A 72,089-nucleotide genomic window follows, 5' to 3' on the forward strand; every position below is an offset into this window, starting at 1 on the left:
GAGCAAGAAAATGATTCGCTATCCGTTTGGAATTTATTCGACACAACTTTGGCTACCAGAAGACGACAAAAGGGCACTTCGATGTCAAAGGCCATAGTTGAAGTAAATCGGTATCTTGAAGATGATATTCTTGGAAGAAATAAGGACCCATTGAAATGGTGGAAAGAACACCAATACAATTATCCGGGTAATTGTGAATTACAGGAACGCCACTTCTTACCTTTTTCAAAATCGCTGAAATAAACTTAAAACGTAAGTATTACAAAAAATCGTGTTAGAAGATTGAATTTGTGTATTTTTGGTCCAGGGAGAATCCGCTTTTTGGTGCAAAGATAATTCGTTTGGCGTGTTTCTTAATTGAAATTATGAAATGGCGTTCCTGTGCTTCACATTTAATATTATCCGCACCTGGGGAAGGTTGTGCAAGAACAGTTCTGCACTCTGGGTACATCAGTACCATGCGAAAGAATTTTCTCTAAAGCAGGCATTCTGCTTTCAGAAAGAAGGAATAGACTACGCAAAAGAAAAACTGAAATGTTGCTCTTCTTCAATAGTAATTGTAAGAGGTAGAAGTGCATGCCAAAAAAAAATCGTTCAAACAATATATTGCTTAAATATGATAAGCATATCCAGAATTGTAAAAACAAATAATTATAACTATGGTAGCCTATTCATTATAAATTTTATGACAGCCAATAATTATAAATTATAATTCATAATACATAAAATCTCTATTAATTTATTCTTGATTTGAATAATAGGCCTACACATCAAAAAGAACCTACAATGTTATATTTAGGCGACCAAAAATAGTATAGGTCTACATGTTACCGAAGTATCTAACACAGTTTTCCTATTGCTAGTTGCAACATCGTATTTATTAAGATAATTCATTTTCTCTTTGCAGCGTTCAGGCTATTATTTTCATTGCATGAACTTCCTACCTTTGGTAACTGTTGACTTTACGTTAATTTTGTAAATAAAATGTTACTGGTACTGTGATACTTTCACCAAGATAATTTTGTAAGTCCACACCTGTGGTGTAACGGTCAGCACGTCTGGCTGCGAAACCAGGTGGTTCGAATCCCGGTCGGGGCAAGTTACCTTGTAGAGGTTCTTTCCGGGGTTTTCCCTCAACCCAATACGAGTAAATGTTGGGTAACTTTCGGTGCTGGACCCCGGACTCATTTCACTGGCATTATCACCTTCATATCATTCAGACGCTAAATAACCTAGATGTTGATACAGCGTCGTAAAATAACCCAATAAAATAAATAAAATAAAATAATTTTGTAAATGTTATTGTAGGGGTATCATTAAGTTCATTTTGTAAATAAAATATATTTAGTATAGTAGTTTCACCATAGGAATTCTCGAGATTAACGTTTTTTAAATGTTTGTATGTACATAACATGCAAAACAAATTAAAATAATGTGTTACTTATGTACCGTACAACTTTATTTGAATGTGCCAATGTACTGAAATAAAACTTGCTCACCCCAAGCAAAAATTCTTGAAATGTCCACATATAATGAGATTTATGAAGAGATGTGCAATTATAGTACATTATTCACCCACCTCTGGTAATTATTGACTTTAAGATAGGTCCTAATTTTATAAGAAACATCTTATTGTTGTAGTTTCACTATGTTAATTTCGTAAATAATTGTTATTGTAGTACGGAGATTCATCATAGTAATTCTCCAGATTAACGTACCACAGGTGCCTAGATTTTTTTTAACCTTGTTAATATGCATTAATACTATGCAAAACATATTAAAATATCCAAAACAAATTATGTCCACTCTAATTTCACTTACATTTATGACAAATATAGCCCATGCAATTGCATTAACTTCCTATCTTTGGTAATTGTTGGCTTACAAAGTTAATTTTGTGAAAAGAAATATTATTGTAGTAATTTCACTAAATTATTTTGTAAATATATGTTATTGTAGAGATTTCACCAAGTTCATTTTGTAAATAAATATTACTGTAGTAATTTCAACATAATTCTCCAGATTAACTGTATCTCAGGTAGATAGATTTTTTAACGTTTATATAAAAATAATATGGAAAACAAATTAAAATATGCTTATTGTATGATATTATAGTATGCAAAACATTGTTCGAATATGTCAATATGATGAAATAAAATTCTTGAAATGTCTACTCAATAAATTTCACATACGACAATTACAGACATATGTAATTGCATTTTTTTTTATAATTTATTGATCGATCAGCGCATTTAGCGCTATACAGATCATTTCTAAATAAAATATAAATACAATACATGACACTGAATTGAGGGCAGCCTAGATTGAGCTCCTCAATGAACAAAAATAATTGTTAATAAATAATTATATACATAGGTTGGTGTGATGATAAATTTTGATTATAATATAAGGTCCATTTGAAGTCAGCTCTTGATTCTGGTGGGAAATATGGACTTCCTTCCGAGAGAGTAGTGAATGGCGCCTGGAACATTTTCTAGGTTGTTATAGAACTTCTTAGATTGCGAATGAATAAACTGTTTGATTGTCTCAATACCACTTTCTCTGTTGGCTGTTACGGACAAACCAAGGAGAATTGAGTGAAATTCGTAGGATTTTATTTTGAAATGCCTGGATGTGTTTAATTTCACTTATTGCAGCTCCTCCCCAGACAGGACAGGCATAAAGCAGTAGAGGTCGTAATAGAGATGTGTAAAGTAGAATGCAATTTTGTAGCTGTAGAGATGATTTCTTGTTGATGAGCGGATATAATTTAGCGAGTCTTGAGTAGGCCAATTTAAGTTTGTTGTTGATGTGATGTTTCCATGACAGACGGCGATCTAAGTGCACTCCAAGATATTTTACAGCTTCATCCTTTGGTTTCCACGGTATCACGTTGGTTGAAAGATTTATGCATGGAGGATTAGCAGACCGCATAGTGCTTTTATGTCTTTATCGTGCTCTTATCCGGTCAAAGCTAGATTATGGCTGTTTTATTTATGGCTCAGCAAATAAATCGAAGTTACGTCTCTTAGACACTATCCATCATCATGAGATACGCCTTGCTACAGGGGCCCGAGCACAATTCTTACGACTCCTTTTACCATCTGTCTCTTTACGGCTGATACAGTGAAAATCCACGGAGATTTCGTCCAGCAGGTGTGCGGTTTCGAGAACTGCTCTCCAAGCTCGACATCCACCTGCCAACAGTTCGCACACTGGAGTATATCATCACTCCACCGTGGATTATGCGACATCCCATGTTTTATGTAAGTCTGAGTCCAAGTTTTAAGAACTTTACACCAGCTTTTGTTTATAAACTTCGTTTTAGTGAACTTTTATCACAGTTTCCAAATTATTCATTAGTTTTTACTGACATCCCGAGTAAATGATTATGTTGTTGTTCCTTTGTTGCAAATGGACAGATATATAAATATAAATTGAGCCAGTACACTAGTGTTTTTACCGCAGAACTATATGCTTTTTATAGAGCTTTATTGTTTTTAATTAGACAACCCCGGGACAGACTCCTTATCTGCTCCAACTCTTTAAGCACCAGTCAGTCCATATCGCGTTTGAATTCTGATGATCTGCTTGTGTTGAGAACCCAGGAACTTTTCCACACTCTCCTAACCTCTGATTATGAGATTGGAGTAGTGTGGACTCCGGGTCATGTTGGCATTCTTGGTAACGAGGAAGCGGATGCTGCAGCAAGGGACGGTGCTATGAATGGGTCTGAGGTGTATTGGCGTGAGAGGTGGCAAGATATTCAAAATTACCTGAAACATACAATATGGTGGAAATGGGAAGGACAATGGTCTGCAGAAGAGGGAAAGAAATTACGAAGAATAAAGAATACTGTTCGAGTTTGGGATTTTTCCACAAGAGCGTCATGACATGAAGTTTTACTCACCCGGCTGAGGATTGGCCACTGTCATCTGACACATGGCCATCTCTTACGTGGCGAGCCTCAGCCAGAGTGTGATATATATGCCATGTTCCACTTACAGTGGAACATTTTGTATTGTGTTGTAGAAAATATGACCGTCACCATGAGCGATATGGAAATTAGCCGACTCTACATGACATTCTTAGAAATGATTTTAATTGTACAAATGCAGTTCTGACATTTTTATCGAATACAGGACTTGACAGGGTGATTTAGTTTTTTAATGACCACATTTTACTTATCCTCCGGACCCTTTACATCCAGAGGTTACATTTGTTTAGTATATGTTTTTAACAAACTTGAGATTGGGACCTTTTACATCCGAGCATTTTATAAATACGCCAATTTATTTCTGGTGGCATTTATTTTATTGTTTCTTTTTAAGGGAACGCACAGGTGAAATTACTAAATCTTACAGTTTTCATTTTTTTTCTCAAAGACCAAGGACACCAGAATAAAATTATGTGACACGTTTCCTTATTGAGATGAAATAAATGGCAGGAATTTATTTCAAAGTGATTTTCTTTAATTTTCGACGTGTGGAACCATTTATATATTAATTTAATTAATTTATATATAAATGGTTCCACAAGTCGAAAAGTAAAGAAAATCACGTTGAAAAAAATTCCTACCCTTTATTGCATCTTAATAAGGAAACGTGTCACATAATTTTATTCTGGTGTCCTTGGTCTTTGAGAAAAAAATGAAAACTGTAAGATTTAGTAATTTCACCTGTGCGTTCCCTTAAATACTAGGTAGGGTCTCAGAACTGCTCACTCTTATGTTTTTTTATGCAACACCTTGTTGAAACTGCATTTGTGAACCTCATTTTAACCGTGACAACGCTTTATTTCTTTTAAGTATTCAGATCATTGTATTGTTTTTCTGTTTAGTGAAGGATTTTTGATAAGGGCGCAAATAGGCATAGTAGCTGACGCGCCCTTTTTAAACTCCACTAACTAACATCATGCTATTGGATAATTATACATGCACCTTTCTAATAAAATTGGCATATATTTCACTGGTCTCAGAAGTAAAATTAAATGTATAAGAGCTTCTCTGTGCAAAATATTTTCTCAAAATTATTGTAAAATATAAATAGAAATTCCACTTCTCAGGCAAGGTTATTCGTGGACGATTGTATAATATATAGAAAAAAATACTGACAAATCTCATATCACCGCCTTGCAAAACTATCTTGACGTTATTGAAAACTGGACTACAACAAATAAAATGAAAATCAATGTGAGCAAAAGTAAATCAATATGTATCTTTCTGTAGAACACAAAAATAAATTCGTCTCACATACCAATTAAATGGATCACCAGTGCCACAAGTAAACACTTAGGTACTGTATATATTTTAGTAACTAACGGTTGAAATAAATAACTAATATTACAAGGGTAGCCTAGAAAGCACTACATTTCTTTATGCGTATTCTTAAGAAAGCTAACCGAAAGTCAAAAGAATTAATGTACATAACCCATGTTCGGTCCACTGCTATGAAGTAATGGTAGGCACATCTGACCGTGAAATGAGTGGGCCCAGGCTCAAATCCTGATTGCAGCAAGTTACCTGGTTTAGGTTTTTCCGAGGTTTTCTCCAATTGTAAGGCGGATGTTATGTAATCTATGGCGAATCCTCGACCTCATGTCGCCAAATATCATTTTGCTATCAGCAATCCCATCGACGCTAAATAACCTAGTAGTTGATACAACATCGTTAAATAATCAATTAAAAAAAGACGTTAAATAAGCAGAGGAAGTTACAAAAGCTTGTGGTGGCGAAGAATTTAAAGTTTCTGTGATGTTCAAGAAAGGGAAGTACTACAAGTGACAGAAAAGTGGATACCTATATTGGTGTATTCATCACATGACATTACACAGGAGATATCACCACATATGGTTGTAAACAACCGTGGATATTTTAAATCTGAAAGTGTATTTTAGTGTAATCAAGTGTTGCTTTATATAATAAGAACTATAGGCGTAGTGTATAAATCTCTAGATGCATTTGAAAAAATTAGTAATCCACTTGACAGAAATGTTCATGTGTCACAATATAATTTGTAATATTTTATTTGTTAACTTGACTGTTATTTTTATTAAAGTATATGATTTAGCAGTTACATGTACTACACAAGTGTGTTAATTCTTTGGAAAACAACTGAATGTATTTATGTCGTTTGGCACAATAATATGAACATTTTCCATTTTGGTAATAAATTAAGTGGCAAGAAAATGTTCATATGTCACACCTTATAATATCTCATATTTTTTACATTATTAATTATTTCTTTTTATTAAGAATTTGTGTTTATATTTTGAAATGCTTACGTTAAAAGACAGTGATGTCTCCTTCATGAATTGCTAACTATTTAATTAAATATCCTGCGAAGATCACAGTTACGTCTGTCACTATGGAATGACTCATCAGTATTATTACAAATTACAAAACCTGAAAATGTTAGAATGAGATCAGGAGTAGTTGTAGCTCTACATCATCATGACTGTTTTAACCATTTCTAATAATTTTTTAGGTTTGAAGACCTTTTGAGATAAACAGTATTGAAAATGTGAATATCAAACAATAGATGCAGATTGACAATAAGGCTGTACTGCAAACTATTACACGAATTTTTAGTTGACTTGTTTGAGAGTATACCAAAACTATAAGACGTTCATTTATTGCTACTCAACAATGTACCTATTTGCGACATCTGAAAGAATATCTACCTCAAAATGAATGTATTGTAGTTTGTGATTTCTCTGATTATATGGTTCATGATACTGTTGCTATTCATCTATTCCATTGCTTCATGATTGACATCTCAAAACAAACTACCTCGAAAACCTGAAAAGCTTCACAACTTTCCAGACGAAGCAGCATCACAGTACAAAAATAAGTCCAACTTCCTCAATATTTGTCATCATGAGAAATAATTTAACATTAATGCTGAGTGGAATTTTTTTTCGCATCCTTACATGGGAAGAATGCGTGTGATGGTGTGGGAGGAACGGTAAAATGTTTAGCAGAGGAAAAGATTCTGAAGAGTAGATTTCAGTCAGCCAACACAATAAAGGGTGGGTACTCAACAATTTCACAGTTACAGTCCTGTAAATGAGGCTAGAGTCTTCGTTAAAAGCTACTAATTTTCAGAGGACTTCAGTATAAAATAATGGTAACAGTTGATGATGTGGATATCAACGACACTGTCGGTTTTGTTGCATGCCAAAATTGAGTTAGTGATGAACAGGTTGTTCATTAGGAGTAGAAGACAATGAAGTAAAAATAAGTTCGTTGGAATAAACATGGATCTTCTCCCTCCAAATATCCCCAATTTTCTGATATGTTTGTTGTGTACAAAATTGCGGTATTGACCAAAGTGATCCTACAACAATAACAGGAAGAATTTATTGGCTAGAGGAAGCGCAAAGAAAGCTTGCCCATTTCACTGATGCGCAGAGAACGATATTCGGTCCTCGTGCCGCCATGCTCGTTACAGGGCTGCTATGAATCACCTAATGCTGATTACAGGGCGCATTCGAAAGCGTGGTCTTGAGCTGTTCGTATCGTGGAGTGTTGCTGTGCAGAGCGGGTAGAAGCCAGCGTGTGCGTTACATGTTCTGCGTTTTATCCCTCATATCAGGATTTTTATAGAGTTCAAAGTGTGTTTTTAAAATAACAGAGTTCTGTATAACATTCTATGTTATACGTTGGCTCTAAATTAGGAAGTGCTAATAAACCGTTACACAGTCAAACTAGGGAATTATTTATAACGTTTATAAATATATGAAAAACGAAACAGGCTCCCCTCGTAACGTAAGGAGTATATACAGATTAAAATAAATCGACCATAGTACCACGCTAGTTATCGGAACATTTTAATAAAATCACATAGTATTAGTTATTAGTCTTTTATTACAATGTCAAATATCAATTATTACACAATCACATATTTCTCATAACATCTTTGTAATTCCATTCAGTGATTTTACATGTGAAAGAATTCGTGCTTCTGTATTTTCAACAATGTTATGTTATTAGTTACTCTGCAACTAGGTTTACATTACGTTACACGCGCTGTGATAAATCTCACTCGAAACATCAAGCCAGCAGACGACTGAGAACTGACGACAGTCTGCCAATCGAATCGAAGCGAGGTCGAGTGCACCCGAACGTTTCCGAAAGTTCGCGCAGCTTTCTGTGGCAAGCTCTACCAGAATCTCAAATTCAAAGAGGAAACAAGAATTCTTTTAAAATCAACAGAGAAGGAATGACAGGTTTGACAGTATAAGTGCATATCAAATTGAAGCTCGTGATATTCCTTTCAAAATGGGGTGTAAAACAACACTATAGAACTTAAAGAATCAGAAATATTCAAGATTGAAAGTGTTACGGTAAACGAAAAAAGGTGTTTTGCAGATTATAAAATTGAATTAACATCAAAACCTAACAAAATGCAATTTTTCTAAAAAATATATTTTAATTTAGATCTTTGGGAAGAATGATTCCTGAAAGTTTCATTAAAATTCAAGGTGATCAGGTTGAATTCTTCAATTTTTTGGCTGGTTCGGGATGGAATGATCCTTACAGGCCTAGTAGGTGTTATTTATAGTTCAGTCTTTATTTATACGTACTTCTAGGTTTATTGCATTAAAGTAACCTTAATTTTACGTTTATTTGAATGTTGTAATTATTGTAATGTTATTATATATCACTGCTACCAGGAGTATACCTAGGGTTTTATAGATTTATTAATTTGTCCAACAGAATAATATCTGTAATATTGACAATTAATATTTGAGGAGAAAAATTCGCTCCGGCACTGGGGATCGAACCAGGGTCCTTGCTTCTATGTAGCAAGCGCTCTGACCACTGAGCTACGCCGAATTCAATCCACAGCACCGGACCGAACTCTCCTCCTTAACTGTTCCCCTTTGTTGCCTGACTCCAAGTTAGGCATATATGTTGATGTAGTGTCCAATGTCAACTGCCATTATACTAGGAGCGCACTCAGCTGAGTCATGTGTTCGCCAGCAAATCTTCTGAGATTTTCTACGTGGGTTTCTCCACTATCTGCTGTATCCACAAATTCCACCGAGTGGTTTACCCGCAGATGGAGAAAGCCTTGATTCTGTAGAGTGTTGTACGCCTTCCAGCAATCGGATACAATTGTAGTACCTGGGAGAATCCACTGCAGTATTAAATTGACTAGAGTTTCTGCGTCTCTGTTCTGTACTGGTACCATAAAAAAAATTCCTCGGGTTACCATATTCCAACCCACCAAATACCCATTGGCCCTCAATGAGACATCCGCGGTTGTATTTTCACTGCCCGAACTTGCTTTCATCAATCTCCACAATTGTCCTCGACCACCAATTATTCATACACCCAGTCTAAGCAAACTTCACGAGAAAAGTTGGACCAGTCTACAACCTTGTGGTGTGATACTTCTACTTCTTCACTGAGGGTCACATGTCTAGGATTGGGAACTAGGCACCAGAATGCGCAAAATTCCAAAATCTGGTCTACCAATAGTTTAGATTCTCCTATGAAAGTATCTTTCCTACCACTTTTGATGAAGTTTTGCATCGCTGTTGTTGTCCATGGCGTTTTCTGCATCTAAATTCCGGTCTTTGTCGTCCTGTAATTTTCAAATGGGAGACATTACCACATGACGGGCAGTTTATTATGTCTCTTATAATTCCGTGAGATACTAGGAAGTCTTTCATTGACTGCAAAACGTTGACTTTGCGCAGAAAAGTACGTAATTTAAAATCATAACCGACACATGCCATTGCTATGATAACTAGTGTCTAAGAATAGAGGCATTGCTGCGTAATTCTCATTTGGATTGTACTATACTTTTTCGCTTATCATCTACATACGTTGGCAGTGCTGAAAAATTGACGTCAAACCGGATAAGATGGCAATGGAATCTCTCTTGTGTCGCAAAATTATGCTATAAAAGGAAAATAATTATTTGGGTGGGTTGGGTGGGCATATCGCCAACACAGCATTTACATCGTGTTTTTAAATGTGCTCTTTCATTTTATATGTTATTTGAGTGATTTTCAAAAAGGTGGGAGTGGAGTTCCTGTAATTTTCAATTATCAGTAATTTTATCGCTTTCTTTTCCACTTCCAAAACAAAGGATTCCTTTGTCTCTCTATCAACACCTCCAAAAAAACCCATACGGTAGGCTATTTTTCTTGTTTTAGAGAAGTCTGCCCCTTTTATATTTTCTGGTGTAGACTTGTGTTTAATCTAATTTCACAACGTGTCCTTCTCCTACAGGTTTGGTGTTTTGTGTAATTATAGCATAACATATTTCTCTGCAGAAACAGAAATATTCTAGTGCAGTAATGAAGTAAACTTCTTCCTCTGAAGCAGCAATCCGAAGAGTTGTTTGAAGCACCCACATATAAATAAGAACGAAGCTTTGACGTCTAGTTATTTTTGTGTTTTCGAACCATGTGTTGTGGGTTATAGACGTTAACTTTTTAAACTTAAAATAGAATGAATAGTTTTGAGTATTTTGCCTTCTTTTGCCAATTCAAACTAATCACTTGAGTTGCAACTCACACAGTTCTTTGCACTTTTGTCAGGTATTAGTTTATACGACATGGCGAAATCAATCTCTTCTTCTTCGCTGCTCAAATTTCTCAAATTACAATTATTTTTATTTTCTATGGCTAATGCAATAAATTATTATTACCGTAGTATCTTGAAAATGGTGCTTCAACTAACAATGCTTGTTTATCAGGTTGCTTTGAAAATGTGAAGTCATAGATAATGCTCGTCAATATTGCCCTCTTCATGTATATTTTTCCAGCTGCTCTTTGCTATAAACACGTAAATTGTTGTTTTTGAAACATCAAGAATAATTTAGATTACCGAAATTTGCATTTAGTCCTATTTATTTTCCTTAATTCTACTGTAAACATAAGAGACGTATTTTAATCTTTAATCGTAGCGGTTTAGCCGAGCGTGTTAAGTGTTAAAGCGAGGTACTACGGTGCCAGAGGTCCCAGGAACGAATCCCAACCAAACCCAAAGTAGTAAAATTGCATTTGTGCGATATAATAGTATAGTTTGAGATATGTAGAATTACATTATAGAACTGATGTAGTTGTAAAATAGAAGTAGAGAAACGTGTAGGAGAGAATATGAGAAGTGGTATAATGATGTAGGGACATCTAGGAGAGAAAAGGAAAGTTAAGAACAAAACTGACTAAGGGGAGACATCTAGGCGATAGAAAAAACCTTAAAATAAGTTTAATTTAATTCAAAAGAACTAATTCAATTGAATCATTGATTGAGCGACATCTTCTTCTTGATGTAGGCCTAAAGACCTGTTGTTCCACTCCATCTTCTTTTAGGACCGGGACTCCTCTTGCTGACTGGTATGCTGTCTCTTGCTATTTGAGTCATACGATCTTCAGGCATCCTTGATACGTGTGCTGCCCATTGTGATCTTCGTGTTTCTACCCATTCACATATTTCTTGTATTTGGCATTGGTTCCTTATGTCCGCATTTTCTATTTTATCCAGTCTTGTTTTTCCCCACAATTTTCCTTAACGTTTTCATTTCTACAGTATTTATCAATTGTTTTGATCTAGTAGTTTCGGCTCTTGTTTGGGCACCACATGTTAAAATTGGCCGTACTACTGTTTTATATATACGGGTTTTCGTCTCTAATTGTAGATATTTATTATTCCAGATGGTATTGCTCAGGGATCCTGAGATTCGTGATGCTTTCACTGTCTGTTGATTAACTTCAGCTATTAGGTCTTTATGGCTTGTTATCATAACACCAAGAAATTGGAAGTGATTCACTTGTTCTACGACCTTATCATATAATTGCAATTTACATCTGATTGATTCTTTAGAAACAGTTAATAATTTTGTTTTCTTTGTAGATATTTTCAAGTTGCATTTGTCGCATGTCTGGGCAAATTTATAGAGAAGTCGTTGAAGCGAATCCTCTTAATCAGCTGTTAACACTGTATCACCAGCATAACATAATACATTTACGTTCTTATTTCCTATTTTAAAACCACGAAGTCCTTTCAATTCTAAAATTATATCATTCATTAAAATATTAAAAAGGAGTGGGCTCAGAGAGTCTCCTTGACGGATTCCCTTATTTGTTGGTAGTATTTTACTGAGTTTATCATCCAATTTTACTTTACAAGAATTATATGTATATACATCTTGGATGAGGTGTATAATCCTATTAGGTGTATTTTGTTTTTCAAGACTGTATGACATGTTTTAATCTAATATTGTCAAAGGCTTTTTCGATGTCAATGAAACAGAAGTAAACTGGTTCATTGAATTCTAATGCCTTTTCGCTTAATTGCCTTATGATGAATATGGCATCTGTGCACGATGGGTTCTTCCGGAATCCTTGTTGTTCATCTTAGTGTTTATAATTTCTGTTAACTTATTTGTAATTATTTTTGTTGTCAATTTTAAACAGATTCACGAAGATTTATCCCACGATAATTATCTGGTAGCTGCTTATCTCATTTTTTGAACAGTGGAATGATAATACTCGTTTTCCATTCTTCGTCGTCTATAATTACCTTGTACCGACTTCTCTTGAACCCCTTTCTCCCCCCCGAACACCGCGCAGCGTTGATGCCGTGACGGATGAATATTGAACGTCCCTGTTTAGAGTTTGTATTCGCTCCCGGTGCCCAACCCTGTCTTAGGTTATTCCGCTGCGAAAAGCTCTTCCACACAAACATCTCGTCATAATATTATCACAATAGTATACTGCCGTTCACGACATTCTAGACACGTAAACTGCGAGAAACAGTATCCAAGAGCATAGTACTTCAATGATTTCTATGTACTATGGTACAGTAAATGAGTTATGACACTTAACCTAAGGGGGCAGCACTCTTCTCGAACTTCGCATTTAAATCGTTCCTAACCAGTATGCTTTCGTTCGTGCTCTTTTAGGTTTTTGGAGTGCGAGAAGCACTTTCCACAGACATTACATATGAACGGTTTCTCACCGGTGTGCTTACGTAAATGTACTTTCAGGTGACCATTATCAAAAAAGGACTTTCCACAAATATCGCACTTAAATGCTTTCTCTCCAGTATGTTGGAGAACATGTCTCATTATACTAACACGATACAAAAAGCATGCACCACAAATATCACATTTGAAAGGTTTCTCACGAGAATGGTGAAGCTTGTGCCTGCTTATGCTACTGGGACACGTAAAAGACTTTCCACACAAATTGCAACTGAACGGTTTCTCACCAGTATGCAGAAAGTTATGGCTCCTTATACTACTGCGACACGAAAACGATTTCCCACACAAGTTGCAACTGAATGGTTTCTCCCCAGTATGTCTACGTCCGTGTCTTTTCAATTCACCAGATTTCCAAAAGCATTTTCCACACACATCGCATTTCAAAGATTTTTCACTTGTATGCTTGCGTTCATGGCTTTTTAAGTTACCAGAATACGAGAACAACTTGTCGCAAAATTTGCATTCGAAAGGTTTCTCACCAGTATGCTGGCGTTCATGCCTTGTTACGTCACTCTTTTTCCTAAAACACTTTCCGCATACATTACATCTGAATGGTTTCTCACCAGCATGCTGAAGCTTGTGACTTCTTATACTGCTACGACAAGAAAACAACTGTCCACACAAATTGCAACTGAAAGGTTTCTCACCAGTATGTCGTCGTTCGTGTCTCTTTAGCTCAGACTTATTCCAAAAGTACTTTCCACAGACATCGCATTTGAACGCCTTTTCACTTGTATGCTTGCGTTCGTGGCATTTCAGAGTACCAGAATACGAGAACAACTTGCCGCAAATTTTGCATTCGAAAGCTTTCTCATCAGTATGCTGGCGTTCATGCCTTTTTAAGTCACTCTTTTTCGTAAAACACTTCCCACAGACAGGGCATTTGAAAGGCCTTTCCAGCATATGCTTCAAGATATGTCTTTTCAGAATATCAAATTTTGAGAAATACGTTCCACAAATATCGCATTCGAATCGCTCAGTATCTCCATGAGTCGACAAAAATTTTGCTGAGGAAACAGAATGACTGGCATCTTGATCGATAGTCACGTGCTCTTCATGTGCAAATCCTTCGTACTCTGATGATACACTGTTGTCATCATGAGTGTTGGCAAACCTGTCACAAAAATAAACCATCAGTCAATAAAATTCACAATAACTACTGATACAAACATAATATGTACAGGAAATCACACGTAAAAAGCTACAACTAGCAGATTACAGGTTCATATTCATTTACTAACAGCTATCCAGTCTGTAAAATAAAATGATTCATGAATTGAAATGAGCTTGAGAATTTAGACACAATTTTGCGAGAAGAAAGAGTACTTTCAGGTCACTCCTGGTTATTACGTATTATTACTAGATCCCCTATTTTTTGGTATTAATGATATTGGCGAAATTTTGGATTTACCATTTCCTTCAGTGTATCTTGGTTTTATGAATCCAAATATACAATAATAGCAAGTTTTGAACCCGCGATATATTGCGAAATTGAGCATAATCGCGAAATAGACACTTTCCTATCAAATCGCGATATAGACAACACAATTACAGCGAAATTTATACTCTTTCAAAAGATGCATATCCATGACGAAAAAGGCATTCTAAAACACTCGAAAGTGTAAGCACGGGTATCAGCGACAAAAGCACGATAAAAAAAAAAACAGCTTTTCTATTCCCAGCTCCTGTGCTTACTCGCTGGGGATCCTGGTTAAAGTCAGCTCTGTACCTTGAGAAAGTTCAATATTTCCAGAAACGAGATGACTCCAACACTGTAGTTCAGTAGTTTTAAACTCTGTCAACAAGTGATCAGAAAGCTATTTTGTGTGAGGCTGCATTTGTTAAAGAACATTGTCTCTCAACAGTATCATTAAATACGTATCATCAAACATCACACCATCGCACAGCACACTCATCCCCAAGGTCAGTGTATTACTCCATGAAGTAGAGTGTGTGGAAACACTTTTTTAGCTAACAATGTCACAGATTTTATGAACAAGCTTGAAGACAGTCGTCGTGAAAAGGAAAGTGCCAGATTGAATAAGCTAGCAACAAAAATTGTGGAAAAACTCACAAACTATTAACTATGATGAAAGAGTAATGGAACGGAGAAAAATTCTCTCCGGCACCAGGATTTGAACCCGGGTTTTCAGCTCTACTTGCTGATGCTTTATCCAATAAGCCACACCGGATACCCACCCCGGCATCGGACAGAATCGTCTCAGTTTAAGTTCCAATAATAATAAAAATAATATATATGTTAAACTATGACTCAGCAGGAGATTATGTAGAGCAACAGCCAGACTTTTGAACCTCTTACAGCAATAATCGATGACGTGATAGAACTCTTAAGTAAGATTGTTTAAGGGGCTCTCTAAACAAGATTTTGTACGGGGTTATATTGCACAAAAGAGGTGTCTGAAAATGCAGAGAATAACGATTGTGTGATACAAGTCTTGAAGAATATTGGCCGGTTTCACCAAGCTTCTTTAAATCAGCACAAACGGCTTGTCGACACAACTGGTCGTTTAATTTTAACGAGATCCTTAACAAATTGACTGTTTCACGAAGCCTCTTTTTTTAAAATTAACATACGTTTACTAACGTGGGGATTTCGTATGTGTATCTTGCGTATTGTGACACCTGTCGGGAACGTTCTGGTCACATCTGGTTGCGTACGCATCCTGCGAGAAGGAAAGCGCGGGGAAACGGAAACACGAACTCCTCATCCTAGCCGCGGTATGGAGTGGGGGGGAAGAAAAAGTGACTGTGACTGGGCGGAAGTAAGGGAAGCATCTGTAGACCGATTGTTCGCGACGCAGAACATTCTAGATATTCGTGGTAAATAAATAACACCGTGAGTTGCCGACTAAAATCAGTCACGAGTTAGTCAGTCTTCAGTCAGCCTTCAAGTCTTCTCTTGGACAGCGGCGACGTATCCGGAGGATCCGTGTTCGACGTGCAGTGAACTTGAGTAAGTCCGTAATTGAGGCAGTATCCAGGAGAGTGCTACGTAGCCGGAGGACTTAAGTCGACGTGCAGTGAACATGAGTGAGTCCGTAACTGTGGCAGTATCCAGGCGAGTGCAACGTATCCGGAGGACTTGAGTTCGACGTGCAGTGAACTTGAGTGAGTCCGTAACTGTGGCAGTATCCAGGCGAGTGCAACGTATCCGGAGGACTTGAGGTCGACGTGCAGTGAACATGAGTGAGTCCGTAACTGCGGCAGTATCCAGGCGAGTGCAACGTATCCGGACGACTTGAGTTCGACGTGCAGTGAACTTGAGTGAGTCCGTAACTGTGGCAGTATCCAGGCGAGTGCAACGTATCTGGAGGACTTGAGTTCGACGTGCAGTGAACTTGAGTGAGTCCGTAACTGTGGCAGTATCCAGGCGAGTGCAACGTATCTGGAGGACTTGAGTTCGACGTGCAGTGAACATGAGTGAGTCCGTAACTGTGGCAGTATCCAGGCGAGTGCAACGTATCCGGAGGACTTGAGTTCGACGTGCAGTGAACTTGAGTGAGTCCGTAACTGTGGCAGTATCCAGGCGAGTGCAACGTATCCGGAGGACTTGAGGTCGACGTGCAGTGAACATGAGTGAGTCCGTAACTGTGGCAGTATCCAGGCGAGTGCAACGTATCTGGAGGACTTGAGTTCGACGTGCAGTGAACATGAGTGAGTCCGTAACTGTGGCAGTATCCAGGCGAGTGCAACGTATCTGGAGGACTTGAGTTCGACGTGCAGAGAACATGAGTGAGTCCGTAACTGTGGCAGTATCCAGGCGAGTGCAACGTATCTGCAGGACTTGAGTTCGACGTGCAGTGAACATGAGTGAGTCCGTAACTGTGGCAGTATCCAGGCGAGTGCAACGTATCTGGAGGACTTGAGTTCGACGTGCAGAGAACATGAGTGAGTCCGTAACTGTGGCAGTATCCAGGCGAGTGCAACGTATCTGGAGGACTTGAGTTCGACGTGCAGTGAACATGAGTGAGTCCGTAACTGTGGCAGTATCCAGGCGAGTGTAACGTATCCGGAGGACTTGAGTTCGACGTGCAGTGAACATGAGTGAGTCCGTAACTGTGGCAGTATCCAGGCGAGTGAAAACGTATCCGGAGGACTTGAGGTCGACGTGCAGTGAACTTGAGTGAGTCCGTAACTGTGGCAGTATCCAGGCGAGTGCAACGTATCCGGAGGACTTGAGTTCGACGTGCAGTGAACTTGAGTGAGTCCGTAACTGTGGCAGTATCCAGGCGAGTGCAACGTATCCGGAGGACTTGAGTTCGACGTGCAGCGAACATGAGTGAGTCCGTAACTGTGGCAGTATCCAGGCGAGTGCAACGTATCCGGAGGACTTGAGTTCGACGTGCAGTGAACTTGAGTGAGTCCGTAACTGTGGCAGTATCCAGGCGAGTGCAACGTATCTGGAGGACTTGAGTTCGACGTGCAGTGTACATGAGTGAGTCCGTAACTGTGGCAGTATCCAGGCGAGTGCAACGTATCCGGAGGACTTGAGTTCGACGTGCAGTGAACTTGAGTGAGTCCGTAACTGTGGCAGTATCCAGGCGAGTGCAACGTATCTGGAGGACTTGAGTTCGACGTGCAGTGAACTTGAGTGAGTCCGTAACTGTGGCAGTATCCAGGCGAGTGCAACGTATCTGGAGGACTTGAGTTCGACGTGCAGTGAACTTGAGTGAGTCCGTAACTGTGGCAGTATCCAGGCGAGTGCAACATATCTGGAGGACTTGAGTTCGACGTGCAGTGAACTTGAGTGAGTCCGTAACTGTGGCAGTATCCAGGCGAGTGCAACGTATCCGGACGACTTGAGTCCGACGTGCAGTGAACTTGAGTGAGTCCGTAACTGTAGCAGTATCCAGGCGAGTGCAACGTATCTGGAGGACTTGAGTTCGACGTGCAGTGAACATGAGTGAGTCCGTAACTGTGGCAGTATCCAGGCGAGTGCAACGTATCCGGACGACTTGAGTTCGACGTGCAGTGAACTTGAGTGAGTCCGTAACTGTGGCAGTATCCAGGCGAGTGCAACGTATCCGGAGGACTTGAGTTCGACGTGCAGTGAACTTGAGTGAGTCCGTAACTGTGGCAGTATCCAGGCGAGTGCAACGTATCCGGAGGACTTGAGTTCGACGTGCAGTGAACTTGAGTGAGTCCGTAACTGTGGCAGTATCCAGTCGAGTGCAACGTATCTGGAGGACTTGAGTTCGACGTGCAGTGAACTTGAGTGAGTCCGTAACTGTGGCAGTATCCAGGCGAGTGCAACATATCTGGAGGACTTGAGTTCGACGTGCAGTGAACTTGAGTGAGTCCGTAACTGTGGCAGTATCCAGGCGAGTGCAACGTATCTGGAGGACTTGAGTTCGACGTGCAGTGAACATGAGTGAGTCCGTAACTGTGGCAGTATCCAGGCGAGTGCAACGTATCCGGAGGACTTGAGTTCGACGTGCAGTGAACTTGAGTGAGTCCGTAACTGTGGCAGTATCCAGGCGAGTGCAACGTATCCGGAGGACTTGAGTTCGACGTGCAGTGAACTTGAGTGAGTCCGTAACTGTGGCAGTATCCAGGCGAGTGCAACGTATCCGGAGGACTTGAGGTCGACGTGCAGTGAATATGAGTGAGTCCGTAACTGTGGCAGTATCCAGGCGAGTGCAACGTATCCGGAGGACTTGAGTCCGACGTGCAGTGAACTTGAGTGAGTCCGTAACTGTAGCAGTATCCAGGCGAGTGCAACGTATCTGGAGGACTTGAGTTCGACGTGCAGTGAACATGAGTGAGTCCGTAACTGTGGCAGTATCCAGGCGAGTGCAACGTATCCGGACGACTTGAGTTCGACGTGCAGTGAACTTGAGTGAGTCCGTAACTGTGGCAGTATCCAGGCGAGTGCAACGTATCTGGAGGACTTGAGTTCGACGTGCAGTGAACTTGAGTGAGTCCGTAACTGTGGCAGTATCCAGGCGAGTGCAACGTATCCGGAGGACTTGAGTTCGACGTGCAGTGAACTTGAGTGAGTCCGTAACTGTGGCAGTATCCAGTCGAGTGCAACGTATCTGGAGGACTTGAGTTCGACGTGCAGTGAATATGAGTGAGTCCGTAACTGTGGCAGTATCCAGGCGAGTGCAACGTATCTGGAGGACTTGAGTTCGACGTGCAGTGAACATGAGTGAGTCCGTAACTGTGGCAGTATCCAGGCGATTGCAACGTATCTGGAGGACTTGAGTTCGACGTGCAGTGAACATGAGTGAGTCCGTAACTGTGGCAGTATCCAGGCGAGTGCAACGTATCCGGAGGACTTGAGTTCGACGTGCAATGAACATGAGTGAGTCCGTAACTGTGGCAGTATCCAGGCGAGTGCAACGTATCCGGAGGACTTGAGGTCGACGTGCAGTGAACTTGAGTGAGCCCATAACTGCGGCACCGTCCATGCGAAGGCGACGCGTCCGAAAGACCTGAGTTCGATGTGGAGTGAACTTGAACATTGAGCTAGAAGAACTAACCAGGGGAAGCGCACTGTGAACTGAGAACTGACGGTTTTGTTAGAGATTTGTGAACCTTAATTGAAATTAGGAGTACATTGTTCTTCTCAATAATACATGTGTATTGTCATTGTCGTCGTGTGGAGTGCAATAACGACTATTGTGTTGCTGTGTTGAGTGGAGTATCCATTGTTGTACGGTAAATTATTAAGAATAAAAGTCACATTCTTGACAGGTGTGATGGGTAGAAGTAGATTAAAAGTTACAATATTTTATTTCTCATATGACCATGACTTCGAAATCGCGAATTTTCATAGGTTACATATGATCATGGCAGACTTTGTTTTGTTTGGCTTGAGGAAACAATGATAGGCAAACATGTAAAAGGCATCAATTTTAAGAACATCTAGAAGTTCTTAGTTCTAGATATTCTTTCTAAATACATTACGCTGCCATATCGTAATTAAAAACAAAACGACAGATGGAACGTTTAATAAAAGAAGAGATCTGGGTAACATATGAAACAGAATAAAATAGTTTTCCAAATATAAATAGGATGAATGTAGAGCAGTTTAATTGAAAGTTCAAAAGGAAATATAAGCGGAATTTGGGGACGACAAGGTGGACAGCTTCAGAATTGATGCCACAATTATATATAAAGTATTCCCAGCACAGTTGATAACGAAGGTTGGTGTAACCGGCCTTATGAGTTGTTTGGAGTGAAGTGCAGATGCAGACCGCAGCGACACCGGGACACCATGCCCAGTCCAGGCCCTACTAATGACAGACGAACAGTTGAGGTATCAGTTACCACAGGTACACCTAGAAGAGCACTTCGACCAAGGATACCTCACCACTGATGATGTCTGCCGCAGTAGCAGATGAAAAGTCTGGTAGTAACAACACCAGTAGACCACGGCATCTTAGCACAAAAATTTGGGTAATTATGCATAACAACTACAGAAGCGATTTTAAATTTTATTCTTTCACAAAACCCTACATTTTTACCCCCTTTTTCAAAAACACTTGATAACAAAAGTAGGAAAACAACGTAAACTGCAAAAACTTAATGTAATATTTTTTTTATCAAAAACATTAATTTTCACTCCTTGTCAAGAGGACAAATATAAGCAGCAATAATCTAAACTAACCTAACCAAAATAGCCACGCAAAGACTGAATCAATTTCACAAATTCGTTAAACAATGTCAAACATGATGAACCTTACCTTAATAATTCGTAGGATACAGGGCTGCAGCTGCTCTAAAGAATGCACACATTCTCTCTTCCATTAGATATTTACACTTAAAGATATATTCTCCCAAATATCCAATGACGCAACCAAACGAAAAACGTCCACAACACTAAGTTTACTACGTGCCAGAAAGGTACCAGAACGACCAACTTTCCTCCGTTTCGCATACTTCCGGTATAATCTCCCGCAACGGAAGTTCAAATCCGTCTTACTTACTCTCAACTCATGGCAACACACTCCGAAAATCATGCAATCCTTAATAATACCGTGATTAACGAAATAGTCTACAATATCCTCCTCTCTCAACTCTATACAGACAAAAAACGAAATTCTACATCCATTACAACTCACGGCGATAGACCACCTACAAGAGAAGAATAATACACGCACTAACCACAACCATACTGGAAGACACATCACCCAATAAGAACACACAACACTTCAGCCAATCAAATCACAATACATTAAAAGTTATGCACTCACAACGTAGTCTTCTAAACACGAGAAAAAAAACCAAGTTCAATTCTACTTCATATTTAAAAAAATCTACTCTACCTCAACCGTAAGTGACCTACGCATAATATACACATACTAATAAACGAAATTCAATACTAAACATTACCAGACCACCAAAAATAACAAAATCGCTTCTGTAGTTGTTCTGCATAATTACCAAAATTTGTATCACAACTTAACTTTATGTCATGAAATTTCCACAGATTTTTGTATGTTTTAAGTACCACTTGGAGGAATTTTAGTTCATCACAAAATGGGGCCTTTAATTATTACATATCACGAAATAAGTAGATTTCTATATGAATCGTAGTGCACCAAACATTATTTTGATATAATTAAAAAGGAAGAAAATTTCAAAGAAAATATAGGTGGCTTGCATTTTTGCCAGTCAGTGTATACTTCAACCTTGCGAAAAACTATATACATATATAGTTTATCATACCATCAGATATAATTATACGTAAATAACCACATTCATACACTATAATTGGTATTCTACATGCGCCAACTCCCCACAACCATTCCGAACGCACTAACAATTTTGAAAATTCATGTGAAATATTTATTCGTATATAAAAAAGAAAAATATAGCGAGAAAGGAGGAAAAGAAGCGACAGGAAAGACTGCAAGACAAACGGAGTGATGTAATGGGTACTACTAAAGCGAAGGTGTCTGACTTTATTTATAAACTGTTTCGATTGAGTACATGTTTTATGTAATAGGTATTTAAAAAAGCTACGTAAAGCAGCTATATCGACAAAAAAGCATATTATTTCGGGATTATATTCTATATTTAATAGAGTTAAAGGGTTTGGTTTAATTTGTAAGTTTTCTTTTAAATTCGGGATATTGATTTTCTGTTTTAATTCTTGAACAATGGATATGAAACTTTTTTATTTCATATTGAAGTGAAAAATGGCAAGTTGTAGCCGATTTAAGTGAACACCATATTTTAACGTTTTGGTGGCTACTTCATTCACACACAACCTCCAGAATGTCTGGAGGACCACACCTGCTGTTGGTCGACGGGTACATTGGGCCTAGCTGGGAGATGTTGTTGATCACCAGCTTTCCCTTCTTAAGCCACTGGATGACGATTTTAGTGCCATAGCAGGTCAGCACTAGGAACAGAAAAGTAGAAAGAGGAGGAAGGAAAGGGAAATGAACCCCTAGGCCTCGAATGCTATAATGCCGTCGGGGTCGAAGGAAGTAAGAGTTCAGTCAGACGACTGGATAGGAAAGGGTAAAGAGGGAATTAGGTATTGAATAGAGGAAAATTATACCAAATTCAGACATTAACTCATCAAGCTGACCAGTGCTAATGGATGAGTAGCCCCTCCCTTTAGTTCAGCTTGTAAAATTATGCTTACTAACAGCTGCACCATGGGAAGGTAGGGATGGGACATTGGGTATTTTCCAGGTTGGTTCCTTAAAGCCTTCAATGGGAAGGATTAATGGCTCTCCCCCCTGTATCCGACAGATACCCTTTTGCAGCCAAATATAATCTAAATTTAACAGAAGAAATACTGAAATCAGAAGTAAACACCGAAATACTGAAACAATTGTCTTTAGAGACAATTAATATTAGGTATCCTTCACAAAACTGGCTTCATTTATACACCGAAGGATCCTTGATCTCCAGAGAACAAGGTGCCGGTGCAGGTGTTACGTGCTGTCTCTTCTCACTTTATAGATCTCTTGGATATGGAACAACAAGTTTTGATGGTGAAATCATTGCAATAAGGGAAAGTCTCAGGAATCTTCTATGCCACATCAATAAATTTAGTCGACCTGGTTGGCAAGTTGGTATAGCGCTGGCCTTCTATGCCCAAGGTTGCGGGTTCGATCCCGGGCCAGGTCGATGGCATTTAAGTGTGCTTACATGCGACAGGCTCATGTCAGTAGATTTACTGGCATGTAAAAGAACTCCTGCGGGACAAAATTCCGGCACATCCGGCGACGCTGATATAACCTCTGCAGTTGCGAGCGTCGTTAAATAAAACATATTTATTATCAATAAATTTAGGAATGCAGTTATATTGTCAGACTCCAAAGCAGCTATTCCATCAATAGTCTCTAAACACACACCTTCATCTCAAACAGCAGAATATAAATAAAAAGCTCTCTCAATTAATATCACTTAATAAAAGAATTGTATTCCAATGGATACCATCCCATTGTGGAATCCTGGGAAATGAGGATGCGGACGCTTTAGCAAAGAAGAGCAGCACTGCTACTTACAGACCTATTACTAAATCTACGTATTACTCTGTGAAAAGATTTATTAAATCTACATACTTAGACTTCCACAAACAAAATTTGATAACACAATTCCAAGGGAAAAAATGGAACTCTCTGCATCAAAATCCACAGTTAATTCCCGATTTACCACGAAAATCGTCTGTAGCTGCATTTAGATTGGCAACAGGCCATGATTGTTTGGCCAAACATCTGCATAGAATTGGAATATATCAGTTCCCTAACTGTCCATTGTGCAACTCAAACCAAGAAATGGATTCGGAACACCTCAAAATCTGTGCTTCTGTGGTCATGATAATATCTTCGAAAAATATTGGAGTGCAAGAGGTCAAATGACGTTATTGCCAAACGCCTGGCATTAGAAAACAACAACAACAACATATTATTTCGGGAATCGGAATTTAAAACTTTCAACATTTTTGAGTTATATAGACTTAATTTGGATCTCGGAAATGTAGAAAGAATGTACTTGACAAAAAGCCCTAATACCAATGCTAGAACGACAACAATTCTCTCCTAACTAAGGCTGTCACTATCTCTTTCTGGCTGGAGGCTTTGTGGACTAGAGATATTCATACACAAAAGTAGGAGGAATAAATCCTAAATTATATTACAAAATATGATGACTTGTAGGCTTAGAAAACTGTTTTCTTATCATCTCTCTTCATATTATGAATGATATAAAATAAACTCTCTAGCACTTATTGCCCTCATAATTCCTTTCATGATTTCCGAGATCATTCTTATTACAGCACAAACCATTCGATGCCGTAACAGATTGCTAATTAGCGTCATATGTGACAATTTTAATGAAGCAATGAAAGAAATCACCATGTGAACACTCGCACACCACACTCACCTATCAGGCAAAATCTCATTCTCTTCTGCAGCAACTTCCAGGCCCAACTCGTCCTTCACTGTATCCGAATCACACAAGTCTTCCTAAAAATAAAGAGAGAATAGAACTGAGAGATTGGGCAAGTTTACCTGAAGAGTGCATCGATTCTTCATGACATAGGTCTGCACTTAAATCCCTCTGAGGCCAAGTAGCAAAAAGCACTCTTTGGAGTTCTTATTTCAAACGTTTGTTACGTTTACAATACACTAAGAATTGAATTATTATTGTAATAAAAACAAATATAAAAAATAATAATAATAATAAATTTAGACCGTACACATCCCGTAAGGGCAAGGGCCTCCTGTTGTCACAGGGAATTGCTCATAAGTAGGCTCATAAGGTGAGCGAGTCCTTGGGAGCTTGGTCATATTACTGATATTTCTTCGTTTCACTGTTCCTGACAAATAAGAAAATCTAACTCAACTCCAACATGTCTAAGGATGTTATTGTGTGCACAAAATTTAACATTAAACCATGAAGGAAGTGAAATGGAAAATGAAGAATTAGAAGAGATAATGAGCAAGAAGAAAACAGGAATGAGAGCGAGAGGAATGAGACAAAGGGTGAAAGTGAGGGGTAATATGTGAGAGAAGAGAAGAGGAAACGAATAAACCAGGTAGGGAAAAGTAGGAAAATTAACTAAAGTGGATGTCAGTGATACAAACAAACCACTTTGGAAGTAGCTTTGAAGAAGAGTAAGAAAAAGTGAGTGCAAGCAGGTCTGCTTGACAAAAGTGACAGGATAAATACAGAGGAGAAAGTGACAAGTGAGAGAGAAGTCCAACTAGAGGAGTCAGAGGAACAATGGACAATGAACCAAAGTAGGTAAGTATACAATATTAGTCAAGGATGGCCGACACGTTAAGTCATCAGTAAACAGGTACATATAACATATTTTGTCTTAATGCCCACCAGAATAAAATGGTGTCTATGACACAAAAGGAACTTGTGATATGAAGAATGTGTGGCACACTCTCTGACTAATGGCACATGCTGTAGTGAATGGATTTACAGCAACAGCAGCTAGAGCACTAACTTCACCATCTAAATCAGTCAATATTTAATTTAAAAAATGGTCGCAAAGTGCTTACATTCATTATGCTTTCTGATGGAAGAGGTTCGCAAAGGATTGTCAAGATGGTTGACATCTTTCAGGATATTTCTTAGCACATAAATTACTACAGCATACTGTATTTTTCCTATATTCACCACACAATGGGATCATAGAAGCTTCTTCAGTATTTTTAAATAGCCCCTCCATGTAAAATACACAACTTGACTTTCCTCTACGAAATACTACACAGCAAGACTCGATGGCTACATGTTATCCTTCAGCAAGAAAACAACTACATTAGCACGAGTCTAAATAAATTATCAAACAGAATGCTGCATAGGGCAAACAGCAGACTCACAATTTGGACATTATTTTGGCCTGGCTCCTCGAGGGACAGGCTGGTGGGATCCTTACATTTAGGCTTCTTTGGTTCATTGTGCGTGCTACAACTACGATGATTGCCCAGTCCGAAAGACAATATGCATGGCATTAATGAATCCGATGCCAACAAGTGGGCCACTCGGCCTCAGCCCTGACAGAGCCAGGGCCCATCTTCAGACGAATACTTCATAAGCCCTAGAGCCAGGGCAGCAAGACATTCCTCTATCAGCATCGGAGGTCTGTACTAAATCTAAGACATCTTCCCACCCTAATTTTAATTGTTTCAAACGAGAGCTGAAATGATGAGAAGATATATTTCAATGCCGTGCATGTATGTTTAAACAGTTCTTGTTAAGAAACGTACAAAAATCAAATAAATTACTTCAATAAGTACGTTACTGATTAACTATAAGAAACAATTAAGAATTAAATGTAATTATAAAAATTTAGGGGACACCAGAGGCGTACACTGGTTAAAGGGTTTGGGCTACCGCTGACCCTATTATTACACAAAATATATCTAACAATTACTTTAATTTTAATTACTATGGTAAAACTAATAATACAAAATTATTACATTATGTTATATTATAAACTTTTTCTTTTGTAATTTCCTTGGGCTACCGCCGGTAGCCCCGGTAGCCCGCAAAATACGCCCCTGGGGGACACCAAGGTTGGAACCACTTTAAATGTGGCAATGTTTCAATGATACAATGAGGGCGAAAACGGCATTGGAGAACTTGGCGGAATTATCTACAGCCTACCAGCACAGATGAACGGCTATCTAAAAGAACAGTTACAACACAAATTAAAAGTATCGTAAATAAAAACTATTGTAATTGAAACACATCTTCCTATAATTCTCACAAACTTTGTGTCTGCTAAATGTATGAGCCTAAATCTAGCCTTTAATTTTGTGGAAAAAGCATATGGGCTATTCCATCTCAAATCGACCGAAATATAGAGAAAATTGACCCTGCAATTTCTAAATACAATGAAACTCTTTCTGTCCGTTAACAACTGCGATACCATGCTTTGTGCGAAGTTTGAGGCATCAGAACTTCATAGTGTTTAAATTTAAAATATTTAAATTTATCGTATTTTCATAAAATGAGCAACTTTAAACTGTTGTGGCTCCGAAACCCTTTCGCCCAGTGATCAAAATCATGGTTTATTTTGATGCTGAAAAGTTAAAGTTTATATTGACATGTAAACAGTTTTTCTTACTTTTTATGGAAATGGAGAAATTTAGATTTTTCTTCATTAAGACGCCTTTGCCCACGAAAAAATTATTATTATTAAATTATATGGTTAGATTCTGCATTGAAAGCACAAATAAACACATATTTTTTACTGGTGCACCGTTGATAAGAAAATATTGAAAATATCAAATAAAGAAAATAAATAGTACGCACATGAACTAACCAGCTGACTGTGAGGTGGGAGCTAGCCTAGGCAAGCAAGGTCAGAAGACATAAACATGTGATGTTTCGTCTAGTAGCGCATAGCTGGACTAGCTTTATCACAAGTTTTCATAAACACAGGAATAAAATGACGCCCAACGCTCGCTTATCTTCAGCTCTCGGCCAGTTCGTGCGGTACTGCGCCTTTCAAGTCTAGGCGTGTGAATATAATTTATTTAATACCCTCGAAACTTATTGCCGAGCCACTAAGCAAACAATGCCGAATCCCTCTTAATAATGCAAGGTTTTTTCTCAATATTTTTTAAATTTTTACAAAGGGCCAAAAAGCCTAAAAGTAAGTAAAATCAGATTATCTGTCTCTCTGTATACAATAAAAATAAGGATTACTTCTTAACATAATCTACCAAATGTCAGCTTCAAAATGAGCTCCTATTCAATGTTCTGCTGTAAATGGTTCCAGACTTCTGAGCACTGAAAGAGGCTTGTTTTTATAAAATACGCTAAATTTGTCGCTCAATAGTACGAAAACTGTTTGATTTTCGATAGTATATTTTTGAAAATGCACTCTCCTCAGCACCTTGTATAAATAGGGAAAAAATTAGAGTATTAAAAAATGCGAGGTTTTTTACTGATCGATTTCATATGGAATAGCCCATATAGACAATATCAATCATTAAGCTATATTCAAGATAGCAATATTAGGTACCTCATTCAACAATGTAACCTCGCGTATCTTGCCAAAGATAACTGTATTATCACTGAAAGAATTTCCTTCAAAACTCAAACAAAATAGCCACATCGCATTTTAAATTCAAGCTATTCTCCAACAAAGAAATAAGCAATAAAAACATGCAGACAGTTTTAAAACCGTCCCAGTGCATACCAAAATTCCGTCAAAATAGTTGTACTGAGAAGGATTCTGTGACGAACAAAATACAAGTTAAACACTGGAAAGAAAAGCCAGAACACCAATGAGCTCCACTCACCTCGGCTTCATACTTCACCATGGGGAGATCTTCAAATTTTATCTCTGGATTGATATCCTCGTAGCTCTCGTCCACGCATTCCTCCTTTATCCTAGTCACGTGCAGATCCAATAAATTCCCTTCCTGCAGTACACAGAAGCATTCTGACTGAGTAATATATTAAAATGTGACAGAGGCTGATCACAAGTGTTGCACTCAATACTACTTGCAGCACAGGAGAGAAATTATGGAAATAATTGAAGGAAAAATGGATAACAGATTTCAAAAGCAGAGTATGTCAGAGAGACGATAATACTTCACTATGAGGGTGAACAAAATGGAGCCAAGTCTGAAATGGCGTCCAGTTCACATTACACCTATGTAACATAAGATAAAATATTTTCATTACAGTGACTGTAATGTTTTCTTATTCAATTTGGATATTTCATTTTGGCAATCAACATTATTTCAAAAGTGAATGTATAAAGAATATTTCGACTAAAAGAATCCTAACACATGCTATTGGCACTCAAGTGCAATGCGAGAAAAATGACTAATTTGTGGCACATCATCGCAACATTTAATCAAGGCACAGTGGATGTCATGACAATTAAGTTCGCAAACTTGCCACTGTGCGCTTATGTTGGTGGCACTGTACAAACAGCTCAGTAAGGTATCACAAGCTTAAGTAGACCTACCTAGGTACCATAAGGCTCAAAAAGGTCAAGTTCCAGAAACAAAACAGTGTGCATGCTTCAATTAAACCATGTAAATGTGCTGTATTTTATTCTAATAATAAATTTATATATCTTCTCACCATTCGTGAGCTGCCACAAGGGACAAAGAGTACTTAACCATAGAAATTTTTACAAGTTAATGAAAAACAATTGATTTTGTTTTAACAATGAAATTCGTTACAGGTACATAACTGCAAATATTTTTTTTTTTTGAGATAAGTGAAAATATACCTATTTTTAGAAAGGTAAGTGTTACAAATAAGTAAAGAATGCTACTAAACTTAGTTTGATTTCGAATATAAGTGATTCTTCAGGAGAGCAATTGATCCTTTCAATGCAGCTAAGGTTACAATCGGAATAATAGATGTAGGTATTCCAAGCCTCTTAAACACATCTTTCATGAAGAGAGTAGCGGTACCTCTTGCTCCAACCAGAAGTCTGATTACTTCAAGCTCTTTATAAAATAAAACGAAGGGTTGATTCTAGTTGCATCAGAGCCTCTGAAGAGTGAAATAGCAATAAATTCAATAAATACTAAATCTTTCAAAAAGGAGTATAAATGTTATCGAAACGAAGATGAACGAGAAAGCTATGCAATATGCCAGGTTAAAGTATGAGCCTTTGTAGTGTAGGTGGCTTAAGCATGGGTCTAAACCAGATAGAATTGGTTGCAGTAGCTTCGAATATCCATTAGTCTTCATTTCTTACATTACAAATTTACCATAATAAGTTCTTATAAACACCATTTACACAACTACCAAGTGGCAACTCGCCTGGAAGTCGATTCAGTGTTAAGTAAATAGCACAATCCCTCCCCCTGGCAATACTATTGTCTGTTAATAAAACCATCTGCATTTAGATTTGAATTATAACTTTTAAAAATGTTTAACTACAATATTAAAATACTAGCCGTACCCGTGCGCTCCGCTGCACCTGTTAGAAATAAATATAAAGTAATTACATAATTAAAATAGGACATTTGATCCAGGGAACATTCCTGTTTGATAGAAGGATAAATCGTTTAATATGTTACTTAATTTAAATTGTATTTAAAATATTAAAATGCGATCATTTTGATCCAGAGACCACTCATTTGGAGCAATGACAATTCCATTAACATGTTTCTTAATTGTTATTACCAATTATTTTTGGAAAAGCGAAAATTAACAGAAAAATTTTGGCTACAGATTTATTATTATGTTTATATTATATTATATTATGAAAAAGTGTGTTGATAACGGATGTACTCGGATTAGAAAGTTTTTAATTTGTTGTGGGAGCTCTTGATTCTCAGGAGGAACAACTTTTACAACAGCGCAACATAATCTGCTTGGCTCATTACCCAATTTTTTTGCATTGCAGTTATTGCATATATATTTTATGTATTTTAACAAGATTCAATTGAGCATAGTTAAAATTTCAATTATAAAATAATGGATTGCTAAGCTAACGTACTATTACTGCATACTAAATCAATACACTCTCGTTGTTCGTTAATTCTCTGAGATAAAAATGAATATGTTCATAAACATTAATATAAGAAATACAGGAAATGAATATACAGAATAACCTATCAAGTTTTCTGTGCATAAGAAGCTATTTTAATCTTACCTGTCCTCAATTCACTCACAAGTTACTGTAATAACATTATAGCATTATGTCCATCCAGAGAAACTACACTTTCCAATGATGAAATAATAATTAATTATACAAATCGGTTAATTTAGCTTCTGATATTACTTCATACAAGCACAGAAACATTGTCTGTAGGCTATGTTCCATAGCTTTCGATTGTTGTGTCCAAGGCCCCTTATAGACGAAGTCATTTGTTTTTTATTTCAATACACCGCCTTAGATGGCAGTTATTTTAATTTTAAAACTCATTTATCTCATTAAATATCAGTCCTATCAAAATTTTTCAGAGAATAAAACTTATCAGAAATCATGTTTAAAGAAACTTTTGTTATGTAACATATTTCACAAAAATCAATAATAAGCGAGATATTTCGATTTATTTAATTCAGGCCCCCTTATAACCCCCCTTTTAAATAACGTATTTTGAATGTCATATAGCCTATAATCTAAGTTACAACGAACTTAATTTATATTCCAATTTTTATCGAAATCGGTTCAGCCATTACCGCGTGAAAAGGTAACATACAGACAGACAGACATACAAACAAAAATTTCAAAAAAGCGATTTTCGGTTTCAGGGTGGTTAAATATATATGTTAGGACCAATTATTTTTGGAAAATCGAAAATTGCCAGAAAAATATCGGCTACAGATTTATTATTAGTATAGATGTTACCATTGCAAATAGAGAATTTAGTTCTATTTTTTGTTTTTTAAGAATGGCAATACCGAAGAGATACTGTTTACCATTCGGCAGTTCATAATGGAATTTAGCTTTCTGTATTTTTTTTTTTTTTTTACCTATATTCTTCACAGAGACCGTTGACATTGTTGACAGTCTGTGTCTGTCTCATCATTACTCTTCAGATGGCAGATGAACTAGACAGACAGCAACAGCGTCAACAACTCATTGCTCTCGTTCGCGTAGGTTACTCTGCATTGAGCGCAGCAAAAAAGATTGGAATCCCTTTGATAACTGCTAAGAGATGAGTAAAATTATTTCTTGAAAACAATGAAATTTCAATTCCTGGTCAGCTGCGCATCTTTACAATAGAAGAGGACGCCATCTTAATCAGAGAAGTTGAAAACCACCCTTTTCGAAGTTCCTTTGAACTGAAAGACGTCCAACTTTTTTCCTGCCTCCTCAATAACCGTGAGGAGACGTTTTAGAAAGTGTGGCGTAAGGTGTCGTCGAACTGCGACGAAAGAACATTTGAAAATGGATCATGTCGTGGACCGTCTAGCTTATATTTTTATCCAGCAGGGCTGTGACTGAAGAAATGTAATTTTCTCCAATGAGGTAGCTGTCTCCAGTAGCACTTAAGGTCCTGCCCATGTGTATCGTATGGATGGCCACCGGTACGATGAACGCTTCGTGGGACGACTTCACAGATTGGGTCGTGTGAGCATTGCGTGTTGGGGGTGGATGTCATACATTGGGGCAGGCCTCTAAAATGCATTCACGGTCGGTTTAGGGCAGAAGTATATGAATACATTTTGGCAAATGTAACAATTCCTTCTGTCCGAGAATGATATCCAGACAGAACACTTGTGTTCCAGCAGGACAATCATCCAGTACACACCGCCAATCGCATTCAAAATGGTTTACGAGAAGGCCTGATGTCGACCTGCTCAAATGGCCTCCAAGTCCAACTGATATGAATCCGAATGAAAAGGATCTTACACTCTAATTGGGCAGAACTACCTGTATGAACAGCGACGAATTGTGGGACAGAGTACTAGATACGTGGGAGGAAGTGACCACGAATGTAGACCTATTCCATTATCTTTGGACCCCATGCCGCGCAGAATGAGGGAAGTTGTTGATGCAGATGATTTGTGGACGAAATAACTAGTCCCTACCACAGGCCTTCCTTTTTATATACACTTTGTTCTACTTAAAACACCATTAAAATAAATGGTTATAACAATAAATATATATGCTAAAGAGAAATATATCTAGTCAGGTTTGATAGTGCAGATCTTGCAATTTATGTAACAATTCTTGCCATGGAGAAATAAATAAATAAATAACAGCAAACTAATTCTGTAAAACCAGCCATGTGGACTGTTCAGCAGAAAGTCTCGTGTGTTCCTTGGTTAGCAGAAACAAAGTCTGTGAAGCATGTTCAACGCCGATTTCCGGGGAATATAACATTAAAAACATGATCCTATTCTGACTATAAAAGAATAACAGTCTGGGATGAAAAGTTGAAGCAAACAGGAAGCTTGCTGTCGAGCAGTTGTAAGAATACAAAGAAAACAGTTTCTGAAGAGAACATTGAACTCGTTTGAACCTCCTTTCCAAGAAACCCAAGAAAATCCGAAAAGCTAGTTGGCAACTCCAGATTTCTCGCAGTACTGTTCATAATGTTCTACACAAATGGCTCCGTCTTCGAGCATACAAAATTCGAATCATACAGCAGATCATGCTCGGGGATAAAGATGAGGCTAAATTTTGCTGCGAGTGTTTTGAATAAAATTGACGAAAACAACTCGTACTTAGATCATGTGTGTTTCTCTGACAAGTCAACTTTCCACGTATGAGAAAAAGCCCAGGGAAGTGAGAATCCATCTGTTGTGTATCAACATGAACATGATTGACTCAATGTTAATGTCTGGTGTGATTTATTGAAAGATCGTGTGATAGCTCACTTCTTTTTTCCTCAACCTACAGTGACTGGTTCAACCTATCTACATATGTTGGAGCTGTATGTCGTGCCACAGCTTCCTGCAGGAACCATTTATCAGCAAGATGGCGCTCCTCCTCACTTCGTATTGGAGGTACGCAATTTTTTAATGACAATTTTTTCAGACAGTGGATTGGCAGAGGATCCGAGAAAATCACTTGGCCGCCATGGTTGCCAGATCTATCACCCTTGACTTTTTCTATGGGGATTCGTCAAGGATCAAGAATACAGAACACCAGTGGCTGAAGCTTAGAATCCGCCTTGCGATTCAAAATGTCACTATTGATGTTAATGTTAATGTCGTCGTCTTCCTAACAAGCATTAGGTCAAGTGCCCTGTTACGGTCTCAAACTAGAATTTTCAGTCCATCTCTTCTTCGGACGACCTAGAGATCTTTTGCCATGCAGATGGTAATGAAACAGTGCTTTTGGAATTCTGCATCTATTCATTCGTTCGAGATGACCCTTCCACTGAAGTTGATACTTGATGAACTGCATAATGGGTTCTACTTGAAGTTCTTGCATTATGTCCTCATTTTTTTATGATCCCAGCGAGTATATCCAGCTGTTGCTCTCATGAACCTCATCTCACTTGCTGTTATTCTACTGACATCTTTATTCTTCACAGTCCACGCTTCGCTACCATAGCTTAATACTGGCTGTGCTAAGGTTTTATACAAGCCTATTCTTGTGTTCATTCATTCATTCATTCATTTTATTCCATAGATCTTACATGAGCAATGAAGCTTTAAGATGTGGAACATGTCAACATTTTACAATATTATAATTACAATTTTTACAAATTTTTATAGTTTTACAATTTAGTAATTTTCTACAATTTTTACAATGTTGCACAATTTTTTTTTACATTTTGGCGAGATGTAGTGAGATGAAATGAGGTCCGAGGATTCGCCAAAATATTACCCGGCATTTGCCTTTTCGGTGGGGGAAACCTCGGAAAAACCCAACCTGGTAATCAAATCAAAGGGGGTAATCAAATCAAAGGGGTGTGTCTTTGTACTAGTGAAGGTTTCATGATTTTATTAATGATCCCCATTGTTTTATTATATTTACATATTTTTTTCAGTAATATCTACTTCATCATAAGGTGATAGTGTATAGCCAAGGTAAGTGAAAGTATTTACTTACTATTTTATTATTTTATTATTCAAACAGATTTTACTTGGTACAGGGAATTTCCCACAAAATGACATGATTTTCGTCTTTTCAATATTAATTTCCATGTTATATTTTTCACTGACCTTATTTAAATTGTGTACTGAATATTGTAAATCATCTTCAGTTGATGCTATGAGAACCAGATCATCAGCGAAAAGTAAAGCATCAAGCTGCAAATTTCCACTAATTGGAATAAATCCATGGCGTGTTTGTCGCCAATCTTGAACGATATATATATATATATATATATATATATATATATATATATATATATATATATAATGAACAGAAGTGGTGAAAGGCCACAGCCTTGTCGTACTTAATGTTAATGTTATGTTTTATTTAATGACGCTCGCAACTGCAGAGGTTATATCAGCATTGCCAGATGTGCCGGAATTTTGTCCCGCAAGAGTTCTTTTACATGCCAGTGAATCTACTGACATGAGCATGTCGCATTTAAGCACACGTCACTATTGATATGCTGAGAAATATCTGGAGAGAGGTGGAAAACAGGCTGTACATCTGCCGTGCTACAAATGGTAGGCATGTTGAAGTGTATATAAACGACCTTCCCTCAAGGATAACACAAGCTAAAACCGTTCTCTTTGCAGATGACACCAATATTGTTTTCAATGCTCTTGATAAAAATAATTTACAGGAGAAAATAAATGAAACCTCAAGACAACTAGAACAGTGGTTAGCTAGCAATAGACTAAAACTGAATGTCAGTAAAACCGTTTGTATGTATTTCAGTCAGAAACAACTACATGACTCCATTGAAATACTACTTAATAATACTGGAATAAAGGACGTCGATTGTACAAAATTTTTAGGGATATGGATTGATTCCAACCTCACGTGGGAAAGTCATATTCAATTCTTAACTGATAAACTAAGTCGTTTGTGTTATGCTTTCCGTGTCCTAACCAATATAACTCCCAAGGAACTACTTAGAGCAGTTTACTTTGGCTATGTTCACTCTGTATTATCATATGGGATAATTATCTGGGGGTCATCATCAAAACTTGCACAAGTGTTTAGACTGCAAAAGAGAATATTGAAAATTATAAAGAAAGTACCTATTCGCTCGGATAGTAAAAAAATATTCAAAGAGTTTGATATTTTGCCCCTACCTTGTATTTACATTCTTGAAACAGTCTGTTTCATCCACCAAAATTATGATAGTTTTAAAATAAACTCTGATTATCACAACTACAGCACAAGAACATGCAATAATTTACATTTTAATCATCATAGGTTATCCAAAAGTCTCAATAGCTTATCACATACAGGGATAAGACTTTACAACAAACTCCCTGTTGAAACTAAAGCCCTTAGCTATGCTAGATTTAAAAAGTCAGTGAAACATATTTTACTTTTCCACATGCCTTTTACTGTCAATGAGTATCTTAGTTTAGCACTCCAAATTTAGCTTACAGTAGTTAGTATCTCCTTTTGTGTTTACTGCTCTTCTTTTCTATCTGATTCATGTCTGGGGTGAGACTGCCCAAGAGGATAAGGAAACCAAGAACCTTGTACAAGTAATGGTCTGAAGAAAACTGTGGAGAATTGACTTCATTACTGAATGTATTGATTGTATATTATTTGTATATTATTGTAGATATCTTGTATGTCGGAAAAACATGTATGTAACCGCATATTTATTATGTATTCACTCTGACGATGCCATGAAATCATTGTATTTCCTAAGGCTAATAAATATCTATCTATCTATCTATCTATCTATCTATTGAAATTGCAACTCTTTAGGTACCAGAAAATGTTAACAGTTTAAATTAAATAAGTTTTTCGTTAGAGTTGAGGACTTTCATTCTATTGGTGTTTTAAGCGGGACACAGTGTACATGTTTTTTACATAATTCTGCTTATTTATATTTGATATGCTTCTGATTTTTGAGGAAGCAAATAAACAATTAATTTTGTATATAGGGCAGGTCGTGCCTAATAATAGCCCAAGAATTTTTTATTGGGTTATTTTACGACGCTGTATCAACATCTAGGCTACTTAGCGTCTGAATGAAATGAAGGTGATAATGCTGGTGAAATGAGCCCAGGGTCCAGCACCGAAAGTTACCCAGCATTTGCTCATATTGGGTTGAGGGAAAACCCCGGAAAAAACCTTAACCAGGTAACTTGCCCCGACTGGGATTCGAACTTGGGTCACTTGGTTTCGCGGCCAGACGCGCTGACCATTACTCCCCAGGTGTGGGCATTAGCCCAAGAATGATGGACTATAATATGTTTGCAAAATTTGCATAACCAAATTCCACTAACTCTTGTCATTACAAACCAAACAAAATATAATAAAAAAATCAACTCTGTCAGGAAGCGAACTGACAACCTCTACTTCCGAAATCAGAAACCTTACCCCTAAGCTACAGCACCTCGTAGCACTTGCTGCATTGTAGACGCATTACTATCAAAGAATCAACCAGAACAAACATCACAGAATTGCCTTCGAATGCAGTGCGTTTACTCGTGTGAACCTGACTTAAAAAATTTACATTTAAACTGCCAAGTGTCGGCCCATTCTTTTCCAATCCAATTGTAAGTATAAAATGTTATGTTCATCAGTGAATGATCGGAGGTCAATGCCCAATGCTGTCACTCAACATTGTAGGCACTGCAGCCAAATGAATAAAAATAACAAAATAGGAAGGAGACAGTAGACAAGGAGATAGAAAAACAGTCTTACATCTGTTGAAGGATTTTCCTCTTCTTTAATAGCGTCATCACGTGACTGTACTGCCAGAGGGTCGACCTCGGGTTCCATCTTGATGGCATCCATTACAACTGAAAGAACAGTGTCAGGAAATTACCCGTTTGCTGTTAATATAACCACACGTGTGACCTGCTTACCTTCAATAGGAATCTGTGCGACACAGAAAAGTTCATTGGGCTGCACATAAATTAATTTTGAACTGTAATCATAATTTCAAAGAAAAACTGTTCCGGGGCGGGTATCGATCCCGGGACCCTTCGCTTTGCGCGCGAACGCTCTACCGACTGAGCTACCCCAGGAACTATACACGACACCGTCACAATTTTTCTTTTATATCCACACAACTCAAATGAGCTGACAAGATGCCAGAACTCAACTGTGAGTGCACACAAATACTGTGTGACTTTAAATTGTGGCTTTCTGTTAACGTACCTCCAGTAACGAATGTATTATACAAATCTCGCTTTCAGGTAGTAGCTCCCTGTAAAGCAGGTTTGAACAATTTCAAGGAAAAATTGTTCCGGGGCCGGGTATCGATCCCGGGACCCTTCGCTTAGCGCGCGAACGCTCTTCCGACTGAGCTACCCCAGGAACTATATACGACACCGACACAATTTTTCCTTTATATCCACACAACTCACATGAGCTGACAAGACGCCAGAACTCAACTGTGAGTGCACACAAATACTTGTGCAACTTAAATTGTGGCTTTCTGTTAACGTACCTCCAGTAAAGAATGTATTATACAAATCTGGCTTTCAGGTAGTAGCTCCCTGTAAGGAAAATATTTGGGGCTAAGCGGGATGAAGTTACAGGAGAATGGAGAAAGTTACACAACACAGAACTGCAGGCATTGTATTCTTCACCTGACATAATTACGAACATTAAATCCAGACGTTTGAGATGGGCAGGGCATGTAGCACGTATGGGCGAATCCAGAAATGCATATAGAGTGTTAGTTGGGAGACCGGAGGGAAAAAGACCTTTAGGGAGGCCGAGACGATGGGAAGATAATATTAAAATGGATTTGAGGGAGGTGGGGTATGATGATGGAGACTGGATTAATCTTGCACAGGATAGGGACCGCTGGCGGGCTTATGTGAGGGCGGCAATGAAACTTCGGGTTCCTTAAAAGCCATTTGTAAGTAAGTAAGCTCCCTGTAAGGCAGGTTTCTACAATTTCAAGGAAAAATTGTTCCGGGGCCGGGTATCGATCCCGGGATTTGTATAATACATTCGTTACTGGAGGTACGTTAACAGAAAGCCACAATTTAAGTCACACAGTATTTGTGTGCACTCATAATTGAGTTCTGGCGTCTTGTCAGCCCATTTGAGTTGTGTGGATATAAAAGGAAAAATTGTGACGATGTCGTGTATAGAACCTGGAGTAGCTCAGTCGGTAGAGCGTTCGCGAGCTAAGCGAAGGGTCTCGGGATCGATACCCGGCCCCGGAACAATTTTTCCTTGAAATTGTTCAAACCTGCTTTACAGGGAACTACTATCTGAAAGCCAGATTTGTGTAATCATAATTGTCAAATGCAACAATTAGCCACAAATTTTGTCCATTTCTACTCTTATTGTTATTTCCACAGTTATAAACACATGCACAACATGGCTACCTCTACACAGGGAAGAGTGAACCATTCGAATCCCTGTATTTCCAATGCAGATACTCGTATACTGTTTACAGCTAATGTTTAGGCCATTACGGTAAATACATACACATTGTTTCTCTTACAACATTAATTCTGTCGTATATATTTTAGTAGGCTACATTAAAAAGTCAATTGCATATTATATCGCATTTTTGTTTCACACTGTTGTGAACCCAAAATATCTAAACGTGTTTCCTTCTATTTATCAGGTTGATGCATGTACAGTCGGTGTACCTGGGGATGTGTTTAGATTTAACAGGATATCGTGAGTAAAAATATAATCTTACTTGAGCTTATGAAAATGTTGAGATATATTGGTAAGAAACAACTATATGGTACCTATTGAAAATATCATCGCTCCCATATAGACATACCTAATGCCAAATTTAATGCGGAAAACTTCAATACGATGTATTGTCTGAAAATCTGCCTTTTAAGCCATTGGGAAGTAATAATGACTACCTAGAAACAGAAATATTTTTTCAGGTTGACTACAGGTTGACTGGAAAAGATTAAAAAACGGGCTCTCAAGTGTTGTCGTAATAATTCACCATTAAAATGGGACACACTCACGGACTGGAGAACGCGAATTCGATTATCCGCAATGTTCAAAACATACAGAGGTGAGCCTGCCTGGAGAGAAATAAGAAATAGGTTGCAGCCGCCAAATTACTCTTCAAGGAACGACCACTCATATAAATTGAGGGAAAGAAGATAGAGGACGGACACTGGAAAGTTTTCTTTTCTCAATCGTACTATCAGGGACTCGAATGCTTTACCTGCAGACTTACTAAAGGCTTCACCAATAACCAAAAATGTATTTAAAAATAGGCTTAAGGACTTTACTAATAGACGGTAGTATATTATACACACTATTTAAAGGATGTAATTGATATCTTATTATTTGAAGTGTTCTATCAGTGAGGAAGTGTGTAGTGTCGGTGAAGTCTATTGTGTAAGTGAAGTGTGTTGGTGTCAGTGAAGTGGCTGTGCAAAGTATTTGAACAGTGAAATGGTTAGGGTTAGTCAAATCAGGTAGAATCAGTGCAGTGAGTGAGTTGACAGCGAAATAAGTGTAGTGCCGAAAGGTATTTGTGCAGTTATGAACCTGTCGCACTCGTGGGTCTTAGTTCGAGCTTAGGGTTAAGATACAAATTAGATTTACTTTAAATGTTATTTTAAGTGACCATGCTTCATTTTAATTTAGGATGATCTTTGTTATTATCATTATTGTAATAATATTATTATTATTATTATTATTATTATTATTTTTATTAATTATTGTTTTTTATTAGTTGTGTTTATTATTAATTGTCATTATTGAGTGTGAATAAATACATACATACAAAAGAAGTGCAATAATGCGACTAATTTCTTCATTAATGATGAAAATTCAGCAACTTTCAATATACTTCCAGTGTATAAATTCCTGTAACAGTTCCAAATTTATAAAACAAATTATATGCTCCTCAAATTATTTTGCAACTTACGTTTTACGAAATTATTATACGAAATAGTTTCCTTTTTCTATTAATATAAATGTTGCCTAACTGCTTAATCCTGTTCTATGATTGCATATTATATTTACCCTATTTCCTAAAAATCTCTATCTCTATATATTTAGTTTGAATTGTGGGAGAAAATTTTGTGAAAACTATAATATAACCTGTGAGGTTGTGTGATGTCTCAACGAAAGCTAATAATTTTAATATTTAGGGAAAATCTAAAGGGTTTGTAGTGAAGTTCATAAAAAGCTGTAAATTAAAAAAAAAGATATGTGTGTCTATCACAGCAAAGCGTATACCGTAGTTCATCTTGCAGTTAATTTAGTAGTGTTGTGCAGAGGGCCGTGATTCATGTACTGGCTTTAAATTTAAATGTACTTTATCTTCATTTGAGTTATTAATACAGCTGTGTTAGTTTCTTTGAAGGTCGTGAATGATGTCAGTTATGTGGGGTTTTGTCTATAGGAAAGGCTATTGTTCAAATAATGAAATTTAAAACAATAAAACATCGAGTTTACTTAAAACGATCAGAAATGTAGTTATCGAAGCCTTCTGTACATGCGAGATGTTGACGTCATAATATCATGCTTTTCGAGACCTTGATAATAATGGTTTGTTCATCTTTCAATTGTCACCTATTTTTTCGTGTTTCAATATGCGTGTTTTTTTAATCTGGCGTTACTTAAAAAGTAATAGTGTTGTTACGTTGTGAATTTAGTTCCTCTTTATTAGTTAATTAATAAGAGTGTAGCTGGTCGACCAAGAAAACATGGTAGAACTTTTAGAAATGTAACTGCATCAAGAACTCATACGCGACTATGTAGAATTAATGTTGTTTGTAACAACGTTTCAATAAATGAAATTATGCATGAAGACAGTATTACAAATTACGATGTTGGTCCAATGAACGAAAAATTTACTCTTTGCCAAGCCTTTCATTTTAAGGGAGAGATCTTTAATGGGCATTATAATTCATGCCACAAGATCTAGGCCCGATTGTATAAACCATTTAATCTTAGATCAGAGGTTAAATTGATCCTTGTTTCAGCTGAACTTGGAATTTTATGTTGTATAAAGTCTAATCTGAGATTAATTTGTCTCAAACTAAAGTCAACTTTGACTGAAGAAATTTCTCCGATTAAGTTAGATGATCCAAGTTCAGTTATTTCTTTTCTGTTTGAAATATACGAGTGACAGATTGTGCAAATAAAATATCCATTATTATTAATATTAATAGATATGATAGGTACATTTATATATATATATATATATATATATATATATATATATATATATATATATATATATATATATATATTTCTTTCAATTTCTTGCCTTAATACACAAACAATCTTATATTTTATAAGGCTCTATCGTGTTCAGAAGTATCAAATAACTTAACCTATAATTATATTATGTTTATAACAACCATTAATTATTAATGGATATGATAGGTACATTCATAAATTTTCAATTAACTGTATTACTAAACGAAAATTGTCGTTTTATAAAGCTTTATTATATGTAGCAGTATCAAACACCATAACATGATAACAACTCGGAGAACAGTCAACCTTCTTCTTATTGTCCGCCATTATTGACATTGCACAAAAAACCGGTGTCTCCAATAGAGTGTACGGAAAGTCGCCAAAAAGTAGTTGTAAAGTCGCTAGATTTCTCATTATCAACAAAGAAAGATTAAATTTTGTCACTATGGGGTGCTAAAAAGGTCACTAAATCCCTATTTAAGCAATATAAAAGTTAAAAGAAATTGTTGTTGAAAAAGAGTTAAAGTCGCTAGATTGGCAACACTGAACAAACCTGTCCGCGCATCACGTATTTCACCTGTTTATGCGATGTTGCCAAATCCTTTTCACGTGAACTTAGATTGCATTTGAACCAAGGTAATTTGATCGCAGAAAAGTTTTATACAATAGAAGTGTCTGAACTCGGTTCACTTTTCGATCTTCGATCAAAGTTGATCTTTAGTCAGAGAGTTTTATACAAGTGGGCCCTAATCTCCTTCTCTGAGCCGAGTACAAATAATGAACTCAAGAACTCATGACAAATGATAAAAATTTCATTAACAACATTAGAGAATACAACAGTGCTATAGCATTTACATCATTTTCTGCAAATAAAATTAAAATTCCAGGACTAGGGCAAATCCATAGATAAATATCCGATTTATTGCCTCATGAAAATTTCTTACCATCTTATGGTCAACGTTACATTATAGATTCAGCACTAGCTAATCGCAATAGAGGTGAACATCCCAGAAAATCTTCTCTAAAATTGGAAACATTACAACAATTTTCTAGCATTTTAAGTACCAATCCATATGCAATATCCTATAAAACAGCCAGAAATATAGTACAGCAAGAATTATCTTCCAGTAGGACGCGTTCAGTTGACTTATGTTATGTTGACAACATTACTGAAGACCAGCATCGGTATAATAGACCAAATGCTGATGAGATAGCTGAGGTTTTTATTTCCTTGAATGGTGAACTGCCTTCCTAATTGGTATGTAGTTCCTCACGGTCAACACTGTTATCTACTTATAGCCCACATTGTGACCCAATGATTTACCCATTTGGTGAACCTGGCTGGGGAAAAAGAACTCAAACATATCGGTGTTAGACATCAAAGGACTAAAACTAACTTAACTCTACTTCAGTTCGTTTGTTATAGAATTGCAGTTAGGGAAGATTATTGACACTTACATCAATGAAAAAAACTTTTCCAACAATATTTGGTAGATCAGTACAGTAGAGTTGAAGCACTAAGAGCTATACTTGCGACAAAACCAAAAAAACTTGCAGGTCGAAGAGTTTCAAGGCTACAAGATTTTGTTGTTAATCGTGCTCATCATGATGACATAATGGTGGGAAAGACAGTTATAGTCCGACCATTGGATCTGTGCCCCAGTAAGATATGCGAACTGAACCTTAATTCCTTTTCAGCCTCGGCAATTCATTTCTCTCCCTGTATTCCTATTTCTCTCTTTTCTATCCCTCTCTGCCCCACTACTAAGCAATTTTGAGCCTTCTTGCGGGACAGTTTATTTGCACTTGCAGTCCAGTGTTGTCAACTCAACATGAATACTGTAGCACGGAGTGGTGAAAGAAATATTATTACGCAAGTAATAGCATTTTGCATAAGTCAATCACCGTCATTAGACCTACTTAAATTTAATTATGAATAAGTAATAATTAACCTTACAGTATTATAAGCAATATTCAAGAGACATGACACTGTTTCACGGAAGTTTGGCAACAACCCTATTCGGCAAGGTTCGTGGCCTGCTGTTTGACGTAGTGGGAGAGAAACGGGTGGAATGGGGTGAGTAGAGGCGTTAACTTTTCCAAGAACGACGACAGCGCTGAAGGGGCACAGATTCGATGGTACGACAATATCTTACCCTCCACATTTCAAGGAAGTCCAAGAAATATGCAGCATCATTACTGTATCAAGATGCTATGGCAATAATGAGGAAGTACAGTAAGCCAGATATTTTTCTTTTACATGCACCCCTCAATGGCCTCACATACTTTCTTCCCTAAGACCTGGCAAAGCGCTATGTGACAGACCGGATATGGCTTAACGAGTTTTTGCCAGCAGCAGCGGTGGTGGTGGCAGCAGCAGCGTGCCCACGAACGCACACACACACACACACACACACACACACACACACACACACACACACACACACACAGAGAACATCATTTTTTTGTTCATCATTTTCTGCACGTCAGAATTAAAACAACTTTTTCTGATAGAGTTTCCGGCAGGAATAAAATGAAGATTTTAAACATTTAGGCAGTGTCTGGCAGCTAATTTTTACAGCAACTATACTACAATAGTTCTCCTATTGACTAAATGTAGAATCTTAGTAGCATCTCGTGACACTTTTCTTTTTTAAGTCTTGTGAAGTACTACAATTCCCCGAAATATTTGTCATTGCAGTATGTAGGCTACTTACTTACTTACTTACTGGCTTTGAGGAACCTGGAGGTTCATTGCCACCCTCACATAAGCCCGCCATTGGTCCCTATCCTAAGCAAGATTAATCCATTCTATATCAACATATCCCACCTCCCACAAATCCATTATAATATTATCTTCCCATCTACGTCGCAGCCTCCCTAAAGGCCTTTTTCCCTCCGGCCTCCCAACTAACACTCTATATGCATTTCTGGATTCGCCCATACGTGCTACATGCCCTGCCCATCTCAAACATCTGAATTTAATGTTCCTAATTATGTCAGGCTAATGTTCCTAATGTCAGTATGTAGGCTACACTAAATAATTTAATAAAAAATACATAACTCTCTTTTATCACATTTTTTGATTAACATTACCTTGAGGAGAGGCTTCCATTTGAAACTCACAGACAGATTTCATTGTCACTGTAACACTAAAATATGACTGTTTTAGATCTCTGTCAGCGGAAATGCAACCTTCGAATGTTTATGTTTAAGGAGCCACTACTGGGGCGCGAGATAAGGAATAAATTAAGTTCATATAGGATTTGATGAAGGAAAGAATATAGAATATGAGAATATGAATGTGAGACAGCTTTCTTTAAAGTGACTATTACACTCTTACTACGTCATACTACTTTTGACCAATAAAACGGTACGAAAGGACGTATTTCAACCAATCATGGCTGCTTATCGCACAATTTTATCGCGTCCCTAGCATTTGTTTAATTTTATCGCGTCCCTAGCATTTGTTTCTTTGTTTGCCAATATTTGAAACTGCGCTGGTCTGGACGTCAAAAAAATATATATATCTATATAAAATTACAAACCACTCCAGTCGATGCACAGCAGTTTCAAATATGACTCGCATTGGCATTCAAGAACAAGAATTAATCAAAATCACTGATCATACCTATACATCTTCTGAAATCCCATTTACAAATAAATGAAGAGCACCATTCGGAAATCCCGAATAAGTTGAATACACGATGTAGGTCTAAATCAACGAGTTCCACTTCTATTACGCACACGTTTAATATAACATCAATTGAACCACCAACCATATTCAAATTTGAAAATGGTACATTCAATAATTATTCCTTTTAAAATTATTCATTCGAAAATTCTGAATAAGTTGAATACACCATGTAGGCCTAAATCAACGAGTTCCACTTCTATTACGCACACGTCCAATATAACATCAATTGAACCACCAACCACATTCAAATTTGAAAATTGTACATTCAATAATTATTCCTTTTAAAATTATTCATGTTTATTTTTATGTCATCGTCGTTAATTAAAACTTTTCTAACACTTGTGTATATTAGTTAGGTCATGTTATAGCTTCTGCTATATGATATTATGGATAGTCACGTATCAGAGATTGTTTAATATTAAGATTTATTGAAAATCATCTGTGAAGTGACGTTGATTACTGGGATTCGGATAATTGAAGTGGAATGTTGCATTTTAATAAAAATGAAACTGAATCAACAAAGTCTTCTTGACTAGTAACATTGCCATCGTGTATAATAGATCGAGAACTTCTCGACGAGAAGGCATTGCTCACTACCGCCATCTAGCATGCACCTAGCGTAATATTTGTAATGTTGAGATGGTACAATAATACATTTGAAGACAGTTGTATTTTCGTAAGCCAATATTTTATTGTATTGGAGTACTTCGTTACTTCTAATCTTTATATAATTTCTTCTAATCGTGTAATAGTCAATTAAATCCCACTCGAGTTTTGATTTTCTCTAGATAAATCAAAACGTCTAGTGAGATTACTGTTGATAAAATTACTTTTGTCCAATCCAACTGCATTTGCGTTTTGGACCAATGTGCAGCGGTCACCTTGAGGAAATGGTGTCGATGGTCTCATAGGCAGATTATCAGAGGTTCAATGCAAACTCTGCTAAATAAACATGTCGGCGCAAATTCTAGAACATTCAACGACCGACATCTCCATAGTTTCTACTAACAGTTTTATTATAAAAAATTTAAGAAATTTTACAAGTTGTGATGCAGAGATGGAGCATGTTCTTTCACAAGCTACATTTTTTCCTTCACTCTTGACATCTCTAGTTTGTATTCTTTATTATGTCCGAAACAAAAACAATCATTTTTAAATAGGATATTTTGGTTTAATATTCCTGTAATATATTCATAAATTTTGTATTCAACAATTTTTTTTTAATTACAACACAAATGATCTTCCAGCTTGTTTCAATTTTTACTCGTGTGTTTTTCGCCAGAAAAATACAACTATTATTCATAACAATAAACAATTCATTAACTCAGTCAAATATAGACTTGCTCATTCTACTTAATCCACAGACAGATATATCATTCCCAACATTCAAAATGACCCGACTTCTTACGATCTAGACACTGATTTAGATCCAAAATATACTTAATCACACATCGAAGTGTCAATTGAATGTGGATAATTGAAAATCAAAATACGTACCTTACTTATATACGAAATTCGTCGTGCGTGAATGAAGAACACCGCCATATTTCCTAAATGTCACGTAACTTAAGGGAAGGAATAAATGGGTTTTTAGTATCGTCAACACCTCTCACATAATACAACACTACACAACTAATCCAACCTAACCTGACCACTCACATAATACTACACACCTAACGAAACCTAACCTGTCACATAATACATATCTAATTTCATCTACCTTAATCTTACTAAGTTACACACTTGTAGAAACAGCCCTTACATTTATTATCATTTCGTTGTCCTTCTTAGGCCGTGTCTCAAAGCTCAAGTCCATACTACACACTAGTGACTAGCAACTAGGTGACTTGTAAACTACACACTAGGGAGCTTTGGACATGTATGCTTGAAACATGACCTTCTTCATAGATAATTTTTCTAAAAGCCATGACATCACGGTGCAGCACTAAATTAAGAAGGCAGTGTCCTAATGCAGTTTCTTTACGAATTATGTGGAAAAGATGACGGCTTAATATATTATAATATTGTTTAAAATATTGTACAGAAGGTACTAACAATGTTAGTGTTCAAAGTTAACGTGTTATTCTACATTATATTTAGGCCGTGTCTCAAAGCTACATTTTCAGCTGAAGTGAACTAGATTGTTGACTAAACAGCCGGATGTGACGTCTGAAGTCATGATCCAAAGCTACATAGTCCATAGCAATCAAGTCCGTAGTAGCTAGTCAACGAAAATGCTTGCTTGATTGTTGACTTGTTCACTAAACAAACATGGATACCTCATCAGCAAATGGGGTTATGAAATCTGAAAATGCTTTGGAAGTAAAATAATGTACATATAATTTAGAATAACGCGTTAACTTTGAACACTGACATTGTTAGTACCTTCTGTAGAATGTTTTAATCATTATTGTAATATATTAAGCCCTTATCTTTTCCATATAACTCGTAATGAAACTGCATTAGGACACTGCCTTCTTAATTTAGTGCTGCACCGTAATGTCATGGTTTTTAGAAAAATAATCTATGAAGAAGGCCATGTTTCAAGCATACATGTCCAAAGCTCCCTAGTGCGTAGTTCACAAGTCATCTAGTTGCTAGTCACTAGTGTGTAGTATGGACTTGAGCTTTGAGACACGGCCTTATTACAACGATATGCAAGAATTGTGCCATTTCTATAAGTGCTGTTAAGTAATATAAGATACAACCCACAAGTTACAGCCTAAATATACCTTAGAAAGTAAAATATATTTTAAAATAAACTAAGTTGACCATATTCCACAGAATCGAAGATGGGACCAAATGGGTAGCTACTGCAGGACCCCCCCCCCCCGATCAGGTGCAACTGCTTCTTGCTTCCTCTCGCTTCTGCACTTACAGGGACATCAACGTCAGAGCCATGAAAACGCGAATAATGTTATAACTGCAAAAGTGATTGAACAATGTCATATAATATAGGCTACATTATGTTAAACGCAAGAGTGACATTAGAACATGGTACGAATTTCACTCAAGTTTGTTTATTGGTTTTAATTGATGAAATGCGACAAACATTGTTACGTCATGAAATTGTACGTCATGACAGGATTTTTTTTTATTCACGACTGCATCTAAAATTAGCATCCTACAGGTGCACCTGAATGGCTCAACTTTTTTTTCAACTTCAACGCATTCAAGTAATGCAAGCAACAGTGCTCAAAAGGCATTCAATTGAGCATGCCTTTTTGGACTAATTGAAAGCTACTCATGTCGATGGGTATTTTGTGCGTTTTCCATTCAGCATTAACATGCAGCAAGCTGACGCAATTTATTATTCAAAGTGGCCATGAGTAAAGTGAAAATTGTTTTGTTTCCTTGAACACTTAGTCTAGAATTAAAGTAAAAATGTAGGCCGACCCTACCTTGAAAGAATTACAGACACTGATTAATAAAATATAACATAACCACAAAGTTTTATATAAATATAGGTCCTACTATGATAGAATTACAAACACTCGTTAAGGATGGTAATAGAATTACAAACACTCGTTAAGGATGGTAATTTGGGTTAGCTCTAAGCCTATTTGTTTAATTTTCTGCATTACAAACAAACGTCATTAAATAACATTATAGTATTTTAATTCACTGCAGTGAGGTTATAAATATGCATCTCGTGTATCCATATCTGAAATATCATCACAGTCTAGTATATACAATCACGAAGGCTGAGTTGTGAGGGTGCTAGGAACAATAGACTGTGCCCGTACTATTTCGTATTGTCTGTAATGAGGCGATATTAGCGATCCTAGTGGTTAGCAACTATCTATGGATACATATTTACTACGTATTGAGCTTCGTGACTGTATATACTAGGCTGTGATGTTATCACAGTCCAATATATAGTCACGAAGCTTAATACTTACTAAATATGCATCCATAGATAGTTGCCCACCACCAGGATCGCTACAATCGCCTAATCACAGACTCTTTCCTTAGCAGACCATAAAATGTATTGTACTTTCGATATCGTGTTCTTTTGAAAAAAATGAACACCTTCCTTCTACTATTGAAATATGAAATACATAAGGTTTATATATTATTTTCATAAAATATATATTATATTCTATAAACTCACCTTCCTGCATCTTTCGGAAGGATAACTCTAACCTATTTTTCTTACAATTTATAGTACTACAAACGTCTCCTTGTCCCAAATTATTACTCAAATTATTGTATTTTAGCCATTTACAGTTATTACAACCGAGAACGAACTTTTCACAAAAATGCGAAATACGGCACAGTCAATGCTTTTTCGATCTAGACCAGGCCGTAATGTTTGTTCGGATTTTCTATTTCAGTGTATGGAGCTCAGTGAAATATTATAACTTTATTGCTTATCATTGTTAAGCTTTATTTAGTGTAATGTGTTATAAGTTCCGTTTACTTCTTGTTGCATAATATGTTGCAGAAATAATTACAAAACTGTGTTATTTTAATGTGAAGAGAATTTTACATAATCTGTTCGCGTCAACATTTGAAGTTTAGAATGGAAGCTATTTTGAGGTGTAATAAAAAATAATTATATTGTGATTTCAATTTAGCACATCTACCTTCCTTAATTTTAGACAAAATATTTACCATACCACTCCTATAAAATTAGTGTACGTACAATTGTGTTACTTCGTCTCTTAAGTAGTAGATAAATACAATAATTCAGTACTCAATTTTAGTATTAAAATACAGACAAATAGAATGTCCGGGGTATCATACATGACATTATGCATAATTATAATGTATGATTGCGAATTTAGGAATATAAGTTAAATATAGTAAACATAACCTATAATTTTCATATGAATGGCAAGGCATTGGAGACCACTAAATTTAGACAGAAAGGGGCAACTGGTACAGTAAACATAACCTATAATTTCAACATATCTAAATATCCGTGCGGTGCAATTGAAAATTACTGAATCGTGCATAAATGAATGTACAAGAATTTCGCAATATTTAATCGAAATAAAGGCAGGTATTACACATACGAACAACGTAATTTTCACACCATAAATAACATTACATCTTAACTCGCAAGTAAATTATATCTGAAGTGTCTCATAATCATTGTTTTAAATTTTGTTAATGCAATTACACTACATTTTAGAGAAACATATGTTACTGTTTATGCATTCCAACTAATTTATATGGTTGAATTTTTTTTTTATTTTTTTATTTTAGCAGGTTATTTTACGACGCTTTATCAACAGCTTAGGTTATTTAGCGTTTGAATGAGATGAAGGTGATAATGCCGGTGAAACGAGTCAGGGATCCAGCACCGAAAGTTACCCAGCATTTGCTCATATTGGATTGAGGGAAAACCCTGGAAAAAACCTCAACCAGGTAACTTGCCCCGACCGGGAATCGAATATATGGTTGAAGCGCCGCCCTTCGTGATCGGGTTAAGCGAGTTACATGGTCTGCCTTACGGCCTGTATTAGATCACGAAGCCTGTGGCACAGTCTATTGTTCCTATTACTCACAGCGCTCCAAGCGGCTAGCAACTATCGCGAGATTTGCAAAAAATCACCCCAAGCTTCGTGACTGTATAGTAGACTGTGATATTATCGTGATTTCTCTCATGCTCAGTGTTTCTCTTCTGGAGAAAAAGTGGTGGATCTGTGTGTATTATTATATCGGAAAGGAGATGATTTCTCTCTGGTACATGGAAATTTTGTCGTTTTTATGCTCATTTCGTCCATCTTTAAAACTTTCAAAACGTAAGCGGAGTTGAAAGAGAAATGCTGTTAAAACATAATTATTAATACGTTTCTTGGTTCCACGATAACTACAAAATAAGTGCCGTTCTGACGCGTTCCGCCAGAAAAAAAACTTATCGTGCTCAAGAACTAGCTATAATTAGTAGTACAGTAATCTTTCCATATACCATTTTTCGAATCAAGTAGGCCTAAGTATGGGATTGATGTTTAATATTTATTAATTAATATATACCTATACGCATCTTAATGGAGATGCCGGCGCACCGTGTAGACACAAAATCTGCAAGCTAATATTAAACTTCGTTTGAGTATAGGGATACCACACTGGCAACAATTATCTTATAATACTAAATAGAGCATATTTATCTGTGTTTGTCGAATGCGCATGATCGTGCTTACAAAAAGACACTTTTCAGTAGGCTACCAATAATTAATTTTGTGTCCACAAGGTTGGACTTTTGGAATACGAAGAAAAGGAAGGCATCAGTGTTCTGAAATTTATCCACTGTTCCTATACTCGTAAGCTATAACTACAATAATAAAAAAATGTCGAATGTTAAGCAATTACATTTACAATTTCAAATCAATGGTCATTTTATTTGACTTGAGGGAAATCGGAACATCCAAGCGTCCCAGCCGTACCTGCGGCACAAAGGGACATGACTCTGAAAACTGGATCTGTTGCGACTAAATCGGGACGTCTACTCACCTTAAACTTGTCAATGACTCGAATCGTAATTAGATAATACCCCAGAAGAACTATAGGCCTACAGAATGCAAAAACTGGCAATATTTATGGGTAAAAACTTATCTCTATAACGTATTAATATGAATATATACCAGAGTGTATGGAGTTTCTCACGTTCACAGTGTAAAATATAATAGTGAAGCACACGAAAGCGTATACCTTACAACCAATGATCTCAACATTATAGAGTTAATGGTTACAACACAGAATATACGATTCCAGTTTTATTGTTCAACTTATTCCACGACGATCAAGTGAGCCGTGACCGCGCAAACCAATTTGAGTTCTCATGATTGAAGAAGGTGTCAATTCAATCATTATCATACAGTTTCGTCAAAATCCTCTAGACGTCAGTGGTTACTGAGGTATTAAACTTGCAGAAAGTGTTATATTATATTTCTCCTATACATAAATGATCTCCCGTTAAATATAACTGAAGGGAAAACTGTCTTATTTGCAGATGACACAAACATAATACTGAGTGATAATATGGAAGAGAACTTGCAAATGAAAATTAATGCAACATCAACGAAACTAGACAAGTGGCTAGCAAATAATAAGCTTAAATTAAATGTAAATAAAACTGTATATGTATCTTTCAATCAATATCCAACTGAGCAGATTCACATAGTTCTTAGTAATACCATAATTAAGGAAGTAGAATGCTCTAAATTTTTAGGTATATGGATAGATTCCAGTCTAACATGGGAAAAGCATATACAACATCTAACTGATAAGCTGAGTCGCTTATGTTATGCTTTTCGAGTCCTTGCGAAGATATCATCCATGGATCTTATAATATCAGTCTATTTTGGATATGTTCATTCAATACTATCATATGGCATTATTACTTGGGGATCTTCACCAAAAGTGACACAAGTCCTCAAATTGCAGAAAATAATACTCAAAATCATTAAAAAAGTTCCTATTCGGACTGAAAGTATAAAAATTTTCAGAGAACTAAAAATCTTACCTGTACCCTGCATATATATTTTAGAAACAGTGTGCTATATTCATCAAAACATAGATTCCTTTAAAACAAATTCAACATATCATGAGTATAACACCAGAACATCCCAAAACATACATCTGAATTACCACAGGCTTACCAGAAGTCTTAACATCATATCACATAGAGGCAGCAATTTATATAATAAACTTCCACAGAAAATCAAAGAACTTAACATAAGAAAATTAAAAAAAAGAGGTAAAGAACATTTTATTGACACATATGCCATTTTGCACAAATGAATATCTAAATTTAAAATTTTAGAATTTAACGTTTCTTGAAACTGTCCTTGACCATTTATGTTTCAGGTAACTCAGAGTTGAAGAAAAGACAGGGAAAAGCAAAAAGAGAAGATACTAGATAGAACAGTGGAGACTGATGATCAAGCTTGTCCTATAATATTAAACTGTTAAATTTATTTAGAATTAAGTCTATTTTTGTATTATATTGTATGTTATGTCATTTTTCTTGTGTACTGACGACGCCATGAATGCTTGTAATTCTATTCGGCTAATAAAGATCTAATCTAATCTAATTATATGCATTCTCTTTTGAGATGCGCTGAAACAGTATTTTCAAGTATCTGTGACAACTGTGACAATTACATATCTGTGACTTTTATCGGTGATTTATAGACAGAGTACGGCAAAGGTGGCGGCTGGACCCAAGCGCTCGCTCTGTTAACATTGCTGGAATAGCGAAATTGACGCTCTCTCTGTTTTTATGCTGCAAATTCCATTCTAGGGCACTGATAATAATTGTAAATATACTGACATGTAGCTAAATGCCTCACGCATGACACTATGAACTTTTAAATGTAATATATAAAATAGAAGCATTGCAAATACATGTTATTCGCGCATTAGCTCTGGAAAGAATGGAGAGTAAAGGCCCATTCACAATGAAAATTAAACGCAAGCGCAACATAAACGCAAAACCTTGACCCATGTTATTTAATGAAAGCATTCACAATGAAATACATAAGCGCAAACGCTAACACAAACGCAAGAAACGTTTGCAAACTCCAGTCCGCAGAATGCTGCCTTCTGTGCCCGAAGTTGTGGGTTTGATACTGGCCCAGGTCGATGGCATTTAATTAGAGCCAAACTTGTTTATTGTCTACTATAATTTTTCAATTATTATCAATCATTACTATTAAATACGAGAAAAATTCGAAATGGTACCGAGAATCGAACCCAGGACCTCTCCTCTTCTTGGAAGATTGTTGTGCCGGTAATGCCTTCTCCTTATTTAATCTTTTTCTATTTTCCGTTTGCTCTCTCTTCGTTTTCAATTGTTTTTCCCTTCTCTTTAGTTTATTGTCCTCATGCTCTTTCAAGAAGTCTGATGTCACACTTGAACCTGGTGCAACAGCCAATTTTTCTCTCTTCTTTTTTTGTGGAAGTCTCCATCACTCTTGTTTCTTTCAAGAACTCTTCAAACGAATGGTCCCACCTTTCCATTTGGGCTTCACTGTTCTGTGGGATACGTGACATCACTTTTTGTGGATTTATAGGGTATATGCCACTAGCTTCAAATCCACTAATCAAATTTTTAGCCATAGTGTCTTGCAGCTTCTCGAGGGTTTTCTTAAGAAGACGTGGAAATGTATCTTTAAGAATCGACCCACGATATTTTGCTTTCCATTCTTCCAAAACCTTCCCGCCATTTCAATTTCAGAGGCCTAAAAAAAGCCACGTCCAAAGGTTGGCATAGATGAGTGGCATTTGGAGGTAACAGCACAAATCGTATATTATTCTGCTCACATTCTTCAATGACTTTCACGGAGATGTGGCTTGCCAAATTATCTCCTATTATGATTTTAGGACGATTGCCTAAACTTTTCAGGTATGGAAGCGCTGTTGTGTAAAACCAGTATTCAAAAATTGCACCCTCAAACCATCTTGATTTTGAGTAATTAAAGTGAGTGTCCTTAGGACTACCTTCTATCCACGTATGATACAACTGTTCTGATTTATAAACCACGTATGGTGGAAGGCAATATCCAGATGCTGTACCAGCAAACATTACTGATGTGCTTGACTTTGTATGGTCAATAATTCTTTCAGGGTGCTTACAATTTCTCCTTACAATTACTTTCTTTTTTCCTGGGTCGTCTGCCATATTTGTTTCGTCATAATTAAGGAAAGCATCAGGCAAAACTCCATCTAATGTGACTTTCAACTCCTCAAAGTATGACTTGAGCGTGTCTTCACTTACAGCAGCCCTGGATCGTTTCACATTTTCTGAAATTCTAATTTTAACGTCATCTTTGTGTCTGTTTAAAAATAATTTTGCCCATTCTGTACCAGGTGTATTATTTTTAAATCTAGTTTCCGTGATGCCTTTCTTATCCAAATATTTCTTTCCTATTAATCGAACATCAAATTCGGTAAATGGAAAGCCCCAACTTGCTGCTACTTGAAGATTTTCCACCAAGCAACGTTCATCAGTAGTGTCAAGAGCTGGAGGACGGTCATAATTACTCACATTTTTATTATTAACTTTCCTATTGACCGTACTTTTGGGAACACCATACCTTTCTGCTGCTTTGTGAACACTCATTTCTTTGTTCCTTACAGCTTCCACTGCTTTCTGTAAATTACATTCTGAAAAATCATGGTACTTTCTAGTTCCGTATTCCCTTTTATGTCGCCTTCCCATATTTCTTCCTTTTGGTTGAACTGGGATGGCCAAAACTGTTAAAACAAATACATGAAATATTATAGTAATTTACCGTTATAACTTAGGACACTGTCCCAAGTTAAACGTTAATGCTCCTTTTTAGAATGCACTTAAATAAATCTCTCCATATGTTAACTAGTATTACTGATCGAGATGGCCGTGATACGTCAAAAGTGAGGTTAGAAAGCCACACTGAAACTAAACTCTTAACTTCAATAATGAATGATCGCCGATCAAGGTAATTTTATGTTCCTTAAAGCAAAATTGTTACGTAAGAAATATTGCTATTACTGATACTTACCACTCACTAAAATACGTCAATATTGTCTTTGTTATCGCGAACGAACTCTACTGCTACGCCGAAAACAAAAATTCAACTGCCAAATCCTTCAACAGTGGTACCAATAACTAAATAAAAATGTAGTAATTTTGCCCTAAATTACCTCTGCTCTCCCAAGTATACCCGATTGAAGGTACGAATTATTTTAGCATCTAAATATTTACAGTTACAAATATGAGAGGATTGTTTAATAACATATACAAATATAATAGTAAATAATTAGCAATGGTAATTCCTCTAAATAAAATAATTGTTTTAATATTAACGACAAAAATATTTTATGTCATTTAGACTGACACCTTTTCCTAATACATTTACGTAGACAAAAAGTGAAGTTGAAACTCGTGGGGAATCTGCTGCGTGATCTTTGCAATAAGTTCGTATTTATTTGGATGCCTCTGTCTACCAGTCACTGAGTTCATCACTTGGCAGTGGTTGCATTGACAAGGTAGGGGCGGGCACATAATACCAATAACGTTGTATACAGTACGTACAAACGTACCGGTATAAAATGATATTTTGATTGGCTAATAGTTTTTACCCCCATTTATGAAAAAGGAAGGAATTCCACTGTAGATAATTTAATTATGTGTACAATATTGATTGTTGATTCATGAGCTTCATACTTTGTGTTTAAAATACTAATTTATCAAATTCTATGTGATATAGTTTTATTTGTACATAAAACTCATGTTAAATGTTGTGCTATACGTGTTTATCCAGTACAGTTAAAACTGATGGAAAACATAATTATGATTACTGTATGGTATGTATGTTAAATTTATATGAATTTAAAATTCTGTAAATAAGACGAATATTATGAATAATTAAGATTAATAAAATATAATGTATGACATCTTGGTATGTGTCTATTTTATTGAGTATAAGTTAAAATTTCTTTTGTGTGGTTTCATGTCTACTGTGGATACCTTAATCTGGTTGATTTATGATTATGTTGTTGCGATGTTTGTGCTTTAGAGACGAACATTTTTATTTACTGTGATCTCATTAATCTGAAAAGAAGGGATTTAAAGGTGTATGAATTGCGTTTTAAATTTATGTAATGTTGTGCTGAAGTTAAGTTAAATGGAGACTTAGGTATGTGCCATGGATGCGTGTAGTAGTCGTCACTTCTTTACATTGTTACGTTGTGATGCACTTTACTGAGGAGAATCTAATGTTGCTTGCTTTGTTCTATAATCATTGAGATATGCATATGTTAAATGGGCGTAATTAAAGAACACGTATTTTAAAATTGAAGACTTGAAATAAAAAAGGCTCTGAGTGCCATAATAAGGAGTTTTGAAATTGTGTGCAAAATGGGATCTAAAAGAAGAGAACTTACGTATGTATGTAGTGTTTGCGTGCTTGGTCGTGATGTTGCAAAGTACTGGCAGGTACTTGAGTGGCTCTATGACGTTGCTTACTTAAATGGTGCAGTGATATATGCGGAACTCTTTAAATTGCGTTCCAGTAATTTAATAAAATTTCATTAATTAAAACTTTCTCTTTGTTGTGATATTTTGATATGAAATACTCTTCCGTGACGTTATAAATTTATTGTCATTGTAAGTTTTTAGAATATTTAAGGTATTCTGACATTGATCTAGTTCGTGCCCTGTATTGATTAGGTGTGCGGCATATTTGAATTTATCTTTGTTATGTTTGAAGTCGTAAATGTGTTCTTTGCATCTTGTTTTTATATTACGTTTCGTCTGACCAATGTATTTATTTCTACAGGTGTAGCATTTTAACGTGTATATTCCCTTTTTTCTTTATTTTATCTGTAATATTTAATTAATTACACTGGTCAACAAAAATTAAACTTCTGTCTGTTAAATGGGAAACAATGGGTGATTCTAGGTGACATTTTTGTGCTGATTTCAAATCTTTTTACAGAACTTTTCTATCACCCAGGGTTTTTGAGTAATCGCGTGAAAAACATTTTTCGTATCTATACATTATAATATTACGATATCTTAGCTGAAATTACATTTATTGGCCTAAAATGTATGTGAAGCATATTTTCGGCTGTACTTTGCTTGAGGTAAATCTCTCTTCAATATCCAATAATAGTCTGCCAACATATTTGGACATCATTTACCCTGGTAGTGCAATTTCCATTTCCACGATGTCCTGGTGGAAACGCTCCTCGTGTTCGTCGCTCACAGCCCCTAGGTTTTCAGGAAAGAAATCGAGATGGGATGCAGAAAATGTATTTTTTAAGACATATTACATCCCATGAACATGTAGTTCTCAATCATCTCACTGACAAGTTCTCTGTAGTTCTCAGACCTGAAGTTTCCTAAAAAGTTCGTGACAACATTTTTTAAATACAACTATGCAGCTGCTTCTTGCATATTTAACTGGTTTTCGAATTGCGTATCTTTCATCAATTCCTTTTTTTTTTTTTTTTTTTTTTTTTCAAGTCAACAAATATTCCTGCTTTTAGTTTAGTTTCACTGAATCTTGGGAACTTATTTTTCAGGAAGAGAAATGGACTACCATCATGATCCATTGCTTTCACAAAATTCTTATTCAAGCCTAGTTTGATATGCAGTGGAGGCAATAAGATTTTTTTCAGAACTTACAAGTGGTTGGTGAAGAACATTATCTTGTCCTGGATTAAAGTGACTCTCTCTTTGACCAGTTATTTTTTTATATAATGATTACTTTTATCTCTGCTATCCAACTTGCACAAGAAGCAGCAAAATTTAGAATAGCCAAGCTATAATTCAAGTGAGATACCTATTACTTTCAAATCCCCACATATCTGACAAGAAAAATTGTCACACTTGATAGTGGATAGTAAGAGCTTCATATTCTCATAATTTTCCTTCATACCAACTGCATGAGCTAAAGGAATGGATGGATATTTGTTTCCATTATGTAGTAATCATCCTTTAAAACTTGTTTTCGAGGAGTCTATTAACAAACGCCAATCCTCAAGTTTATGCTTAACACCCAGTGAATCGAACAAATTCTCAACATCATTGCAGAAAACTAGGTCCTACTCTTTAGAAAACAAATGCTCAAATTCCTTTTGGCGTTGGCGAAAGAAACTTATTTTGGTGTTACCTGCAGCAACTTCCAGCCTTTCAATCTTGAGACGAGTAATTCTGCCTTGCCTTTACTTAAACCAAGATCCCGAACCAAATCATTTAAATCCTCCTGTGTTAGAAAGTGAGGTTCATTTATAGCACCATCTTCCACAAAATGTGGACCATTTTGTAATTCATTCTGAACATCAGGAACACTCTGAATTACTTCAGTCAATGTAATATCATGTGATGGAGTTGGTATGGGAAGTCCTGGCCCTTGAAACACCGGCCGAATTGCAGAAATTAAAGATTTATATTTCACAGTGTCTGGACTTCGAACTTATTCTAGATATATTTGTCAAGCAGAAGTAGCAGTCTGTCAAATGATCCTTAGGTTCACGCCATATCATTGAGACTGCAAAAGGCATATGACGGGATCCTTTTAACCAGCTAGTTAATAGTGTTAGGTACACATTTAGTACAACAGATTTCCGGGCCCATGTCTTGTTCTGGTCTTTTTTGTTGTTCTTCTAACTAGAAGAGTAAAATTTGGCCTCTGCGATTTTAAAGTTAGCTCACCACACACTTAACAGAAGTTGTTTCTATCAATAAGACACTTTCAAGACATGTTTCTTATACATTATACACTTATACACTACTCCTTACAATGCACTATTAGGTACGGTATTATACACTTCTAACACAATTCAATTGACAACGGAAGAGAGCACAGGATTAGCTTCTTTCTTTAAAGAAAGCTTCTATTCATCTGGGAAATTTACCTTACAATCACAGTTTTGTGAGGGAAATATTATTGTTTTTATTCGTGAATTCACAGGCAACAATACCAAACGTTACAAGTCAACAGTTGACACAATGCAATGAAATATAAATGTAAAATACGCCTTCTAATCATCATGTTGTATACCACAAATGCTAATATACACGAACAAATTTATTTTCAAAATAAAAAAAAAAAGTGGTGGGTGATGGAAAATTTTTGACTTCATTTTTGGAATCAGCAGATGGCAATACATAAGAAACACCCGAAATTATTTATTTAACAAAATCATTGTTGACCAGTGTTATTGATATTGTTGTTCGTTTTAAATGTTATGTTTATGTTTTCTTTATTGAAGAAATATTTTAATTTGTTAGATATGTATTTATTGTAAGTAAGTGATGATAAGATTTTGTTTTTGTTTTTTTTTTTTTGTTTTGTTTTCAGATTTACCTAGTTTTGTGTTGTTTTTTGACTTCATATACTTTTCTTTTTTGCTGATTAAGTTCTTAATTAATGTTTTGCTATATCCATTTTCGTTTGCTTTATCCAAAATGTTTCGAATTTCTTTTTTTGTATTGATTTTTGGATAAAGGTAGTTGTATTAATCTGTTTATTAAGTAATTAAGCATGCTTAGTCTGTGTGTTTGAGGGTGTCTGGAATAAACAGGTATTATAGAACCACCCAAATTAATTAATGAGGAAATCTTTTTGACTTCATAGTCACACAATTCAGCTTCATCTCTAATATTAACGCAGACGAAAGAAGATATCTCAGACTTTGATAAACTAAAATAAACTTGCAGTAGTACACCGCCCCTCTACCCTCTCAGCATCCAGACGCTCCTCTCGCCGCCACACCTAAGCGACCAACGGACACGCGTTCGAACCCCGGTGTAGCTGTCACAATATTTTTCTATTTTTTCTTTAGAAATATTTTCAAACCCAAGTTTTTAGTAGAAGATCTCAATTTTTAGCCTTCCCCCTTTTTTTTGTTACATTCGAAAGACACAGAAAAACATTTCTATGCATTCATTTTATGAAATATCCTATGTATTCACTTTCTAAATATTTTTGATGCTTTGAAAATATTATATTTTCTATAATTATTCATGAAAAAATATTAATAAAATAAACTATCAACATTTCTTACAAAATAAAAGCATAGAACTATGCACATACCTCATAAATACTCGTGGTAAAAGTTTCATCCAGATTGATTAATATTTGGCACAAAAAAAGCTGTTGTTGAATTAAGAACAATAAACTTACGGAAAAATAGATTTAAAAGTAAAATCAATATTTATGTAACGCGTACCTCACAAAATTCTTCTCTGCTACATTCATCTAGTAACTTCAGTGAGCCAACTTCAGAACAAAATGTTACTAGACTTATAATCAGAAATTTGTAAAAAGCATTCTTTGATGGAAAAAAAAAAAATTGACAGTTCTTTAAATGCCACTCCCCTTTACACTCTTAATTTAAAAAAATCAAATATATTTGTATTCAGAATTGAATTATATCCATTTGAGGTATGAACATTCTAAAGAAGTGAAACAGCCAATAAAGATTTTTTTTTAATTTTTAATGTTTTTAGGTTAAGTGGACTCTCCCCTTCAGGTATTCACGTCAACTTTTATCCCTAACAAAGCCATTAGATATTTTAGACTGCTTCGTCTTAAGCTGCGGACAATCACTGTCGCCCTCCCAGTCACGAACGAGAACGACATCTAAATCCGTGAGTCAAAAATATTCTAGTGGAAAAAGTATGCCCACGCTATGCAACCTGACAACTGTGCGTAATGTTGGTAGTGACAGATACGAAGTTCTCACCACACAACAGCTGACGTAACTTATGCTTAGTTTAAGCTAATATTCTGCCTCTTTAACTCGAATAGTAACTATTACCTAACCCCGTTCTTAATTGCCATCCTCTTGCAGGGAAGTAAGATTCCTGATGTCTGATATAGTAGGCTACATTATCAGCAGGAAAGAAATTTCTTCTCCTAAAATTGAAGATTCATTCCTACCAATTCTAACGTCTATTTACGCTATGGATTCTAGCTATACGAGTTACTATTTTGTGAACGTCTTTTCTTGAAACATTTTACAGCAGTGTTGAATATTATTTAGCCTATAACCACAGTATACTATATACAGTCGCGAAGCTCAATATGTAGTAAAAATGCAAACGCGGGTAGTTGCCCACCACTAGGATCGCTACTATCGCCTCATCATCGCAGATCTCTCTCCTAGTAGACGACAAAATATGTTACACTTTCGTTGTGTTCTTTTGGAAAAATTAACACCTTCCTTCCATTATTGAAACATTAAATGCATAAAGTTAATTTATTATTTTAATGAAGTATATTAAATTCCACCATAAACTCGAAGATAACTGCAAGAAATAAGTTAATATAATTTTTGTTTGTGCAAAACGAACTGAAATTTACTATAATAGCTTCACTCATTCAAGATTATAGCGATAATTAACTATGAAACCAATAAATATTAATTTACATTTCCATTTACAACAATAATACTGTAAATATGAATTAACGGAGTAACTTACGTGTACCGGTACTTGTGGTGTAGGCTTACGTAGTTAACAAAGTGGGATGAGGTTAAGCAATAATAATCACACCAGAATTAGAAATAAAACGTGATCAATAAATTTTATTGTAACAGACTTTTTCTACGTCTCTAGTAAAGCAACAAATAAAAATAACAACAAAATTAACAGCTATAATTAAAAACATATTCTTTGGCAAAAAAAGTAGGCCTAAGCAATGATAATCCCACCAGAATTGAAAATAAAACGTGATCAATAAATTTCATTAAAACAAACTTAATTTTTCTACGTCTTTAGTAAAATAACACATAAAAATAATAACAAAATTAAAATAAATGACATTAAAAATATATCCTCTAAAAAAAAAAAGTAGACCTAACCTTTATTTCTCTGGAAATTTAGCAGTCTAAGTGACAGAACTTTAACTGGTATCTAATGTCCTTTCGGTTAGACTGAAACATTTCATTGTGAAATTTAAGGATATAATGTATTCTAACAGTCACAAAGAACTTCAAAATTAACAGTTTTGTTTCTGCACAGCATTCTTGTGGAAACCCAGGAACCTTTCTGAATCTTTCGGAAATCGGAAAAAGGATAACTCTGGCCTCTTTCTCTTACTGTTGCTACAATTTATAGCACTACAAACGTCTCCTCCTTGTCCCATATTATTATTCCAATTATTATATTTTAGCCATTAACATTTTCATTATAACCGTCCACACCTGTGGAGTAACGGTCAGCGCGTCTGGCCGCGAAATCAGGTGGCCCGGGTTCGAATCCTGGTCGGGGCAAGTTACCTGGTTGAGGTTTTTTCCGGGGTTTCCCCTCAACCCAATACGAGCAAATGCTGGGTAACTTTCGGTGCTGGACCCCGGACTCATTTCACCGGCATTATCACCTTCATTTCATTCAGACGCTAAATAACCTAGATGTTAATAAAGCGTCGTAAAATAACCCAATAAAATAAAAAAAAATTCATTATAACCAATAACGAACATTTCACAAGCATCAATGTGAAATACGCAACGAGCTAGCACGCGATAGAAATACGACACAGTCCAAAGTCGACCATGGACAGTCTTATTTTTTCTAGTTGCTAACCGCTTGGAGCGCTTTACCACGAGATTTGCAAAAAAACACCTCAAGTTTCGCGACTGTATATAGTAGACTGTACCATAACTTCAGAACACTAACACACAAATTACGCTCGTGGTAGTATCAAACTGACACGGCAGCGCTTCACGTAGCAACATGAATGAATGGTTCAGAAGGCTCTGTTTCTCCAAAAAACGTTTAATCATTAAGTTTCCACAAAACTATGGGATGGCTGCCCAGTCAGCATCGTAATTAGAGATGGCCGATATTTCACAAACCGATATTTTGTCACAGGTATTTTTTTGTCACAGATAACCCTGTGACTGATGACGCGAAATATCTGTGACAAAATATCGCTATCGAAATCTGCTCCGCATTCAGTACTCTGTGACCGTTGCAACGTCTGCGACTGATATTTTCTCCTCTACGTCGTGGGTTTGCGCATGCGCACGATACAATAACAGCAATCGGGCGGTGGTATTTGATTATTTTTTCGTGACATTTTGTTCAATATTATTTTTTTCAAAGTGATGATGTGTTGCAAAGTTATTACCGGCATTATAATAATATAATCATGAATCTAACATTTTGTTTTCATATTTAGTCTGTATATATGCTTTATAAATATTTTATGTATTCCCCGAGATCTTCACATTTTCATACTACTGTGAATTTATATTAATGTGTAAGTATTATCCACCCAATTTTTACGCAGTAACAATATTTTTTTTTTTACTTATACTATTAATTACAAACAGAATAGGCTAGTCACAGGAGCCTACATTATTTTAATATCTTTACCGTCCTGTACTTCTCTCATTTATGTATGATCCAGTTTTAATGTATAGCTGCAACACGAACCGTGCAGGGTAGTATTAATTAAAATAAACTTAAAATAAAATTATTTTTGTAATAAGTTCTTTACCGGTATGTTGTTTATGGTTATTAACTCTTATGAAATCGCACAGTGCTTCCTAACATTGGTACTTGTGTGGGGTGTTATTTCACCCCAATTAATAGGCCTAATCAATGCTCTAAACTTGATATTTAGTGATTTTTATCTTGATATTGTTAAAATAATCAACTTGCAAGTAATTTTCAACTTTTAAATAAAATACTATGGGGTAGTTAGCAAAAATTGTCAATTTTATAAATTCCAAAAAGATTGACATCTAGCAGACACTGCTCCATCAAATCGTTCTCATTGCCCTTGCACACTTTTAAAATAGGCCTACACTTACACATAAATGGGATAATTAATTACATTTGAAAATAAGGGGCATAAAACGTAAATCATGTTAATTCACTCCTTGTCCCTGAACGTTATGTTCTTCCGAACTTTCGAAGCATTTCTCACAAGCCGACAACAGTATCTAGGCCTATATAATTAAAACCGAACGAGACAAAACTGGCTAATATGATGGGCAACTTATTTGGCTAAACTAACTTTGAGATAGTTTCCTTCGTATTCCCCTTATACACCTTGCATATACGAATCTGTGACAGGTCAGGTTTGGTTGGTTTAAGCTTTTATTATGCCTAGACATATACGATCAACGACTAAACTAGCGTTTAGGTAGTTCCCTTCGTACTACGCATATACACCTTGCATATACGAATCTGTGACAGGTTAGCTTTGGTTAGTTTAGTATTTGTTATGCCTTGGATATACGATCAACTGCATCTCCCCAAAAAATCAAAGTCGACGACTTTCACTTCCGAAATCACCGAAACTACCTCAGCGCTAGTTTAACCCAAGCAACTGTCTCTCCGCAAAAAAAAAAAAAAAAAAAAAAAAAAAAAAAAAAAAATCCTTACAAATGCAACGATTTTCACATCCGAAATCGCCGAAACAACTTCAACGCTAGTTTCACCATCTAATTATGAATGATATAGTGATTACACGATTAAATAATAATAATAATAACATTGGTTACCAATACTTCATCTTGTGTAAAATTCTGTCTGAACAACCGTTTTGTTTTGTAATTATTTTCCATTGTTTTTCCGAATACTTATGTTTCGTTAATTTTTATTATGACTCAGTATTATGATGTTAATGCACGACTTAAAATAATTTATCCATTATATTATATACAATAAAAAAGGATCAATTTTTAAAACGATTAGGATAATCACATAACCTCAATTTCCCCATACCCAACTACATTACAAAATTATCAATTGATTCTATATCTACAATCAATTACGATATAACGTCTTGGTATATGAGGTTAACTTTTTACATGTTACTGTTCAGTTAGATTAGTATTTATTTGTTAATGGTACATGTACATAAGTTATTTGTTGGATTTTCCCATATAAACCACTGATGGGTGGCGTGTATAGAGAAATCGTATTCACATTGCACTGCTCTTCAATATTTCCTGTTAATTTTTATCGGTGTGACAAAATATCGGTGTAATTCATGCATATTGTGCTTACTTATCGATATAATATATCGGTGTGACAAAATCACAGGTAAAAGTCACAGATATTTAATTGTCACAGTCACAGTTGTCACAGATACTTGAAAATATCGTTTAAGCTCAACTCTAATCGTAATGCATTTTTGGAGCAATGATTGGAAGCAGACCAAAGTAGCTCACTGCGATATAGGTTGTATTATCTTCACCTTTGCGACACTCATGTGGCCGTGAAATGAACAATTAGCTGGTGGAATTGATACTTTTTTTCTCTTGGTTTATGGAAAGTTTCTATCATATAAATGCCAGAAAGCGTACGCCCACGCATGTAAAGATGAAACGAGTGTACAAAACACTACAGAGTGGACCATAAGTCACGATCGGATCTTATATGTTAGTTTAAGAAATAATAAATCACACAAGCTACTTAAAAACGTTATTTATTAAACTCGCCAATAATAATGGATGAAAATATGAAGAAAAAAAACTAACGTGGGACTATTGGTCTCACTATCAAACATCTAACATTTCGGTATGCAATGTCAGTATGGGCTAACGCAAATGTTCTCATCCGTCATGTGGCATATCCTTGTTCCCGTCCCTTCATTCATTTATGAGGGTGGGTTTATATGCAAGATAACCTACATTTTTCACCCTATGGCACAACCAGGTTCTTGGGATCTGCATTTCCGCCTATCGCTTCCCTGTTGATTTCATCGGTGAACGTTTCAATGATGCATTCAGACGGTCACCGACATCATCGTCGACATATTTTTTAGGTGTTCCGCTGCGTTTTGCATCTAATACAGAGCCTGTTGAGGAGAAAGTTTTCTTTTCCAGTTTCTGGAGATTGGCTCCGCTTGGAACTGCTTTACTAAAGCGATTAAAGAAGTTTTCTCTGATTTCTTCGTACGTTTCACCAGTTCGTTGTTTTTCTAAAACCCACACATTAACCATGAGACGTTCCTGAATCGTATATACGCCTGTATCCGCCATTGCTTACAACACAAATACAACGCAACGTTTCACATAGACGAAAAAGTCTGGCTTGTAACCAAAACATAAAAATTCACTCACTCTATCGGAAAAGTGACAGGCTATTGCCACAAACAATATATGAAAGGGGAAAATACCTCTCTCATCCTAGGAATAGTCCTTAAATTATTTTTAGCTTGCGATAAATGTTTTATTTCAATATAAACAATATCAGATCATGGCTTCTGGCTTGGTCTATGCAAGCACTTAATTTAAAATATGAATTCTTCTCAGAATTCGTACGTTGATGCACTGAGGATTGGAATATACAAAACATATCCCACATATATCGCATTAGTACAGCTTCTTGTACACTCCGACTTAAATAAATTAGTATCACTACTGTCAAAATATGTACGTGTATTGACTGACGTCACACATTACTGTATAAAAACATTTTCCTTCAAGAATCGCATTTGTATGGCTTCTTGCCAGCATAAGTACAATTATGCACTGAATGTGAACTACTGTATAAAACACTTCACAGAATCATCCCATTCGAAATGCTTATCGCCAAAATACATACGTCAGAGCAGTTTTGGTTTTCCCCGGCCTAAAACATTTCCCACGAACATCGCATTTGCATTGCTTCGCGATGGAATGCATACGTGCATACTTCTTGACGTCACACGTACTTAGTAAACATTTCCCACAAATATGACATTTCTACGACTTCTTACGGGAAAAAGTACATGCGTGTGACGTTAGATTACCAGAGTTTATAAAATATTTCTCACAAATATCACACTTGAACGGCGTCTAGTCAGAATGAGTACGTGAATGATTGGTGAGATACCTCAAGCAAACAAAACGTTTCTCACAAACATCGCATTTAAAAGGTTTTTCACCAGAATGGGTACGTACGTGCACTTTGAGGGCGCCCCTCTCGACAAAACATTTCCCACAAATGTCACACTTGTATGGCCTTTCGCCGGAATGTATGCGTGCATGCGCTACGAGATGAGTGGACTGAGTGAAAGTTTTTCCACAAATGTCACATTTGTAAGGCTTCGCGCCAGAATGCATACGTGAATGAACCCTTAGGTCACCCGATCTTAGAAAACATTTTCCACAAATTTCACATTTGAAAGGCTTCTCGGCAAAATGGGTACGCGAGTGCATTATCATATGAGTCGACATTGTAAAACATTTGCCACAAACATCACATTGATATGGCTTCTGACCAGAATGGATACGTGCATGCACATTCAGATTCCTCACGCTCGGAAAACATTTCCCACACGCATCGCACATAAATGGTTTCTCGCCTGAATGCGAGCGTGCATGCACTGTGAAAGTAGATGGATGGAAAAAACCTTTCCCACACAGATCGCATTTGAATGGCCTCTGTCCACAATGTTTACGTGTGTGCATCGTGAGGTAACTGGACTGGGCAAAACATTTGCCACACACATCGCATCTGAATTGTTTCTCGCCAGAATGCGTGCGTGCATGCGCTGTCAAAGAGGATGGATGAACAAAACACTCCCCACACACATCGCATTTCAAAGGACTTTGTCCACAATGCCTCCGTGTGTGCACTGCCAGATAATTGGACCGTGCGAAACATTTTCCACACACGTCACAAATGAATGGCTCCTCGTTTTTGTGCGTACGCAAGTGGTCTTTCAGATGTCCAAATCGTTTAAAACGTTTCTCGCAGGTATCGCATTTGAATCTCCTTTCGGCGTTGTGATTGCGCAAATGTATTTTGTGGCTTTTGAGAGTCTGCAACAACTTGCCACAAATATTACACTTGAAGGAACCTTCGTCTGTGCGAATGTCAGGATGAATCTCTTTGTTGTTTTTTCTTCTAAGAAATTGATCGTAAATCTGTGGTTTTGATTTACGTTCTCTGACAAGATCTTTTGGGAAACAATTATCAGGTCTTGAGAACGTCACCTGTGGCGTTTCATTGCCGGCAGTGTCCAGAGTACTGGAATAAAAATATCCCATAAGTGAAAGTTATACCAACATCACAACAAAAATATGTGATAATTTTGTAAAGATGATCAGTTTGAATTATCGAACTTGTCTGTTGCTAAAAGTTAGACTGGTGGATTAAAGTAAAACAGCCCCTGGGATGTACAGAGAGTGCATGAAGACACCAATTTTCGTAAGATAAAAAATGTAAAGGGGGCCTTGAAATTTGCACTTGTGTTTACTACCGATAAACCACTGCAAATGATGAAAGCTGTTGTTTAATAAAGTCTTTTTTTTTTAATTTTAATGTACGGCTAGAACAGGGGTTGGTGCATATTTCACAAATATTTGCATACGGATACATATATTACACTTTTTGCTCAGATAGATAGTTGAAATATAAAAATTGTTTCATAACTGTGAGAGTATAATTTAATGAAAGTGAAAACATAAGGTCAAATTTGAAGGTGATTCAATAATTTTACACCCAAACTGGCATTTCTTTGTGTATAAAATACTTTCCCTTTCATGCCATAGTGACAATGCTTGCGTGGGTCAGATAAAGTTATAATTATAAATCTTTACAGGTCAGTAACATAATCTGAGGGAAACTTATGCCAAGACTGTGCTTATCAACAATGGACAGTTTACTGATGGTAGCAATATAAGAATTCGGAACTTCCCTCTCACCTTAAATGTTTATTTCAATATCGTTCAAATTCTCAGCACTTTCTTGGTCCATGTCATTTTGTAAGTGTGAGTGAATTTCAATGCCGAAGGAATAATCTAGTAAAAGATACTTGCTCAAGCAGTGAATTGACGGGAATCCTACATTAAAACAGATGGAAAAATTGCCCTCTGCCAAGTCTGTGACAAAAATGTGAGTACGGTATAACTTTATTATAAATATTTTATTAATATCAGTATAACTTTGCAATGAGTGTTTTTATTTTATAATTTACAGTAAGTTTAACCTCATTTATTTTACTTTTATAGGCACTCTGCGACAAAATATTTCAGTTTACACAATATTTACAAACAGCAGTTCATAAAAAAAATAATGATGCTGGGAAAACCTTATTAAAGTTTCTGACATTCTTAACGTCGGCATTTTCTGCAAGAAACTGTGGAAATGATGTTTTCCTAACAGACCTGTGCAGACATTAGTGTCAGCTAATATTCCTCAAAAAAAAAAAAAAATCAAGGATTAAACAATATAGAATTTCCGGAATCCTGCGAAAATATTGAGGTCGTAAAGTTCTCAAAGTCTACATTAAGGGACAATTACATTCGCTCTCTTTATGAAAAAGTAAGCTTATTTAATTAATAAAATTGTCACAAAGACTATGAATGAATAAAATGTTCTCATATTGGTATCACAGAACCTCTATGAATAGCGTTGATTGTTCGTGAAAGATTTTATTTCTATACTTAAATCAGTGAACATCTTTGGTAGCGTTTTACACAGACTTCAAGAAACCAAACATACTATGTATGAGGCATGTACATAAGTAGTATCATTCTGATTACTTTAACGTGTTTTGTAACCTTCAAGTCAATGTGAGCATTAGCATTGCCTCCATATGTTGAAAGCTATTATCACTCATGGTAAAATGACACACACTGATTGATAAGTTTTTAGGTAAACAGGCCACACGAATTTGAAATGTTGATGAATCCGCACTACGTATCAACAGTTCAAAGACCACAAAAAATCTTTGCAGCACGAAGGAAGAAGCAAGCTAGGCCTATAATAAATGCCAAGCGAAGTCAACAAGCTACAGTAATGTTGTGTGAGCTCTTATGGAAATTCTGCTCTGCCTGCTTTGATATTTCCCAAGGAGTCAAAACAAGAACTTGTGATGGAGCTCCAGCTGGAACATTAGGACTAGTGAATGAATTGGGATGGATGACAGGGGAGTTGTTTACACAGTGCCTGAAAAACGTCAGAGAATATGCCAACCCATCCTAAGTACTTCTCCTGGTTGATGTCATTTGAGTCATAAACATACTGATGTGTTGACATATGCCAGAGATAATGGCTTCATTCTCTCTGTACTACAAGTCCACTTAAATGTGACATTCTGAAAACGTAATACAACTAGGCAGACTCCAGATGGTTGAAGGAGTTGTGACGTAACATAAGATTAATTTCACTGACTTATGGGAACGCAGCCACAATGCTATTAGTGGATTTGCATAAACTGGAACTTGGCTTTTGAATCCTGATATTTTTCCTGATCGTGTTTCAGCGATGTAGCAATAACTGGAAACAGCTGCATGGATGCGTATAATTTAAAAGTGAATTGTAGCTCCATCAGAAACTACAGTCACTATCTGGATCATCTTCTTCGTCAAGTTCTGAAAAAGTGTCACATTCTGCCTCTATATCTTTAAAGAAAAGTACATCAAATCCATTTCGGACACCATTTCAAGTATCCCCACATCGGTTTGCATCATAAATTGCGCATCTCTCCTGGAAAAGGAGCATGACAAATTTTGACCAGTATCCCATATGTTGCTGAGTGAAGATCAAGACTGTAGAGAAGAAACTCTTGGAATTATGAGGTGCAAATCGCCATGTGAAGTAAAAGCTTCCTTTCAATCAAGAAGCAGACAATGAAAATCTGAAATGCAATTCAGATGACGGTGATGATAATGATGTGTTGTCCTCATTGAAATTATTCAGTCATTCAAGGCCAAAAGAGACATGGCTCAAGTCTACTAAGTGAAGTATGTGGGTACACTAGTGAGACTGTTGCTTTCTCAAAAACATTCTACGTACTGTATGCAAGTTAAAGGGGAATATGTTAAGTAATATGGATAAAACGACATAGGCCCGATTGTATAAACCATTTAATCTTAGATCAGAGGTTAAATTGATCCTTGTTTCTGCTGAACTTGGAATTTTGTGTTGTATAAAGTCTAATCTGAGATTAATTTGTCTCAAACTAAAGTAAACTTTGACTGAAGAAATTTCTCCGATTAAGTTAGATGATCCAAGTTCAGTTATTTCTTTTCTGTTTGAAATATACGAGTGACAGATTGTGCAAATAAAATATCCATTATTATTAATATTAATAGATATGTTAGGTACATTTATATATATATTTATTTCAATTTCTTGCCTTAATACACAAACATTCTTATATTTTATAAGGCCCTATCGTGTTCAGCAGTACCAAATAACATAACCTATAATTAGGCTATATTATGTTTATAACAACCATTAATTATTAATGGATATAAATGTTCAGTTAACTGTATTACTAAACGAAAATTGTCGTTTTATAAAGCTTTATCATGTTTAGCAGTATCAAACACCATAACATGA

General features: G+C 36.4%; 3 protein-coding genes across 4 annotated transcripts in view; all 3 read right to left on the reverse strand.

Annotated features, from left to right (window-relative positions):
- Nucleotides 1-5,941: 5,941 nt before the first annotated feature.
- Nucleotides 5,942-52,117, reverse strand: LOC138692713 (zinc finger protein ZFP2-like). 2 transcript variants are annotated; one of them, XM_069815879.1, is made up of 5 exons: nucleotides 51,940-52,117; nucleotides 37,195-37,292; nucleotides 28,262-28,384; nucleotides 24,378-24,460; nucleotides 5,942-14,118 (listed from the first exon to the last, which is right to left on the reverse strand). In XM_069815879.1, exons 2-5 carry the CDS (start codon nucleotides 37,285-37,287, stop codon nucleotides 12,891-12,893), a joined length of 1,527 nt encoding a protein of 508 aa, XP_069671980.1. In that variant the 5' UTR covers nucleotides 37,288-37,292; nucleotides 51,940-52,117; the 3' UTR covers nucleotides 5,942-12,890. The 2 variants fall into 2 exon arrangements, with proteins under 2 accessions (XP_069671980.1, XP_069671981.1); XM_069815880.1 differs by lacking the exons at nucleotides 24,378-24,460; nucleotides 51,940-52,117 and having other exon boundaries at nucleotides 37,195-37,220.
- A 534-nt stretch (nucleotides 52,118-52,651) lies between these two features.
- Nucleotides 52,652-56,001, reverse strand: LOC138692718 (uncharacterized). The gene is made up of 2 exons (XM_069815894.1): nucleotides 55,843-56,001; nucleotides 52,652-55,555 (listed from the first exon to the last, which is right to left on the reverse strand). The coding sequence occupies exon 2, from the start codon at nucleotides 55,518-55,520 to the stop codon at nucleotides 54,471-54,473; it is 1,050 nt and encodes a 349-aa protein (XP_069671995.1). The 5' UTR covers nucleotides 55,521-55,555; nucleotides 55,843-56,001; the 3' UTR covers nucleotides 52,652-54,470.
- A 9,355-nt stretch (nucleotides 56,002-65,356) lies between these two features.
- LOC138693047 (zinc finger protein ZFP2-like) overlaps nucleotides 65,357-72,089 on the reverse strand; it is a 35,884-nt gene continuing 29,151 nt past the window's right edge. The window contains exon 5 of the mRNA XM_069816595.1: nucleotides 65,357-68,768. Within this exon, the coding sequence (XP_069672696.1) occupies nucleotides 67,592-68,768 (1,177 nt within the window). The 3' untranslated portion in view covers nucleotides 65,357-67,591. The remainder of the gene's footprint in view (nucleotides 68,769-72,089) is intronic.

The sequence above is a fragment of the Periplaneta americana genome, chromosome 17 (genome assembly GCF_040183065.1).
Source record: "Periplaneta americana isolate PAMFEO1 chromosome 17, P.americana_PAMFEO1_priV1, whole genome shotgun sequence".
Taxonomy (NCBI): domain Eukaryota; kingdom Metazoa; phylum Arthropoda; class Insecta; order Blattodea; family Blattidae; genus Periplaneta; species Periplaneta americana.

Excerpts from the sequence above, each read along its gene's own strand:
- LOC138692713 (XM_069815879.1), bottom strand. The coding sequence starts at position 37,287 with ATGGATGCCATCAAGATGGAACCCGAGGTCGACCCTCTGGCAGTACAG. Across the intron at positions 24,461-28,261 it reads TGGTGAAGTATGAAGCCGAG|GAAGACTTGTGTGATTCGGA; the intron begins GTGAGTGGAGCT and ends CTTTATTTTTAG. Across the intron at positions 14,119-24,377 it reads AATGAGATTTTGCCTGATAG|GTTTGCCAACACTCATGATG; the intron begins GTGAGTGTGGTG and ends TTTTTGTGACAG.
- LOC138692718 (XM_069815894.1), bottom strand. The coding sequence starts at position 55,520 with ATGGGAAGGCGACATAAAAGGGAATACGGAACTAGAAAGTACCATGAT.